We start from the raw sequence: 72,089 nt of genomic DNA on the forward strand, positions 1-72,089 counted from the left end.
TCTGATGCTGCTTTTCACAATCATCCTCTTATGGTCTGGAAATGTATCCCCTCAACGCGTTTCATTCCTTTAGGACTTCCCTGAGGTAGTCCTAAAGGGATGAAACGCGTTGAGGGGATACATTTCCAGACCATAAGAGGATGGTTGTGAAAAGCAGCATCAGATAATCCTCATATTTATTTATTTTTTTGTACGAGTTTTTATTGTGTCATTTGCGGTGACTATTAAAAGTGTTAATTGTATTACACTAGTCTGCTTCCCTATTTTCTCCCTCCGATTATATGTGCATTGGTAATATGGTGTGGATCACTGGGGAGAAGAATATTGAAGGGGAAAGTGAAATTGGAGAAGGTCAGAGAGTACCCTCTGGAAATAACTTGAGATTCGCTAATAAAAAGTGGTGGAAGGCCACTGAATACGGTACACCTTTTGACATTGGGGTGCCTTTGTTTCTTTACCTGTGGTGAAGGGAGATTAAAACTTATAATACTACACTAGGAGCGCCCTTCTCACCCTCTTTTTCAGATATATATATATATATATATATATATATATATATATATATATATATACATTACTGGTCATTATGATGAATAAAAAATGTTTGTTTGCCAATGTTCACACCAATATTGACAAATTCACTTGGCACTCAAAGGGTTAAACCAAACCATTTTGCATTCTGAATATGCCGACACTTTACATGGTGTCATTGTGAATGTGACATATTGAACCATGGACATGGTAACTGTTGACCGTGTGCCTGGATCCTGGTTATATCAATCTACTCTTCTACAACAGGTGAGCAGAAAATGAAATAAAAAATGGTAACCAAATAAAGACTGTACTGGGGTTTGTGTACTGAATAATACAAAGTGCTATACAAAGTATTACCAAGGTCAAAAACAACTGATCAACAGAGTTAATATAGAGGACACATCTGTGTACATTTCCACTTCGTAACGTAAGTGCAAAGTTGACAAAACCCTTAATAATGAAAGATGAATACTGTACTTTGGCTCTTCACATAGGAGAAACACCAGATTTCCCCAGTGTGTCATAGCTCCCTTCCCCCATCTCGCCTGCACTCGCTGCCAACTTCATACTGTAGAATTACTAGATATGACACGGTGGAGGGGGAACTAATTTGTTTCCTCAGTTTTACAAAACAACAGCTGGATACTGATGACACATTGGTGTAGACTGATTGGACGTTTCCTGTTATCACTGGGAAAGGGTGTTTCTATTGTACTTCTGTTATATTCACATTAATGTGTGGCTAGAATTTATTACATTATTGTGAAAACATAAAACGCCAACATGATCCTATCCACCAAGTACAAAATTAGAAACATCATTCTAATTTCACTAGTACAGCTATCTGTGCTGTATATATTTATTGGGGGGCATAGCTCATTGGGTTGACCCTAATTAGGTCGAGAGTCAGTAGGTTTACTCCATATGGTCGATTGGGTCAAACGTTTGACAGGGTCATTAGGTTGACATAAAAAAATTAGATGGGTGAAACGGTTGACACGTACAAAAGGTCGACATTAAAATGGTCGACATTAGTGGCAGATTTTACCTATGGGCTGTAGTCCTCCCCCTTTCCCGTTAAATCCGTGGCTCTGGTCAGCCTTAGTCCGTGAGACTCTACTGGCTTCACTGTGACTAGCAGTGACTTCCTATTAGAAGTCCTACCTGTCAGCTACAGACAGTCCCATTGGAAAGTGTTCCCTCCTCCCGTGACTAACAGTCCCAGCTGTGGTAAGCAGAGGGTGGCTTCCTGTAAGAAGACACTCTTTGCCTTATCAGGCAGCCTTAGCTGGCTTCTATGGGCTGCAGCCAATAGAAACCAAGCTTTTGAGTCTGTGCAGTACCGTTGCCGATACTGTGCAAGCGCTGGCCTGCCACATGTAAACTTACATTGTAGTTTGTTTTGAATGCCATTGACCATTTTATGCACAGATAACCACAATCAGTCTACCGATATGCTCGCTATGTTGTGTGCAAGGTGAATTTCTGCACGGGTTACTATTCCCAAATGCAGGCCACATGGATGGTAAAAGAAGAAAAAGTACAGGTAAAAAAAACTATTGCCCATTGTCATGCTGACATGTGAACCTTTTGACCTTAAGAATGGTCACATTTTACATGTCAATCTCATGCAAATCAACCTATTGACTGTCATCCTACTTCAGATCGACTTTTCATCCAGATACCATTTATTGGAGTGATGTTATCAGTTAATTAAATCAGGGTAGCTAACCGCAGTATAATGAAGTTGGAAATCCAAGAGCAGAACTATACAGTGAAAGAGGTTCTGATCGTGCTCTATAATATGTGATCATATGAGCGTTCTCTGGCCAAGCACGGAGCTGAGTGATACACAGAGCTGGTTTTCTTAAATTGCAAATTATAAGAATAAAAAAAAAAACCATGTGGGAAGGAGTACCAGAATTGTACCATTCTGTTCCAAATGTAATTAGACCTGCACATGCTAATGTATTTTATTTTATGGGAACACTTATTAAGGAGGTTATTCAGACCAAGAGAAGAGAAAATAAGCGCTAATAACAAATTACGGTACTTATGTAATATCTGGGCTCCCGTTTTTCTTATGAGACCGCGCTCGCCACATTTCGGGCACGGTGGCTCGCTGCGCTCGCCACACTGTATATCATCAACTCGATGCGTAGTTGGATAGTAGGGGTATGAAAAAATGGGGTGCATTTAACATGGGAGTCCAGATAATACATAAGTACCTAGATTACAATTTAAAGACACCTATTCATCCAGCTGCTATCCTAATAGGTTTAACAATCCCAAAAACAGCAACAGAAAGAAGAAAAGATAGCGCTCGGATTCTAGGTAAAGATTAGCCAGTCTTAGTAAAGAAATACTGTTATATAGTGAAAATGCTAAAAATATAACAATAAATCATATACAATAAAATAATCAATACAGTAGGTACCGGCCTATACCACACAAAAAAATAATGATAATAAAAATCTCTTTCTTCTTGTGTGGTAATTCAGACCGCATCTTCTGTGGTTATTCAGACCGTATCTTTTGTGGTTATTCAGACCGCATAGCAAAGCCATTTCTTAAATGGACAAAACTGCAGGTGGAGCTGATGTAACATGTGCAGAGAGAGTTAAGGGGTGGAAATACACTTCGGGTTTTTTTTAAAAGGTTTTTGATTCGATTTTCCTTATAGAAGCAAAATTGAATAGAAATCGAATGGTTTTTAAGAAGCTTTTGATCTGCATTCGATCTGATTTTCTCGATTTTCTATATCGAAATGAAAAATAGACTGTGCAGGCAAGGAAATATCGAATTCGATCCAGTAAATCAAATGTGTACACTGTACCTTGAATGTAAATTGAATTTGATATCAAAATTGATATCTAATGCAAAAGTACAGATCTAATGCCAAATTGAATGCAAAGATCTAATGCTAAATCTAATCGGACATCGAATCTAAAGCAAATTGAAGCGTGTGTACACACCTTTAGATTTGGGTGCTATGTTGTTTCTGTGCAGGGTAAAAACAGGCTGCTTTATTCTTGCACTGCAATTTAGATTTCAGTTTGAGCACACCCCACCCAAATCTAACTCTCTGCACATTACATCTGCCCCACCTGCAGTGCAGCATGGTTTTGTGAAAAAAAATCAGCTATGCAATCAAGTCTGAAATAGGTCCAAAAAGTACGTAGGGTCCAAATTCATTTTTGTACAGGTTGCTGATGCTCACACAACATGGCGATTATAAGCAGACTGCGCATGTGCTGCAAACTCACTGCTCACACACCAAGGGGCTGTTCAATGGCCCAGACATTTTTATTGCAGGATGATTGACAGGAAGAGATCGTTTGCGGGGAGGTAACGTGGAAGGAACAGTGGTTATCACACATGCTGTCCATGGGAGTTACTCGTAGTACTTAGCCAGGATATTTTCTTTACAATTGAAAATATTGATCACAATATTGACTGTTAATAATTGCTGCAGTGCCACAATTAATACATAGGTCCAAATGTACATTCCATTAGCATAACAGGTAACCTATTTAATTATGTTTTTCAATTTTATTATTAATGGAGGGTTTTGACCATATAGTCTGATGGAAGGAAGCATGATCTGCAAATCCTATTATCACTTTATTTAAAGCCCCCATGAGTAAAAATCAATAGATTTTAATGAATTTTGGTGATAGAGAGCCTATTGAAATAACAAGAAAGACAATGGAGATGCTTTGTGGGACCGTTTATCAAGTAAACCTTTCATGATTGTAAGGGATTGTCCTATTCGCTGTGGACCAGTCACTCAATCTGCTCAAACATTTAATCAATACCGTATCTTCCTCTGATCTGCTGGCTGCACTGCCCTCTGATGTCAGCTGGTGAAGGGACTTCAAGGTGAAGTCATCCATCATCTAATCCCAGAGATGAAGGTCATTGCTGCAGTAATGTAATCTCCATGAAGGAAATCCCTAACAATTTTGAAAATGTGCTTTTATTAATATTTTCACATTTGATTGCTATTGTTCACATCCTGGGTAAGTGGAGAATTTTCATACATCAGGGATGCTATTTCACTCCTAGGATAGCTGAATAATGAAACAGCTGATTAGAATACTTTCTATTATACTCCGAAATCAGACAGGATCACCCAGTTCCAAAATGTACATATTGGGCGTAATGTAATTGGGTGAGAGTTTCAGAAAGTGAGAGATTTTGGGAGAGTTTTCCCATGTTTTTTTAAAGCAGCAATCAATTACACTGCAAAACCAGGTTGATTTTTGCCATGTCATTGATTGCTGTTTTAAAAAACAGGAGAAAACTCGGTACTTGTGAGTTATCCGGGCTGCCGATTTTTTGATTGTATGCCTTAAGTTAAGGCATACAATCAGATGCGATGCGATATCGCATCGCATGCGACCATCGGATGCGATGACCCGATTTTTCCATAGGAATCAATGTTAAAATTGACTGAGTCCATTTTAACATGGAATTCAATGGGAAAAAGGGGTCCTTTTCATACCCCTACTATATAAGTGGGCATGGAGTTGGATATAAACCTGTGGCGAGCGTAGCGAGCCACCGAGCCCGAAGCGTGGCGAGCCCCGCGAGGGGACGGTATTCTGTGTCCGCTCGCCACAAGTTTATATCCAACTCCATGCCCACTTGGATAGTAGGGGTATGAAAAGGACCCCTTTTTCCCATTGAATTCCATGTTAAAATGGACTCAGTCCATTTAAACATTGATTCCTATGGAAAATTCGGGTCATCGCATCGCATCCGATGGTCGCATGCGATGCGATGCGATGTGCCCGATCCGACCCGATTTAGAAATCGGCAGCCCGGATAACTCACAAGTACCGAAAACTCTCCCAAAATGTCTCACTTTCTGAAACTCTCACCCTATTACATTTGGCCCATTGTTTCAGTCAGTGGGTCTCCAGAATCCCCGACATGTCATGTGTTATGTATGTGCTGGGTATTAGGAAGGAATGGGATAATTAGATAAATAGATTAGATAACTTGTGCATGATTAAAGAAAGCCATAAAACATGACCTGTTTTTGGTCAGGATCCTGACACCTTTAGGTATGCTAACCCTTCTCCACTACCCCTATCTCCCTGCAGCCTAACCCTAGCTCCCCCTCCCCCCTTCAGATTAACCTTTATCCTAATTCTAATGCCTAATCTCAGCCACCTCCAGCACTATTACGATCAGGATCCCGACAGTTGGGATTCTGGAGCCGGCGTTGAGAGCAGTGTGAGAATTTTGGGATCGGAATACCGACCGCTGGTATTCTAACCAGATCCCCCATGAAGACACCAGCTGTAACATGAAGGCATCTGGTCTCCAGCAACGCACTCTGTGGGTGCCATGTTATTTGGTCTTGCTGGCTGATATTACACAGTAGACAAAGGAAATGTTCAGCAGCATTTATTTGAGGCTCTGCACACAGGAACAGTTATGTGCGTGATATGGCAGTCACATATTGTCAGCGAGTGTAAACCCTTTCTTCCCCAATTAACTTTCTTTACTCCCCGTTAAACTCACTAATATTTCATAAAGTTGCATCTCCCAAATGGTAAGGGATGCAAACATGTTATTGGTTATTGTTGGCTATGGGAAATTTCAGAAAAGGATTATTTTGTGAGCACAAACACACAGCAGAGATATCCCAAAAGGAAGTTCTTCTATGACTGAAAAGCAAAATTAAAGACAGAGCACGCTATTAATTTTTTTTAGTTACATACCTTTAAGTTACTTTCAACATAATCATCATTAACATTTACACATTTTGTTGTAATGAGACAACATTTAATACTAGTAGCATCCTTGAATCAGAGCCACTATTTCACCTCAGTCTTATGCTGGGTACACACCAGGACGACTAGGGCCCGATCCCCACAATCTCGATCCAATTCCGATCAATTGGATGTAGATTGTGTGCTGATTGGGCCCTTTTCTGACCTGCTGTGGACCGATACCGATCCGCGGTCCCGCGGGTCGGTCGTTATTGAGATCCTACCTGCTGCAGGTAGGATCTCAATGACGACCATACAGCCGGGTGCGGGTCGCCATTGGATCGGATCCGCTCACGATGTGCATCGTGAGCGGGTCGTCCTGGTGTGTACCCCGCATTAAACTCATCATGTCTGTTCAAACTTTTTTTGGCCAAATGTTCTTTGAGCACTGCAAACAGATGAATATTGCTCTGTGCGTGGTCTGAAGTATGATAGGTGACCAAAAATGTCCAAAACAAAATTGGCAAGTTTCCATTTTGCAGTGGCATTTCCATAACTCAAGCAACAGTGGAACATGCTGCCAACATACCCTGACAAAATCCACCCGCCTCCTAACATTGCATAGTGATGAACAAGCATAACGGGCATAATAAGGCAAGTAGAACTCCTCCTGTTTTTCTTTTGGTGGGTGGGGTTAGCAATAATAATTCCTTTGATGTACACAGATATAAAAAAAAACTCTGCTTGTGAGACCCTGGAGGACAAATGTTTGTGTTCCTGGAAATTAAAAACTAATAAAATAATATGGTTTACAATTTCTCAGGAACTCTTTGGACAAATTATAGTGTTTAGTGGCCACATCCAGGAGTATAGCGGCCCTTGAGAACATACAGTAGTCTGAATTGCTGCATGTACAGATGACAGAGGGTGTATATAACGACCCGTGGGAGCAAACATTGTTAACCATATAGGATATGTACAAAAATATCATTAAAAGCAGTCACTTTACTTGCGGTCACAGTAGCGATTATAGTGGACCCTGCCTAGTTCTCCATAGAGGACAATTGGTTGTATTCAGTCTGAAGCCCCACAGCAACTTCCTGATGGCCATTTAGAATTTCACTTCTGTAGTAAGCTGGAACTATTACATTTTGTGAGGGTGATAAATCCTGGTCCATATGCAGATTCAGCTGCTGCTGTCTGGATGCAGTTATGAGGTTTGTGCATTATTGAAATCTTTTGTCTGCCCTTGCCCTGCAATGTGTTTTTCTCCTTTCATCCCAAAATGTAATACTTCGGTAAGGAGGCAGAAGTAGGGACACACAGTAAGAAAAGGTGTGCAGAATTTATCTCTGCCAATATCATATAGGATATCATTTTTATTTTTAAACACTTGGTTTATTTAATGTGCAAATTCCATTTACTCTTCTACTGCTCTATCCAGAAAGTAAGAAATAGAAGCAGACTGCACATATGACATCACAAGAATAATATTAAAGATGTGTATATCAGCAGAAATAAAGGACTTCTCTGTGAATAAGCCAGTGTTGTTAGCAACGTCAATTCTTCCTATATAGAACACTTCCTATTTGTGAATGACACGGTCTGGTCACCTGACTGCACAATATGTTTCTCTCAAGAATTATTTAGTCATCAGCAGGGATATTTATCATGGGTATAAATGTTTACTAATAACCCCTCATGGCTCTGTTAGAGGTCTGTTAGCAAAATGCAACGAGAAGCAGGGTGTGCAAGAGCCATGAAAGATTAATGGTGATCAGTAAGGACTGTGTACTGTAAACAGGAAATCTCCATGCCAATAGATTACATATCCCTGATGTAGTCAACTAACATCCAATCATGTACCTCAGATTATATTACAAGCAGAGGGGTTAGTCGGATTCTAATGGTGTGTACACACTTGTACAATGTGCATGAGATTTTGACTATATAGTCAAAATCTCATCTGGATCTCATGCAGATCGCACAGGTTTTAACCCTTGCGATCCCGATGTGCGCGCCCGTATCACAGCCAGAAAGTCTTGGCTACATAGACTATATAGTGCAGATCTGCACTATATAGTCTACATTGTACGCAGATAGTCTAAATTGTACAGATGTTGTGACTCATTTACAGACTACAGGTGTTGCTGTGTATGCCTTACCGCTTACCTGATAGCTGGCATACTGCTATGTTCATGTGACATCTCCAGTGAAGGAGGATACTGCGATAAATTGAATAAATGAACAAATAAATTCTGAAATAAAACAATAAATGTGTGGTTTGGCCGACATTTTCTTTCCAGTAACTATTTCCGCTTCATCAGTTTTCATACAAGCCGCCAAAAGCTTCAACTATCTAGGTGCAAAGAAATACAAATACCGCCCGCCCTGGCTGATAAAAAGTTGTCGAAGGGCTTGCACAGACCCAATGTTGTCTAATGGTGTGTACACACTGTCAGATGTGCCGATCGGATCGTGGATAGTATCTTAATACACATCCGATTTGCATACAAGTCTGACTATATAGTGCAGATCTGCACTATATAGTCATGGCAGACAAGACTTTCTGCCTTGCGATACGTGAACGAGCATCGGAATCGGATCAGGATCACAAGGGTTAAAACCCTAGCAATCTGCATCCGATTCCTTAGGACAAGCCAGACTAGTTTAATGGGGGCCTTTAACTCTTTTTATTAATTGTACAGGTTTTAAACAGGACACTTGTTGATCATGACAAAGGATGTTTTGTCAAAAATTCAGCTACTATAAACAAATAAATGCTACAAAACCACCAACAAGTTTACTCAAATAGATAAAAAACAGTTGTTTACAGACCAAAGTAACATTTTGAACAGGAGTTTAGATCACATTAACTATCCCATAGGGAGAACTTTTACATTCCTATTCCTGGCTTAGCAAGATATTTGGAAACCAAGATCTGAATCTTCAGTCAAAGTGTTTAAACATAGGGATCACACTGACATACAAGTTGCATTGCATAAAATAATAACATATATTTGTATATCTGAAAAATAACCAAAAATATGTGAGATAAAGTGGAGTTTGTGAAGACAGCTCTTACTGTTTCTTTAATAGTATGATTTGCTTAATTGAATCCATATGCTACAAATAGTTTGAGATTCGGTTTACACAGGGTATACACAAAATTGGGAGGGGGGCTGAGAGGTGATTTATGTATTTCATGTCACCTGGCTATGTGTTTTTCAGAACAACAGATCTGGCATACCCCAACATCAGACCATCTTCCTGTGGTATACTGCAACTGTGAGATGCTTATTACACATTAAGGAGGTTCACAGGATCTTTTAGTAGGACAGACAAAGGGAAATCACTGGCACTATGACAACTACACTCAGTAAGCAAGTATAATGTAGGACTACTTTCTACAGTAACTTGTATGTTAGTTTCTACAGTAACGTGTATGTTAGTTTCTACAGTCCTTATAAAAAGAGAAGTAAAATACAAAAGTACAAAGATAAACCTGTACCCCTGGGGAGGAGGAAGGTGCAGGTTTTGAAACTGTTGGTGCTACTTTATTGGATCAACTCCAAATGTTTCACACCAGCAAATTTCTATTTTACAGGGTAATGTGTGAAAGAATAAGGAGCACCTTTTGTAAATGGACGTACTGCTTTCTTTCAGGATAGTCTGTACAGTACAACATCTGATGGCTAATAGTTACTTTTTGTAATGTTTTAAATTAACATAAATAAAACTGACTTGCCGTAATTGGGTTTGAAAAGGTTTTGATGTGATACCCAGTTGTACTACATGAGTTTTCTCTGAAGATAGCCGATGCCTTGCCAGATTTAATGTGCCGGTATGACACTCACATTTCCTAGCTTAGTTATTACAAAGTGAGCATGTAAGGCTTGATCTCTACATTGACTACAGAAGACATTTTAGTAAATCTTGCTCATACTTTGAATCCCAGACACTGCTGTCTGGTGTAGTCTGAGAAAACATCAAAAGTTAAAATAAAAAATATATATATATTTTACATATGGCCATAAAGTTGAAGTATTTTATGAAAATAAGCCATGTATCCATTCTTTAGAGTAGGAGATGAAGTCCGCTGTATAGCAATATCTTTCAGCTGGCGTATCACCGGCGTCTGAAGGCCCGGGAAATTCTCCAAGCGTTGGGCTCCTCGTAGCGGTTATAAAGGGGCTCCAATCTCTGTTGTTTCTTCTGCTTGCTGAGTTTGGTTGGGTCAGATACTTTGAAGAAAGCTGGGGCAAATTCTACAAGCCAACGGGGGTCTATGGTGGTAACTTCCCGCATGTACTCCTTGGTGGTTAGGACTAGCTCATGGTACACAACCCTTTGAAGAAAAAAATTAAATAAACAAACTCTTATAACATTTACATGAGAACTTCATTATTTTCTGCCACCCTAAAAATGTTTTCTATCTTTCACAAATATGGACTCTGCCACAATAAATTTGTTCAGGTCAGGATTCTTATATGCAATTTCCCTTTAGCTATGAAAGCAAGAAATCTGCAAAGTTCTCTCTTTGGAAATGGGATCTCAATGAAGCAGCTAATTTATAAACATAAATCCACCTTCCAAATACTGAGTGAGCTGCAGTATGTATCGGCCAGGCCTGCCCAGTATCAAACAAGAATTCCGCAGACTGCCATGTCCTAACTGTAAAGCTCCGTGTGTACAGGGTGATTTCAGCCATAATTGCCGGGTATATGGTTGCTCCGTTTTTCATGGGCAACTGTCGCCGGGAGTGCACTCCCAAGACCAGCCCTGGGGTGATCGCTGGTCATCTGAGAATACTACTACAACCAGCTGCTTCCCCCCGGTAGAGAGTCTTGTTTTTATCAGCAACAATCTCTGGTCGCTGATGAAAAAGGGACACTTAGAAATATATTGCTCAGCAATCAGATTGCTCAGTGTGTACGGAGCTTATCAAACAGGGTCTCTCAATCGGTGGTGGTGGTCATGGAAACATTGCGGGTTTAATATGTGGGAAAGAGTAAGGATTACATTGGCACTGCTGCCTGAAGTTTCACCTTCTACTTTAAATGAAAGTGTTGCAGTTTTCTGGATGATGGGCTACATACATAAAGAAAAATACAATGTCCAAAGCTCTTACCACTCTGGTTGCCTGTTAAATAGAGCACTGGATGGGTGAATGTAGACCACCTGTTGGTCTATGAGGGTCCGATATCCCTCTTGAGGATCCTTCTTGGCTGCATTTCGGAAGAATCCACTGCATATGGCCTTCTGTACTCTCACAGTTGCTTTTCCACAGGACACAACATCCAGTTTATGTCTGTACAGATAGATTTTATATTACATCATAGATAAGAGACAAGTACAATTACATGAATTATCATTTTTAGCTTTTCTAGAAAGGAGATAGAGAGGCAATGCTTTTTGATGGGAGCATTTTTAGCTTAACAGAATTTCCTTGCAATAATATAACACAATGTAGAACCTACTCACACTTCTATCAATGATCTATTAAAATTAGTACAATAGTTATGTCGTCATACATGAAAAATATTTTAGTGCTGGGCATCTTTTTTGCCAAAAAATGTGTCTTAGTTGCAATGCAACTATAAAGGACACTGGTATATCTGTAGGCGACTGAGTATGCATACAAAGTGCCACAGCTTTATTTCCAATGCAAGTTCCCTTGTGCTCAGTATACAGACTCTGTAAAACATAAAATTTCATAACAAATCAGCAGTCTCCTTGATTTTGCATTGCAACGAAGATGTATTTTTGGCAGAGATGCGCAACATTGACAGCATTGAGAAGGGTATCTCGGCAGAACGAGCCCGACATCACTAGCTGTCGGGCTCGTTCTGGCGAAAACAGCCGGGAAGTGATGAGCTGCCGGCTGCAGCTCGCCTCTTCCCAGCCGCAACTCGCAGCCACGCCCCCCTGTCGCTCCCCGGCAGGTGGGACATTGAATCCCGCCTGCATGTTCTCGGTCGAGCTGACCGAGAACGGGACTGGGTCACGGCGGTCGAGCAAGCTCGACTGCCGTGACCCTAACATTGAATACCCCCTAAGAATAAAGGAATTCCAATTAGCAACTCATAAACATATGAGGTTTGGATCTATGACAAAGAATGTGTCAGCAGATAAGAACCACTTGTCCTGTCTGCCATAAACACATGTATACACACAGGTTTATTTTTGATAGGAGACAATTAACCAACCAATATATTTTTGAATTGTATCCAAAGACCAGGGTACTGGAGGAAGTCCACGCAAGCACAAGGAGAATATACAAACTCTCCACAGTTAGGGCCATAGTGGAAATTATACACATTACCTCAATACTGTGTGGCAGGAATACTAACCTTTACACCATCCATATTGCAAATTTTATAGTGCTATATTAAGTTAATACGTACTGCAAAACTGCAAACAGCGACTGCAAAAATGTATGTAAGGAGTAGATCATCATATTTATATCTCATTCCGTCTAACATACCTGTCCATAATGCCCAACATCTGTTTGCGGATATCCTGGGCACGCCGTAAAGAGCGAGCCTGAATAAAGTTTTCATAGCACCAAGGGTTAGAGAACTTGTTGTTCTTCCAAGAGTTGTACACAGCCAGAAGGGTCAGGTGGTCTCCCTCTGTCTGGTGGAACTTTGCCTTCTTCTGGTCAGCTAGTGCTTGCTTGTCCTGCAAGTAATTGTTTAAGCATGAGTTTACAGTGACGGGATACAACAGAAATACTGAATTATAAGTAACTTCCAGTAAGCATGAAGATTAAATGTACTCTGAAATGAGATGTCCAACCTTAGAGTAGCTAATACACAACTCAAAAATAAGGTGTGTGCGTGGGATAAGTTTAATATGAATTATTCATATCTGATTAAAATACAACAGAAAGACTTAACAAAAAAAAAAAAAAAAAAAACAGCTCACAGATCCTAAAGGAGCCCACACACGCACCGATTCCGGCGTGCGTTGTAGGCTTAACTAGCACACATAGCATCGCATCGTATGCCTTGTGCATATGATGTGCATGCGATGCGATGCTGTGCTGTGCTAGAAAAAGCTAGTACAAAAAGTATGTGCAGAACATACTTTTTGTACTGTACGATGAGGTGCCGCGGGAGCGCGCACCCCATTGTACAGCATCGCACCGCCCGCATCGGTGCGTGTGTGGGCTCCTTTAGGATGGTCATAACACAACGATTTCAGGGTTGAATGCATGATTCAGATGGCTCGTAAGATGCATTTTGTGTACTTGTGCACATAGGGCCTTATTCTAGTTCACTCTGACAAAATCCTTCTTAGATGGACAAAACCATGTGCACTGCAGGGGGGAGGGGGGGGCAGATGTAAAATGTGCAGAGAGAATTAGATTTGGGTGAATTATTTTGTTTCTGTGCAGGGTAAATACTGACTGCTTTATCTTTACACTGCAATATAGATCTCACTTTGAAGTAAAACCTCACCGGACCGTGCACATGGTTTTGTCCATCTAAGAAGGATTTTGTCAGAAAGAGTGAACTAGAATAAGGCCCTATGTGCACAAGTACACACAATGCATCTTACGAGCCATCAAAATCGTGCATTCAACCCTGAAATTGTCAGAAAGAGTGAACTAGAATAAGGCCCATAGTGAGGTGTTTTGGCACGATTACAATCCAATGGGCAGGCCCGCAGGTCGAGAGATGGATCTTATGTGCTGCACACATGATCTGAAGAGGCTACCAACCATGAGTATGCTGCCAGTTGCTGATCTTAAGATCCATATGTGAAATTACACACATAAGATCAATCGTATGTCTGGGAAGCTGCAGGAGAGTTTAAGGGAAATAGTGTCTGAAATCATCCTGATGTATGGCCACCCTTACACCGTGTACACACGGGGCGATTCTTTTAAGCGTCAAAAATTGCCAGTTTGCCATGTGTACACAGTGGTGCGGCAGCCCACTATCGCCAGGCCGAATAGACACTGCAGCCAAGAATATTTTGACTAGACACTGTAGTGTCTATTCGGCTGTACACGCGGGCTGCACCTGGGGATGGCCGCCGGCTTATCTCCGGCAGCGACATTGTGATTTTTGCTTAGACAAAATCGCCCAGAATCCAGCCCGTGTGAAAGTTCCCAAAAGTTTGCATAATAAAATAGACTTTAGAAAATGTACACATTTTGTACCTTAGGTCTGTAGAATACATTCTGAACAGACAGCATAGACACAATGGTCAGCATCTCCTCACTGCAGCCAAGATGTACAGACATGATTAGCATCTTACACAGCATGGGCTCCAAGGGAAATTCTGCCATCTGTAGAGAAAAAAAAAAAATCAGAGTATAACATGCAGCATTCTGGCTTATCTGGAGCAATTAAGACGTATATTTAAAACCAGATTAATATTGGACCTATCAAATAGGTTTCCAATTAACTATAGTGAATGAAAGTGTTCAATTATATTTTGTAGTGCATAGATAAGAAAAGGACAGAAAGACGTTGATATCTGTTACCACCAAGCTGTGCTTACCCTCCTCCCTAGACGTGTTAGCAAGCCTTCATCATCTAGCGCACCAAGGGTGTACAGCTGCTCCATGGCTGTGATGAGGGTCTCCATAGGTGGGGCATCCATGAAATCGAAAGACAGCAAATCATTGATGCCCATAGCCTTAATACAGAACAGGAAAAAACATTAATGTGATTTGTAATAAACATTTCTGTATTTATACATATTTCAAGCATTAATGTCAATATGCAATAGTGCCCTATTGTAACTTCAGGTCCCCCAACCAAACAACATGAATCAGAAAAAGTAAAAAAGGGAGACAGAGAGGCTTAAAGGAAGGGAAAAGATGGGAAAAAGAGAATGTAGGGAGAAAGTGAGGTGGGCAGTAGTTGGGAGATGGGGGGGGGGGGGGGGGGGTGTTAGAGAGAGACAGCGTGCACAAGAAGGGGAGAGCAAGCACACAGGAAGAGAGAGGAAAAAAAAAAAAGATATGCCTACTTCTGGCCCATGCTGACATGGCAGCATCACACAGTAGCTGCAGATTTAATAGCTGCACATTTATGGACATCCCGAGGGTGATCCTATGACCATGTTCATAGATCCTGATTGCAATGGTTCTGATTCTGATAGACCTATTCGCATCTACTCAGCAGGTTATTCCATACAAAACATGTACATGAAGTGAATATACACGTTTTATTCTGTTTCAGGAGAAAAACTTGTCCGGATCGGCCTTTCCCTGAAATAGGGCATTGCAGGATGAAAAGAGTGCGGTGATAATGTGACTTGGTTTGTGGGAGCGTATCAAAGGCTCCGTGCAATTCCAAGTCATCACCTACCATTGGGCTTGTGCAAGTGCATATGCTAATGCAGACTGTTACAGTGGCCAGTGACAAATCTTAGGGAGCATCAGATGAACAGAATATTAAATGAGCTTTGCTGCCTGCAACTACAGCCACTTTATGCGATATTCAGAACAGGCTCAATGTGTGTTCTGTGACATTATCATGCAGCAAATATTCAGAATGTAACTACAGGTGCCCACAGACGCATCAATCCCGGCGTTCGTTCTGTGCTTAACTAGCACACAACGCATTGCATCGTATTGCCTTGTGCATGCGATGCGATAGAAAGCTAGTACAAAAAGTATGTGCAGCAAATACTTTTTGTACTGTGCGATGAGGTGCCGCGGGAGCGCGCACCCCATCGCATAGCATCGCCGGGATTGGTGCGTGTGTGGGCACCTTAATGCTTAATTGGTCTTAAGGGGCCCGACGTATGCCAAGAAAATGTTCCCAACAACCAGCCAGAACCATGGACACAAAGCAGTATGGATCCATTTATTTGTTAACAAAAAAATGAATCACTCCATGTTCATACAGAATTAGTCCTCCCAATTCTGTGCTGTCTGAACAACTGAAACTCGAACAGAACATTAAAAAAAATATACATAACTATTCATTTGATAGGTCTAGCATACCTTAAGTGACAACACTGTGCTTGCCAAGTTGGTTCTCTGGATTTCAGGCACATTGGTGGTAAGCATTTCATCCCGATAGGCACGCTCAGTGTAAAGTCGGTAACACTTTCCGGGACCCGTCCTTCCTGCTCTGCCTGCTCTCTGCTTGGCCTGAGCCTGTGGATAGAGAAGAATATCCCATATATATGGTGTCTAATGCAGATTTGAACCATCACCCATTCACGGAGTGTATCTGGTGTGTATGCACTGTACATGCATAGTAACCAAGCATACACAAGTACAAGGTGATGCAAAGTCAGACTTGAAAGCCTTGCAGATAATTTTACAATGGTTCTCACTTTTCCCACGAGAATAAGAAGCAATCACATATATAAACACAGATAATTGCCAATAGGATGGTGCGACTACAAAAGTATTTTATGCCGCTCAAAAGAAACACTTGTTAAATCCACATATAGCTACGGTCCCAGATGTATAATTGGTAAAATGTTGACAGTGGTAAAGTTTTTCACATTGTTTAATGGATCCTAACAGAACATACAGCTGCTGACAACACAACCATTAAAAGCACACATAAACCCAGAAGAGAGGCTCATTCCTCACCTGTGATATGGGAGTGACTACCAGCTGATCAATCCCAGTTTTGGAGTTGTAAACTTTCTGCTTTACAAACCCAGGGTCCACCACATAGTAGATGCCATCGATGGTGAGGGAAGTTTCTGCAATGTTGGTGGCAATGACAACCTGCAAACAGAAAAAGAGGCATTATATTGAACCCTTGTGCATAAGTAATACATTGAACTAATTGTAAGAAAAATGTAACATTTGTGACTTATGTCTTGTTGTTACAATCCAAACCTTTTATAGTGCATCCCCTGTGGTAATTGCTAGAAACTAGTTTCTAGTCTTAAACCTAAGAACATGTTGTAAATAAAGCCCTCAGCCTTAAGGATAATGCTTCAGTAACTGGGGGGAAGGGGGGGCAGTTAAACGCTAGGGTGAAAAGAGTGATAAAAGCCCAGCCAATCAGCTCCTAACTGTAATTTCCACACAGCCTATAACATGTCAGTTAGGGACCAATTGGCTGGAAGTTTATCACCCTTGATTTTCTCTCTTTTTAAAGCTTAATTCATCTGCACCATGGTTATACTAATCCTTGCTGATGAAATGGCCCCTGACAACATTCTGGCCTTAGAGGCAAACATGACTCTGCTGTAATGAAGGTAAGGTTCAAATACAACCGCACTCTCAGCCAGTTTGGTGCTACCAGTCTCACCTCAACATACAACAATATTTAAGGCAGAAGTATTGATAAAAGAATAAGCAGGAAGATTAGATGAAAATTTCAAGGGAATGTTATAGGTTTCACCAACACTTTCAGATTCTTTATCCCTTAAGCATAAGACCTCCCCCCTTGTAGGTCAGCCAGGTCATCTAAACAATGTCAGTGACCGAGATATCGGGGGTACAAACCCACCTGAGGGATTTTGATATATTGTCCAGTGTGTGCACAGTTTAAGACGATCATACAAATATGGGCACAGTTCCAGCTGTAACTATCAGAGACTTTGCCATTTGCTATAACTTATGAATCTTGCCCCATTGCAAGGATAGCCTCTAATTCTCAGAGCAGCCTTGAAAAAATATTCACTAGGCAATTGTAAAAAAAAAATCACAAAAGAGCAAGTGTTTGTGGAATAGTATAGCGCAAACATTAACACCGTTGTTAATTGTAAAAAAAAATAAAAAAGGTTTAAACTCCCTTAAATAAAGATATGGGCGTTCCACAACTAAATTGATAGTTACCTTCCTGCTCCCAGGAGGAGCTGGGTCAAAGATCCTCGTCTGCATCTCACTGGGCAGAGCAGAATAGACAGGAAGGATGATCAGTTCAGGGACATCAGGGCCAAGAGACTTCATTCTCTCATACAGTATTTCACAGGCCGTGTCAATTTCTTCTTGACCAGTTAGGAAAACCAAGATATCACCTGATATACAAAATAATGATCACATTTTAAGCTCCTATAATACAAATACAGACAACTATGTAGACATAATTGATTGGCCAACCCCACGCAAGTATAAAATAGGTAAAAGGGACACGGATTCGATGATTTGCTAATGAAATGGCTTGCTGAAAGCAGCTGATATGGGGATAATTATATTCTGCTGCATCAGTGGTATGAGTGAGAGACATTGCAGATGTTAGGAAGGTTACTACACCTCGCTTTGCCTGGTCATTAATGCAATAACAGTCATTGCAGGAATGCATCTCACCCTATAAACACCCCCAAAACGGCAATAAGCCGCTAGTCATGAAGAACAATGCAACCCAGAGCATATAGAGATGATCTAAAGAGCAGAAAAACTGGACAGTAAAACAATGGCAGCAAGAGTTATGGAGTGATGAACAGATGGACGTGTTTGGCTATATGGACATATGATGCCAGTGTGTACAGTAGCTACAGTAATGCATGGATGTGGTGGTGTTTTGCTATGGTCCACTAGTTGTATAGAAATGTTCTATATAAATCTGTGCATCCTATTGCAGCAGTTCTAGAAATAAAACAAATGTTTTAATCAGGACATCAGTGCTACCTGTCATGTTGCCAGGGCAATGCTGGACTAGTATACAGAAAATTCAGTAACTTGGATGGACTGGACACCTCAGAGTCCAGACCTCCACCCCATTGAGAACCTCTGGCATGAAATGGAGTGACGAGTGCATTCTAGGCACACTTGACATTCTTCAGTGTCACAGCTGGTCACTGTACTTAAGGCGGAATTCAGAATTAGAATGCCTGCCATTTTCCAGGAACTTGTGGACAGTTTGCCAAGAAGGGTGTCTGTAGTAATTCCTGCAAGTGGTGGACCTACAAAATTACTGACGTCAATAAAATCCCAATGATCTATTTGCAGTCATGTCCGACCACTTTTGTCTACATAGTGTACTAACTGCAGAGGGAATGCTGTACTCTGCCAAAAGCACCTATACAACGTGCCAAAGGTTAGTGTTCCACAGACTAGTAACAGGTAAGATCTCCAATATGGATGCACACTTCGGATCGATTCTAATGTCAAACACATGCGATTTGGCCACTTTTCAACCCATTTCTCATCTTATTCCTGCAGGATCAAGTGAAAAGTGGCAAAATCACACTAGTGTATGGCCAGCTTTACTCAGACAAGCTGAGCCAAACTGCTGCCAAGTTTAGAATGAACACAGCTCACCTACTGTATGTGAAGAGAATCTGCATGGATGGCAACACTTTTCTTGGCTAATATATTTCAACTAATCTTACACGTAAAACTAAGTTAGCCATGTAATTTGTCATGCGGGGAAAAGCTCCGGGTTTCACCCCCAAAGTTACTCAATTAAACAGGCTTTTCCCAGCATGGTAAACTCTGGGTTAACGTGCACTAACCTATTAATTTCTCAGAATGAACAGAATGGGTTACCCCACATGTGACTCCCCAGAGGGAGCCTTTTGTTTGCATTTCCTTAAGCTGCAAGGAAAAGTGCATCTGTAGTTTAACGCCCAGTGTAATCTACACTATTTAAAATGCTTAAACATATAAAACAAACAACAACATAATACTCCAGTCAACTGTGCTACAAACCTGGAGGTTCTGTCAAATGTATCTGCATAACAGTGATAAGACTGGCGTCTAGGTAGTCTGTCTCAGGCTCCTTAGTGTATAGGATCTCTACTGGGTATGTTCGACCAGGGATTGTGAAGATTGGAGCCTCGTAGAAATACTGGGAGAATTTCACAGCATCCAAAGTTGCAGAGGTCACAATAAGTTTCATATCAGGACGTTTCTGAACAGTCTGCAAATGACAAAAAATAAATAAATAAATGAAATAAGCAAAAACTATATTTTCCATTTACAATGGGATTTTTATATTTTGATAAAGGTTTTTTTGTTAGCCCAATGGCACACACTGGTAATACTGGGGGGCATAAGCAATTCAGAGCAGGATGCCTGGAAAGACACTCATTACCCTGCAGAGAGCAAAAGAGGAGGCAAAGCATCTTCCCTAAAGGTGCCCATTCACGCTGTGATAGCAGCGTGCGTTGCGATGCATTATGGGCTGGATCGCAACGCATGCATTTTACGTGCGATGCGATCCACGGGCAGTACAAAAAGTATGTGCAGCACATACTTTTTGTACTGTGCGATGCCAACGTGCATGGGCACCTTAAGTCTCAGGAATATAAGAGTGCTGGTGAAATTATTTAAAAATGGAAAAAATAAGACCTCAAGTCTAGCAGGCAGTTTGGAAACATGTGGATGTAAAGGTGGTGGAGCTAAAACTTGTTACAGTACTGCACCTGTGTTCCTGTAAACCCAGAGTATTCAATGTCCCATGTGCTTGAAAGAAAAGCCCCGTACACATGGGACGTCTGCTGCCTCCATGCTGAGCAATCATGCTAAATAGGGGTTTGCCTATTTTTTATATGGAAAACACGGTGATCTAGCAGGAAAGACCGTGCAAGCACGGTCTGTCCCCAAAGGGCTAGAGCGATGCACAAGACCGCTCATTGACATCGTTGCAGGGCATGCACTTGAAATGATCAGTGCTGCATTTCTAAGTAATCTACTCAAATAGCTTAGAAATAGGGCTGAAATTGCACAGTGTGTATACACCTTTAGGGGAAATATTAATGTAAAAACACATGATAAACAGAAAACATACACTGAAATCTCAGCTTTCTAATCATTTCAGCAGATCAAGTAAAGAAGTGCTGTAAAACACAGGGGTGCACATGGAGACAGTTAACGATTAACAATAATCCAAAAATGTAAAGGTTTATGTGCTAGAGCAAGACAAGCATTCAGTTGACTCATTGTGGATCTCAGTAGTTTGATGCTGTTTTGCTTTCAATTTACCCAGGAAACCTGCCTATAACTTGCCCGCAAGTGAAAGAGCTTTTGGTTCAGACAAACAAGCAATTAAAAAAAAAAAAAAAAAATGTACCAATCTAATGGTTGTAAATCTCTTCATATCAATTTTAAAAAGCGTTTGTACATTCTGTAGTGTACTTGCTACGATCAGCAGTTAAACGGACAAATGAAGGCACCATGACTGCTTTTATTTTCAGCTACGAGCATTAATAGTAAAGTTGGCACTGTAGAAATAAACAAATACTAAAAAAGGCCTTCTCCTATGTATGCCTAAACATTTTCACCTCCTACCTATCTTCACTACGAACATACTCATTTGTGAGTAGCATTCAGTAGGATAATTACCATTTGCTAGTGTTACGTTGTCCTTCACCTATTATATTGTCCTAAGGGGACATAGTTTATTGCTGCTGTGGGCTGCTATGTGTGGATTACTTTCTGAGAGATGCGATTAGAGGAGAGAACGATGAATGAGAAGACAGGACCTCCGAAAGCAAAACTATATCTTCCCACATTGTACAGGTTGAGTATCCCGTATCCGTATATCTATTATCCGAATGATTCCAAAAACCGTGGTTTTTGGAATCATTCGAATTTTTTTTTTTTTTTTACCCTCCCTAACCCTCTTTTTATACTTACCAAGTCCCAGGGCGTCCACAGCAGGCCTCCGGCATCTTCTCCAGGGTCTCCAGCGGTCCCAGGAATGCATTGCGCGAGTGTGTGCGCGCGCCGGTGACGTCACCGGTGCGCGCGCACACTCGCGCAATGCATTCCTGGGACCGCTGGAGACCAGGAGAAGATGCCGGAGGCCTGCTGTGGACGCCCGGGGACTGCGCGGACGCCGAGGGACGCCCGGGGACCATCAGGGGACAGGTAAGTATGGCTTCAAAAAAAATATTCTAAAAACCTGAAAATTCCCCTATCCGAAATGCTCGCGGTCCCGAGCATTTCGGATAGGGGATACTCAACCTGTATATACAAACAAACTCCCACAGAAATGCCTTCAGCCAAAGATAGAACAAAAACAAAGTAGTTTCCCTTCTTGCCCACTAGGAGGAGATACCAGTATGTATACAGATTGAATGCCATTACCTTCTTAAGGAGGCCAAACAGAACATCTGTGTGGATAGTTCTCTCGTGTGCTTCGTCAAGCATGATGATGGCGTATTGAGTCAAATCGGGGTCAATAAGGCACTCTCTAAGCAACATTCCGTCTGTCATGTACTTGATGACAGTCTCAGGGCTTGTGCAGTCTTCAAATCGGATCGTATATCCCACCTATAGAACAAATAAAGTGCTTTTTCAGATCTAAAAAGCAAATTTTAATCTTTATTTAAAAAAACAAAATAGGAAATAAAATATGATATTGTAAATTTACAAGAAAAAACAAAATAAATTACTTTGAATGCCACAAAATAGGACTATTAAAAATCACTGAGCACAAACAGACATAATTTGTGTTAAGGTAATTACACAGTGTACATCTCCAGTCTTAGGTGCTATGTTATGGAATAGCAAACATGATCTCTATTCGCTTACCTCCTGCCCCAAGCAGCATCCATATTCCTCAGACACTCGTTTTGCAACAGACATGGCAGCCACTCTCCTGGGCTGGGTGCAGCCGATTTTGCCCCTTGTTGTGTAGCCAGCTTCTGCCAGATATTGAGTGATCTGGGTGGTTTTTCCCGAGCCAGTTTCCCCAATAACAATAAGTATCTGGTTGTCATGAACAGCCTGGTGGGAATAAAAAAAGGACATTTAGATTAAATAAAATAGTGCTCCCATAAAGTATTTTACATATCCTCATAGCTGGAACCAGTGCATCGTCTTACAGTCCATGCTATCCTGTGAAAATATACTTCACGGTCATTCAAGTTAAAAGTTTTTGGAACAATCTAGCTCTGATAAGGGGGACCCTTACATGAGGAAAATCAAAATAGCTGCAGTATCATAGGATCCCCAACTGGGTGCCTCAGTACAGTTATGAGGGTGCCAGGTGTTAATTTGTATCAAATAACATTGCTTATGGTTTATGCGATAGGCACCAGCACTATCGTATATATAAAATATGTGGACATACAGAACCGCACTCCAGTCTACCACCACACAACTGGACCTATGGCTGACCGGGAAAAACAAATTTACTTCATTTAAGATTTGTTTTTTAGACTCTCACTAAGAAACTTTTGGTTCAGGAGTGTCATAAAAAAAAAAATTGATACTCTAGGGCAGGGGTTCCCAATCTTTTTTGAATCACGGCACCCTAGAGTATCAGATTTTTTTTCACGGCACCCCTAGGCCCCCCAAAAATTTATTAGATTGCGTTTATATGTGATCCTTAGGGTCAGTTATGTGGTAACGGGCAGGATTTGCTTCTGCTTGTACATATTTTATGATTGGCAGCTGCCAGCACTGGTCTTGCTCATAAATAACCAACCATAAATAATTTGAGTTGGTCCTTAACCACCAACCCAGGGCACCCCTGCAAGTGTCCCGAGGCACCCCAGGGAGCCACGGCACACAGTTTGGGAACCACTGCTCTAGGGCGATCTGATTTCAGGTGGTTTGGGAAACATTGCCCTAAATCACAGCACCCTGATATTTAATCTACAGGGTGATTCAAAAGTCGCAGTACACCCTTTTGTTTCAAAAACTATGCAGGAAATGGGAAAACTTAAATACTCCAGTGAGGCATAGGTGAGGATGGCTATCTTTAAGGGTATGTACCAAACAATGGCACCATCTTGAATCTAAGTCAGTTTTCTTATTTCCAGCACATTTTGAAACAAAAGGGTGTACTGCGACTTTTGACTCACCCTCTATATTCTCCTGTAAACATACAACAGACATTGTAGAAGTCATTAACAAACCCACATGAATATACATCCATCGCCCAAGAGCAAAAATAACACACACCATAGCCATCGGGAACTTCTAAATTTGATAAAACACTTTATGAAGAAGAGTTACAAGGAGGTAAAAATATTGTGCAAACAAAAGGTTTCTTGTTCCCCAGATTATTAAGTCTTTCAACTGTTCCCCTTACTGGTGCAATTGGTGATGTTACTTTATATGGTGCCTGCTCCAGGTTGAGTGCCCCATATCAAATTTTTACGAAATGAAAACATTTAGCATGGCTGAAATAGTGGCACCTCTCCAAAACATTCTATAAATCTTCAAGGTATAGAGGCCATTCCGAAGCACACGGACGGGAGATGCTCGCCGGCGATTGAATACCCCCATTAATCCTTATGGATGTGCCAAACAACAGAAGCTCCCCTAATTTTGTGGAAACTCATAATAAAGAGTTCTGTGTAGTAATCATATAGAGAGGGAACAGTACAATCTTTGTATCCCTAATTTCTTAAATTCCCGCCTGAGCTTCATTATCCAGTTAAATTTTTTTAAAGGAAAGGGATAGGAGAATATTGAGAGGTTACAAGATTTATAAGTTACCTGCACCAGCTGCTCTTTCAGCTTGTAAATGGGGAGACTCTCCCTCTGTTCAAGGATTGACATCTGTGTTTTCTTCCCGTAGGAGGCCTTGTTCCCCCCAAAAGCATGCTTCTTCCACTCAGGAATATCATTGGGCATCATCCCAATACCCCTCATGTTAGCAGCAATTTGTCTGCCATCAACTATAAAAACACGCCAAAAAGAAGAAAAAAAAGAAAAAAGTTAACATTTTAAAATAAGCAAACATTTACTTTACATATACACACACAATTTAATAAAGTGTCCCTAATCAATTGTAATGTAGCTAAAAGTGGAGCAGATTTATTAAGCCTGATGAAGAGATATAGTGGCCGGTGATAACGCAGCAGCCAACCAGCAACTGTCATTTTTTAACCCAGCCTATAACTTGACAGGAGATAATTGGCTGGGACTATCACTGGCCACTTTCTCACTTCACAGGTTTAATAAATCTGCCTCAGTATTAACTGACCATTTTAAGGCTAAATCCTAGGATATAATGTGAAACTATAAACGTTTGCATAGGGAGGAGTGAGCGGGAGGGAGACCATTTGAAAGGCATTGAAGGAAGTATACTGGCAAATAAACAATGCTAGATGTACTCTTGTACAACAGTCAATCACATTGCTCTGTGCTGTATTCATACTGTTCAAATATCACAACGAGTGGTACTATTACTATTCATAATAACTACTGTACTTCAAAAGTTATTAATTTCTCATAGCAAAGTAATGTTTAATCTTTAAGGATCACCCAACAGTGAAAGATGCACACAGCATGTACTACTATAACACAACATTCTAGGAGTACAATTCCTTAGGGTATATGCACACAGATTCCAGCTATGCCAATAGATGTGTGCTATTCTGGGGTATATGCAGCCATGTCTGAATGCAGCTTAAACATACGTCAAAATAGGGAACATAGGGGCAGATTTATTAAGCTCGGTGAAGTGATAAAGTATCTGGTTTTTATCACCGGCCAATCATCTCCTAACTGTGAAGTTACAGACTTGGTTTGAAAAATGACAGGTAAGAGCTGATTGGCCGGTGACAAAAACCAGACACTTTATCACTTCACCGAGCTTAATAAAACTACCCCAAAGATCCTTAAGAAGAAAAGTCTGGCAGTATACACTTATTAAAATGTTATCATTTTAAAAAAGGACATCTCATTGAAGCTATAGCTGCTTGCAAATATAAAATGTAGTCCTGGTGTAAAGTTGAATGTACAGATCTAACCTACTCATGGTATCTATGTACCCTTCAACACGTCTTCGAATATACAGTATACCAGTAAATATCAATACAAAACGTGCAGTAAGGAGGACATAGACGAACCATCTGGCAAGGGATCCACCCAGTGTTTGTTCAAGCCCATAGGAATAGAATCCATTTCAGCCTCCCGCTGTGCTTGTTTCAGTTCTCGTCTCTCCTTGGCTAGAGCACTCTGCATCATTGCAGCTTGAGAAAGAGATCCATCAGGATTCTGTAAACAAAACATTTTGATCAATTATGGTTGGAATAAAGATGAAGAGCAAAAGTGCAATAGAGAAAATCTTTAATATTTGTTTATTAATTTAACAAAAAGAACCTCCTCACCTTTACTATTTTAATTGGGCTCATGTCCATGCTCTGTTTTGTGTGTCCTCTTAGAAACGGAGGCTCCTCTTCCACCAGCTCAATCTCCAGATCTTCATCTAAATAGAAACAGAAAATGCGTAATGGAATATACAAACTTCAAACTCTCAACTTCACTTTCTCCAACTGCTCCTCCCCCCTCCCATCCCATACCTATCCTGACCACTCGCCCCCGCACCCCCACCCTCCCAATGACCCCCCCTCGCTTCTGCAATCCCAAAAACCTTATCCACATAAATACACAACCCACCCATCCTCTTTCCTGTGCACTATGGAACGCCAGATCCATCTGCAACAAACTCCCTGCCATCCATGACCTATTCATCTCTAGAGCATTCCACCTCCTTGCTATCACCGAGACCTGGCTCTCCACCTCTGATTCTGTCTCTCCAGCTGCTCTCTCCCACGGTGGCCTCTCTTTCTCTCACACTCCCAGGCCTGACGGTCGCCAAGGTGGCGGTGTGGGTTTTCTCCTCTCAGCCTCATGCACCCACAGTGTCATTCACCCTGAACCCTCTCTCCTTTTCTTCTCCTTTGAGTCTCACTCTATCCGTCTATACTACCCCTACCACCTCAGTGTCGCTGCAATCTACCGCCCCCCTGGCCCTATCTCCCAATTTCTTGACAACTTCGCCGCCTGGCTTCCACACTTCCTCTCCTCTGACCTGCCATCTGTCATTCTTGGTGACTTTAACATCCCCTTGGATAACCCCGCTGATCCTGGCACCTCCAAACTCCTCTCTCTCTGCTCCTCTCTTGGCCTATCTCAGTGGACCACCTCTCCCACCCACATCCAAGGACACTCCCTCGATCTCGTCTTCTCTCGCTCTTGTTCCCTTACTGACTACACTATCTCGGCTTTTCCTCTTTCTGACCATCACCTCATCTCCTTCTCCCTCACCGCTTCCCCCTCTCCCACCCCCCCTCCCAAGCGCATTGTCTCACGGCATAACATCAACACACTTGATCTTGCTGCCTTCTCAAACACGCTGTGTCCTCTTCTCGCCCCAATCGCCCTCATGTCCTGCCCGAACCTCGCTGCCTCCCTCTATAATGACACCCTATCTTCGGCATTGGACTCTGCCTGCCCTCCCTCCTCTATCCCCCTTCGATGCTCCAACCCCCAACCGTGGCACTCGCCTATCACCCGATTCCTTAAAAAGTGCTCTCGCACTGCTGAGCGCTTCTGGAAGAAATCACGCTCCCTTGCGGATTATCTCCATTTCAAATTCATTCTTTCCTCCTTCAGCTCTGCCCTTGCTCTGGCCAAGGAATCCTACTTTAAGTCCCTCATCCTTTCCCAATCATCCAATCCCCGCAGGCTCTTCGCCACCTTCAACTCCTTGCTCTCCCCCCCTCCTCCAGCTCTTCCGTCCTCCATCGTAGCCACTGATTTTGCTACCTACTTTTCAACCAAAATCTCCTCTCTCAGGACTGCCATCACTGCTGCCATGACCTCACCCTCTCCCTCCTCCCCTCCTACATCTCCACCCCCCTCCCCTCCTTTCAACCCCTGTCCTCATTTTACCCCACCACTGCTGCCGAAGTCCACTCTATCCTTCAATCCGCTTCTCCCTCCACCTTCCCGCTCGATCCTATTCATTCCAATATTATCCGTCGTCTCAGTCCGTCAGTCTGCTCTCACATGGCTCACCTCTTTAATCTTTCCCTATCCTCTGGGATCTTCCCTTCCTCCTTCAAACACGCTCTTGTCTCCCCAATTCTCAAAAAAACAAATCTGGACCCCAACTCTCCATCCAACTACAGGCCCATCTCCCTCCTCCCTTTTGCCTCCAAACTCCTAGAACGTCTGACCTATAATCGTCTCCTAAGCCACCTTACTGCTAACTCCATTCTAGACCCCCTACAATCCGGGTTCCGCCCTTTACATTCTACTGAAACTGCCCTGACCAAAGTCACTAACGATCTACTATCGGCTAAATCCAAAGGCCTCTTCTCTATCCTCATCCAACTTGATCTGTCGGCTGCCTTTGACACTGTTGACCACCCTCTCCTGCTCAACACCCTCCGCTCCTTTGGCATCACTGGCACGGTCTTCTCCTGGTTCACCTCATACCTCTCCGATCGCTCCTTCTCCGTCTCCACTCCGAGCTCCTCCTCTCCTACTACCCCACAGCCAGTCGGTGTTCCCCAAGGGTCAGTCCTTGGCCCTCTTCTCCCTCTTCACCACCTCTCTGGGCACCCTCATCAGCTCCTATGGTTTTCATTACCACCTTTATGCTGATGATACCCTAATCTATCTCTCCTCCCCCGACTTATCCCCATCACTCCTGTCCAAGGTCTCCGAATGCCTCACGGCCATCTCAGCCTGGATGACCCAACACTTCCTGAAACTAAACATGGCTAAAACTGAACTTCTAATCTTCCATCCCCCGAACATCCCCTCTTCTCCCACTATCTCCATCAGCATTGGTGAAACCGAGATCACGTCCACCAACCAAACGCGCTGCCTCGGTGTCATCATTGACTCCTCCCTCTCTTTCACCCCCCACATTCGTGCTCTCTCACAGTCTTGCCGCTTTCACCTACGCAACATCTCACGCATCAGACCATTCCTCTCCACTGACGCGACCAAAATTCTCATTCACTCTTTTGTCATCTCCCGCCTTGACTACTGCAACATCCTTCTCTCTGGGCTACCTCTCACCCGCCTCGCACCTCTCCAATCCATTCTTAACGCTGCTGCTAGGCTCATCTTCCTCTCCCGCCGCTCTACCTCCGCCTCCCCCCTCTGTCTATCTCTTCACTGGCTCCCCATTCCTTTCCGAGTTCTCTTTAAACTCCTCACCACCACCTACAAGGCTCTCTCCTCCTCCACAGCTCCCTACCTCTCTTCACTGATCTCTATCCACACTCCCTCCCGTCCTCTTCGCTCCATCGTTGACCGCCGACTGACCTCTCACCTAATCACCTCCTCCCACTCCCGTGTCCAAGATTTCTCTCGCGCTGCCCCCTGCACTGGAACAACCTCCCGCCACCCATCAGGCTATCCGATTCCCTTACCTCCTTCAAGCGCTCCCTCAAAACCCACTTTTTTCGACTAGCCTATCCCTCCTCCTAACCTCTTTTGATCCTCCTATCCTGCCTCCGTTCCCCTCCGTTCCTACTTATGCTGATTTTAGTTCTACCAGCTATACCCCTATTCATACTGTATTTTTCAACGCACCCTGTACGTTACCTTGTAATTTGTTTTTTTGTTTGCTATGTACGGCGCTGCGGACACTTTGCGGCGCCTTATAAATAAACGTACTACTACTACAAAGTGTACAACAGCCAGAGAGGGACAAAATTCTACATGTGAAGGTATGCGACAAGTCACTGTATGCAGTGCTATGCCAGCACCACGACACAAACCAAGTTAATATCTAAAGTTATACTACTGACAGCAGCATTTTAAGTACTGAACATATACGGTTATTCAATATAATGTTTTATGTAATGCATTTTAGTGTGTGAAGAATAGAAGCGAATGTGAGGAAATATCAGATCATTTACAGATTTCAATAAGTAAATCTATGGATTAAGGGGCACAGAAGCCGTTCCAAAGCTAGTGGCCTGTTTCACAACTCTAATCCACTGATGTATAATACAAATCTTATTAGTTGATATAAATCTATGTACAGACATTTGCTCCTGAGCATCACAGAATGTTTAACCTAAACAAATGTATTACATACCTTCTTCGTCATCCACCTTAGGCAGGATACCAGTCTCTTCATCGAAATCTGGAAATTCTTCTTTGGATAGGACGTTGGCTGCAATCATCTAAAACCACAGAAATATAAACAAACTGTAATAATCCAATATACAAACTGGGATTTTAGATGTACAAATTTGCACAGTGTGCTGCACTGGAAATACGACAAGCAATTATGCAGTAACTTATGTGCAGTTAGTGTAAGCAAATGTCTCACTGCTTGATAGGTTTAAAACCATGCTGTAACTAATATCATTTAAAAAAGTAGCAAGTCTCGGAGAAGACTAACAAATGAGCTTTTATACTTAAGTGAAACCCTTTTCTCGCAGAACATTGTGGTCCCTGGAATAATGTGATCTAGAGATGCAGGTAAGGCATAGTTAATTGAAGCAACATTTTCTTTTTTGATATCAATACATTTGAAAGATTACTTCTCATAGGATTCCCCAGTAACAATATCCTGCTTTAAATGAAGACAACCTATGATAGAGGGGTATTTATTTAGGGGAAAAAAGCACACAACATTTCTTACAAAGAATGGATCAACAAGAGATCCTAATTCAGAAAAACTTCTTGTACTAGCAAGCTGAAGATCCCCAGTGACTCCTCAATAGTTCCTGAGAGAATGACAAACAATTGGTCGCTGCTGCTTAGTTGTGTTCACTATGCTTTAAGGCTACTAAGGACACAGGCGGCAGCCACATTGGTTGTGGTCAACGCCTGCATTAGTAAAGCTGTTCTTGCTAGGCGATACAGTTGAAATCCCGATGCAAGGGATGCCGACAGTCAAAACACCGGCATCCAGACTAACGGCCAGAAGACTGGCGCTGGAATAAATACTCGGACAAAGCTGTTGATGCTGGAACCCTGAATGTAAGCATGCAGGGCGGGTAAGCGTTAGGGATGGGGTGTTAAGGTTAAGCAACATCATATAAAGCTAATAGTTTTTCCTCTATCTGGTCACTTATTGGTACATGCACTGTGAAATCAATAATTCTGGTCTTCCATATTTGCATGATTAGTAAATTTACCAAAGATCCTTGTGTTCTGCGCAGGCTGACATGTTGCTGCGCTGCCAAACTCTACAACATTATTATTATAATTTTATTTATAAGGCGCCACAAGTGTTTCGCAGCGCCGTACAAAGGAACAATACAGGGAAACAAAGCTTGGCATAACATTGAATAAATAACAAAAACACAGTACAAATAAAGAGCGCCACAGATCAATACACATTACAGCTTAAATATAAGTAGTGAGGACTCAATCAACATACAACTAGAGGCTAGATGCCAATGATGGAGATGAGTATGCGGACAAAGATGGTCACTGAGTGTTGGAGTATAGGAGAGCTGTGAGTGACATGTGAAGAGAAGTGGGCTTTGACAACAGGAGGGAAGAGGGCCCTGCTCAGAGGAGCTTACAATCTAGTAGGAAGGGGAGAACAACATGTTCTTTATTTTGCATCAATTGAAACTCTATGTGTAAAGATGTACCTGCTTAATTTCCCACTTTTCTGGGTCTGAGATCTTGGTGAGCCGTTTTCTTTCCAAGGTGTCATCTTCAACCTCAGGGGCATTTACCAAAGAAAGGTGGCTAGGCCTATCAGGGTTCCGCATTGAGGCTTCTTCATTGTTCTCACCAACCAGGTTCCTCCGTCTATTAGGATTTAGATCTTCCCCAGTATCTTGATCCACATCCTGTAGTCAGAAAGTTGAACATTACTTTACACATAAACAAGCAAGTCAAGCCTATACAAACTGAAGCACACACTATGTTAGGTTTCCTCTGGTTCAACCCATACTTCATTTTTACAGGTCTATTAGTGCATCCAAACACATACAGTATCAAACAGTTCATTACTGGGTTCTGTCAAAGCTATTGTGTCATACATTAGCATTTCTTTACAGAGCATTGCAATTATATACTTAACTTCATACTTAGACTGGTTTTGCATCCGGTGAAGGAAAGAACCTTAATCTTTACTCTTTGTCCTTTGCTTACAACATCAGCCACATTTGCCACTCGCCCTTCTCTACGTAGCTCTGATATATGTACTAATCCTTCCCAGCGTTTCCTATTGACACAAACAAACGGTTAACTCACAACAAAACATAAGTTGGGTACACACTTTTCTAAACCTTGGCAGGTTCCTCTTCCAACCAACTAGTCTGCCCGCCATTGGACAAGTGTGTACCCTCTGCCAGGATGGTTCAGCAGAGGGCAGTATGGTCTATGGCAACATTTCCCTTCAAAATATCACAATGCCATTTTTAAAATTCAAGATGGTCACAGCAAGCCAATAGTGTCTTGCCACATCATTGCTCCCCTCTGCAGGCCTATATTAACCAGAAGGAAGCAGCAGATGGCAGTCTGACAGTGGAGGCGCTCCTGAACAGAGAATATGCCAGAGGAAGTGGACAGTAGCCATGCAAATGAGCTTACACATGATGATGCCAGAAGACGCCAACCACCTTAAGAGAATATTGTCACAAGCCCTGATGAGACTGCCATCCACCAGGTAAAAAGAAAAGATGCCATAAATCCTGGAAAAACGGTGGCAACATAAAAGATTAAAGGCCGCTGACCCCAGGTGAAGGCACTAGCTAATAAATTATTAAAACACGGTTTTGTTTTTTTGGTGGGGCTGGGGGCTATAAAATCCCCTGTACCCATAGTTATTTAATTCCTCTTTGCCATCACATTATATTCAATAAATCCCCTTTGCCCGATAGCCATATTCATTTTTTGAGCAGATGCAGATTGGAGGTCTGCTGAAAAATTGGACAACGGTGTAGCGAGGATTTGTTGTAGAATCTGTAAGCAGTAAAACTGTATAAACCAGGGCTGGGCAACACCGGCCTCCAGATGTTGATGAACTACACATCCCAGCATGCCTTGCATCAGTTTCAGCATGGCCACATAGCAAAACTAATGCAAAGCATCCTGGGATGTGTAGTTCATTAACATCTGGAGTGCCGGTGTTGCCCAGCCCTGGTATAAACAATCCGATCTGAGGCCTGATTTGGCTGGGATTGGAGTGTGTATCCAGTTTTTATCTAAGAAATAACAGAAAAAGATTACATTGTTTGACCTTTGAACTGCATAACAAAAAACATACACATTTACCTTAGACCCTCCAACTGAACAAAACAACCAAACTGCATGATACTGGTGACTTTGCCGTTGTAAATATCCCCAATAGCAGGCTCCTCAGGTGGTGGCCTGTCCACATGCTTCTCTCTCCAGCGTTCACTGTTCTTTTCATTGTGCTGCTCTCGGGTCCGGTGGTCCTTGGAGGGACTCCGGCGTTCTTTTTTGGGGCTACGACTCCTATCCTCTTTAATGGGGCTGCGGCTCCTTGATCTGTGCCGATCAGACTTCATTTTTTTGCGGTCTCTGGATCTAGAGCGTGATCTGTACTTGTGCTTATGATCCCTGTCTCTGCTACGACTGCGGCTTTTCCTTTTCTTCTTATCCCTAAGGACAGAAGAAACAATTCTCTCTGACAAGCTATATAAGAAAGGCTGCGTGCACATTTATGATAATGCTGCTAGTACACGATTAATTCAACAAATAAAAATATTTATAGAACAACAATGTTACAATATCTGTTGGTGGAGGGCTAGATTGCTGTCTACAAGGTACGGTTAAAGACTAATATGCAGAAATAGAATATATTAACAGAAACCCCCAATGCATCTAACCCAACTCAAAAACAAGTTTGAATAAAACTGTATCCAACTGTATCCACACTGTTCTGCAGGAACTCAGGTGATAAAACCTGAGGTGGTTTAACACCTGAACAGCTTCTTATAGTGGGGCAGATGTATTAAGCCTGGAGAAGAGATAAAATGAAGATAAGGTAAAAGGAGATAAAGCACCAGCCAATCAACTCCCCACTGTCATTTTCAAACATAGATCATTGGCTGGTGCTTTATCTCCTTTCACTTTATCTTCAGTGTATCTCTTCTCCAGGCTTAATACATCTGCCCCAGTGTCTGATGTTTTGCCTGATTCACTGGGGAAAAAAAAACACAACATAATCTGGCTGTAGCTCAAAGGCCCCGGCAGCAGGCTTGGTCCCGGCATGATGACCCCCAGAGGCGGCGGTGGCGACCCCCATCGGCACCCAGCTGTGACAGAGGAAGATCAGGCCCGCAGGCCACAGCCTCTGTACCCCAGCATCAGCAGGAGCCCTCTATGCCGTGGCGGCGCCCCCCACCTCAGGGAGGAGGTATGATTGACTATAGAGGACAGCAGCATGGAACTCAGCCCAGGGGATGCCCAACTCCAGCCCCAGGCCTCTCCCCAGGCCTCAGTGTATTCCCTGTGTGATAACTGTACTGTGCTTATATGGTTACCTACCTGGCTGCTGCAGTGATCAGTGGCGCCGTTGATGGCTGTCTAGGCTGCTAGGTGGGCATGTCGTCCCCGCATGTAAAGTCTCAATGTAATGTATGTAATGCCTCCCCCCTCATCCCTGCTTGATGCTGCACTGTAAATCCACAAAAAAAATCCTAGTGTGCGCAAGCACACATGGCCAATAAAGTGGATTCTGATTACTCCCAAAAATGATACCTACTTGTGCTTAGTCCTTTTGTCTTTTTCTTGCCCTTCCATACTGGGCATTAATGCTTCAAGTGCTTTCAAGGCATTTGCAGCAACCTTCAGATCCTCTGGATCCAGCATGCTCTGTTGACATGCAAAATACAAGCCACATTACTCTCTAAGCAAGCAGCACCTATACACTGGAACATTAGAGTATAGAAAGGTTTATAAAAAAAAAAAAAAGTCAAATATATCTTGCATACATCTACCAGGAGATACCAAGGGGGCCAAGTGAAGGAATGTGGGGCCCAGTCAGTCGTGATACCACAGCATGTACACTATAGTATCTGCTCTGTATGGGCCAATGCCAGAGTAGGAAAGAGCCTCGCATATGCAGAGAGCCTGTACAGTTTAATATCTAATCTATAGGTCCAATAATACCATGGAAGAACATACTTTTTCCTCCTATTAATCCTTTGAGTGCCTCAGAAGGATCTGGCGATCTGCAATGTGTAAAGTGGGGCTCTGGTGAACGTGTATCCTTGTATCCTATATCTTGTGCCATCTGACTTTTCTGGAGGGTCAGCTGGACTTCCATCTAACCGGGGATGGTAACTACACCTATTCCAGTCTTGCATTGGGACTCATGTTTCACGCTAACTATCTCCTGTTTATTATAAGTGTAATTGCATATTAAAGAGTTTTGAATTTTATTGATCTACACTATTGTGGCCTTTTTTTGGCTTATCTTACATATGCCTTAATTGGGAAAGTGAGGAGTCTTCCAGGATTGGCATTATTGGAGCAGCTGTTGTACACTTGCTGTTTTTGCCTGGGGACTTTAATCCATGCTTGTATTAACTTGCATATTGTAAGTGTACATCTATCATTAAACTTTCACTATTGTTAAATGATCTGCACCATTATTTGCACGCCTAATGGCTGTACGAGTCAGGATACTTTTTCAGATAATCTAAAAGGACAGGAGAAAAACAGCCATTGGAGAATTTATTCTACAATTTAAAAGTGACAGTATTATTTTATTGTTTCCCACACATGTTGTAACTTGGAGCTCTGGTTTAGCCTTTGTGTTTTTACTGTTACCTATTATACCAGTACAAACTAAAAAAAACAGCAAACGCAGTATCAGTACCCTATAAACATCTAAGTTGAAATTGCCTAACACACACAAAGTATATACTTTATTTGCTGGCATATAGGACTACTTTTTTTACCCTGAAAAACATGCCTCCAAGTGGGAGGGTCATCTTATATGCCGGGTGCACTTCAGTTGGGATAGACATAGCTGCCCATAGTGGCCTCCCGATGCCCGCCCACCTCATTCTACGACCGTACAATTGTGACAATGACAGGTACTGTAATGGCACTAATACTAATGGCACTCATGTAATACCAGTATAATATAAATTAACATGTTGAAATCATATCTGATGTTCTTTTACGTTTTATTTGGTGTGTGGAAGGTGTGCGGAAGAGGGGTTAGTCTTATACGGCGAGTATATAACTAGTGTTCCCGTTAGGCTAGGCTCTCGCAGCGCCCCGCTAAAACAGCCTCAGGGGAAGCCCAGCGTCGCCGTAGACGGCGATGCACGGCGCTTCCCCGGCAGCATAGTGGCTTTGGAGGAGCCGGTCCCACCCCCTTTGATGATGCCGGCGGCCCGGGCACGCCCCTTTGATGACGCCGGCGGCCCGGGCACGCCCCCCAGCTATGGCCCGGTCTGAATCCTAGAGTGAACACTATATAACAAACTATATATTGAGTGGAAATGCTGGGTGGTCGTCTTATACGCCGGCAAATATGGTAAGTGAACTCCAACAATCTCCCTCAGTATACACACAAAAAGTGAAGTGTCAATGTATGCAATTATCCTCTTTTTATAAAATTAGAATTTTTTTAAATCAGAATAAAAAAATAAAATAAAAACTTTAACACTGTTTAATTTAATTTTACAGAAATATTAAATACATTTTCATATCTCAAAAATTAGGGCTAGTGTTCCTGCTAGGCTGTTTTAGCGGGGTGCTGCGCCCTACCCGATTTTTAAAGGGCAGAATGCGCCCTGCCCCTCTAGAAGCGCCCCGCTAAAACAGCCTGCTGCCTGCCGGAGTGCACCGGTGAAGCCCAGCGCTGCCATAGATTGCGGTGCACAGCGCTTTCCCGGCAGCTCGGGGACTTAGTTACGGCTGGGCACACCCCCTTCAGTGTCGCGGCGGGCCGGGCACGCACCCAATTGTGACGTGGCGGCCCGGGCACGCCCCCAATTGTGACGCGGCGCCCCGGCACGCCCCCAATTGTGACGTTGGCATGCCCGGTCCGCCCCTCCAGCGCCCTGTCCCGTTTGGTTCCTAGAAGGAACACTAAGGGCCAATTGAAAAATAACCATGGCATAAACATGAAAAGTACTTACTCGAACATTGGGATTATCTGGTCGGCAAAGCGCAGGAAATAATTCTTTCATCTTTTCTTTTTCATTTTTGGGCTTAAGCAATGCTTCTAAAATGTTAAAATATAGACAAGGTATAATGCTATGTGTAAAATAAGGATATATATTGTTCAAAGACTATCAAGTTATATTGTGCAAGCTAAACTGGACATTACAGCAGTATGGAATATAAAAAACACATGCTTTAGTACGAGACACAAACATATACCTTGTTTCGTCAGTCACTGCTGCCCTACTCCTGTATGTAATAATTACCATGCAGCTACTCCTGAGGGACAGATTTAATTGCAGAGAACGGATCCCGGAAGCTTCTGCATGTTAACTGCAGGAGGCAGAATCTGCATGCAGCCTATGGAGCTGCTAACACAATCTGATCACTATAGTGCACATGTTCTCAAAGTCGGTCTTCAGGACCCCACACAGTGCATGTTTTGCCGGTCTCCTCACAGAATCAAGTGAAATAGTTAGCTCCACCTGTGGATCTTTTAAAATGTGTCAGTGAGTAATGATTGCACCTGCCATGTGACCAGGAAAACAAACTGTGTGGGGTCCCGAGGTCCGAGCGCTATAGTGCTAAAAAAAAAAAAATGATATAGTGCTCCAAAAAAAATGTGCAACACAAGCTGCCAATTACAGGTCCTGGCTAACTAAATACGACACATACCCCTTTCACAAGCCGTTTTGACCCGGTAATTAGTTCATGTGAAAGGGGTTACCGTGTCCCAAAAACGGGTAGCAACACGGCAAAACAAACTGGTAAAAAAGAAGACCCGTTTCCTGATCACACTATGGAGGAGGCAGCGCCAGCTCTAAGTTCTGCCTCCTCAGTCAACCCCGATGACGCACCGACTCCCCGCCGCGCCCCCTGATGCTGTCAGCAAACCAGCATAATTGCTGGTTCGCTGTGGGGATGTGAAAATCCCAAAATGAAGGTTCACGCCGAGACTGACCCATTTTAAAGTCCCGGTGCGAACCTTCATTTTGCGATGTGAAAGCAACATCAATGTTTTGACGAAAGAATGTTGCACTAAAAACAACTTCCTTCCTACGGTCACTACAATATTTCACAATACACTTATGTAGAGAGGCACAGTGATTGCATCACATGCTGACCACGCCATGTGGTATATTTAATGCTGATTAGGCGACATATGACACCAAGCAATGCCAATTGCTCGCCCTCCTAACCGCCCTTAGTATTCAACTGACCCCCTGCACTCGCCGTTTCCACCTCGCCATTTCTAAGAGGCCACCAAAACAGCGAGGCCCGCGGCTATATAAAGCGGGCTCAATCCATTACCCGCGAACCTTGCTGTTCGGGGAAATACTTGCCATCCTCTAACGGTGAGAATTCCCGCGGCACATAGAATAGGGCAAACGGCTGGCGAGGGGGTTTGTTTTCGCCAAAAACAAGCCATCTTCACCATAAAAACCCCCTCGCATTGAATACACCCCATTGTGTGCCCCTTACTGCTGTCAGTGCACTGGGGTGTGCATCTGTGACAGGAAAAAGAACAAAAGAGCATGCCTGAAGGCGGCGGGGTCGCCTATGTGCTTGCAAATAAAAAGTTAATTCCCACTGTTTTCGAAGCCAGCGTCTCTGCATCTCGGTAATCTGCCATCCTCGCAGCTTACCGAGAAACTAGAATGAGGGACAAAGTGCCATCAATAAAGAGCAGGTTTGGGCTGTTGTTTTTTACCAAATAGAAAGTAATTCTCTACAAAGAAAAGGTTTGGTAACAGAGGGTTAGGGCTAGGAATAGTCAGACACAATAGAACATCAATGTTACAGCCAAGACACGCCCATAAAGAGTAATAAAGCTATACAGGAAAACAACATACAGAAAATGTAAGGAGGTCCCGCAGGGTGCTTCGGTAATTAGACTCTCTCTCCACAAAGTTATAGTCGGGATATTAATACTCAAAAAAGAAAAATCATACAATAGTGTAATAACGTATGATTATGTTGTTCAGAAATATACACAATTAAGCATAGGACTCATACCAAATAAAAATGTGTACACATATAGTAGACAATAGCGCTTATTGGTTCTATTGAAGAAAGGAAAAAAAGTGATGCCTACAGTATGTGACTGGAATCGTCTCTCAATAAGCGCTATTGTCTACTATATGTGTAGACATTTTTATTTCGTACGAGTCCTATCCTTAATTGTGTATATTTTTGAACAACATAATTATACATTACACTACAGTATGCTTTTTTTCCTTCTTTTTTGGGGGTATTAATATCCCAAATATAACTTTGTGGAGAGAAAGTCTAACTATCGAAGCACCCAGTGGGACCTCCTAACATTTTCCTTATTGTATTATTGAAGTGGTTCTTCATAGGTTTGTGGAGGTGAACCTCAGGCTGCTAGAAGCGCACAAATTATTAGTTTTTATTTTTCACAATAAACAGGAAAATAAGCCCAGAGAAACCACAGTATGTAATATGATATATAGACTCAAAGATCACACAAACCTTTGCTTGTTGATGGTTTTGTTGGTGGCCTCATGGTCTGAATCAAACGCAATAAATTGCTAATAAGAGAATCCTGTAAACACATAAATAACTCATAAACCTACTGGAAACATTCTTTTGAGTTTAAAAAGTACAACAGTGTATAAGATTATCCAGAAAATGGTTGCCTGCTTCAGGTTATAAAAGGTAGAAAACATCAACCTAGTTGTAAAGCGTTGGGTACGAGGATAAAGTATCCACAATAGGTAAAGTGTGAGGTCAAACCCATAATGGTATTAATGACATTGTAACCATTTTATGTGTTGGTTTTAGACCATCATACATGGCGGTGTGCAGCATGTTTGAAGTTGTAAAGCCAAATACTGATGCTTTACATAACATTATCACTATTCCCTATAGAAAACATCAATATTTGTTTTTATTTTAATTGTAGCTCTACTATTATGATTTTTGATATTATCCCCTTATGATTCCGTGCTCTTAAAGAAATTATTCAGATGCATTTTTATTCGGACGTCTGCCATTTTTGTACCAGCAAAAAAAAAATTTAAACTAAACTTTAAAAGGTAACGAGAATGTTAATGGGAGAACCAACCAAAATCTGCTGTGTCTTGACTGTGGCCTGCAATTGGTCCACTTATTCACCTCACACTCTACATTGATTCTTGTTTATCCTTGTGAGAGTTGCAGCGTATACAAGTAGCACCCAGATAGAGGGAAGGGGCACTTCAGTATTTATCAAAGTAGTAGGCCAGTTTAATGCTGCAAGATACAGCGACTGTAGATCGGTTAAGCGTAAATCCTACTTTTCTTAAATTGTATAGGCAAAACATATCTTGGCTTTTGAAGCACTTTTTAAATGCACAACAGTGAAGACCTGCCCAAAGCACTTACTGTGAATTCTGCTCCATTTTTCTCCAAAGCAGATTTAAAAGAGTCAAAAGTAGTCGACTTCTCTGCGATATCGATGACAAATTCAGCTGCAACAGAGAGCAGTTGTATAATTAGAGATCATAATACTTTTAATGTTATAATTTAACAAGCTAGGCATGCACTGCTCAACATGGTGGAGGGGAAGGATCAAAGATCAATAATCAGAGCATTTACGTACACTGCACAATGTATAGAGACAAATCGCCAATCACACCTTCAAGATGGCTGTACAACCATCACGGTGAATTGGACAGATTTGGAAGCCTAATGATGGGTATGATTGGTCAGACATTTTTGGGCTGTGAACGATAATCGTTCATAATGATCCACTGAACGATAATCGATCACACTAGTCGTTAAGATTGGCTGATTTTTTTAAATAAATGTTCAGTGTAGGACCAGCAGGCACCACAGGTACTAATGTTTACAAAAACATGTAAAAAAAAAAAAAATAAACAATGCTAAGCTTCATGTATTTTAAGGTCACATTTATTCATATATTTTTTTTTAACGGTTTCATAGAAATGTTGCAAATTGCATTTATCTGAATTGTTCTTAGTTGGCAAAAAAAGCTTATGTTACTTCAAGATTTACTCTTTATTTCCCAGCCTTGGTTCCAGCCAAATTCGGAGCAAGAGCAATGCGGATTTAAGTATCCACAACTTAATGGAATGCAGTTTTTAAACTGTGAAATATGTAATGTTCATGGAAGTTTTTATTTACTCTTAACAATGCAACAAACAGAGCCTAATGGCCCCCATACACTGGTTCGACCTGTCTGAGGCACAAGTCAGACCTGATTAGCACTGAACTTCCCGGGAGTCCTTCATCTAATTTATCGCATGTAAAAGGACTCACAGGGAGCTGGCAGGGAAGTCTAAGGGGCCCCATACATTTACGGCAACTTCTCCCCTCATAAAATATATTGCATGTGGTCCTTTTATATGCAATATATTGCATGCAATCCCAGCCAAGCTTGCCTGGCTCAGAAGCAATGCAAGAGATTGCTTTTGCAGCAGGGGAGACTGGTCTGGTGCAATGCACAAAGGATCACGCATTGCATCGGACCCATAGATAGGAATTATCTTATGTGCAGCAAGTTCAACCTCCAACTCGATAAGCAAGGGACCACGCATCCAGGCCAATGTGAAACACATGCAATTTTCCCCGTTTTCATGGCCCCATCCATCTGAATCAGGTGAAAACAGGCCAAATCGCACCAGCGTATGGACACCTTACATATGCGTCATCTATGCAGTTTTGTGCAATGGATAGTAGTGTCTTTTCTGCAAATGGGAGAGTTGCAGTCTATGCGGCAAATAACCACAGAGTATGCTAAGAGGCGCAGCTGTGCTCAGTCATGCAAATACCAATACCAATTGAACTATATAAAAAAAATTATTAAAACATAATAATAAACAAAATATACATATTTTCAAAAGTGCACTTTGTATTAACACACAAACAGACAAGACTCACAACATATAAGAATTAAAAGTCACTAGTTTCAATGGCTGAGGCTATGAGGCTAGAAATGGCTCTTTATTCCTTTGGGCATAAATGTGCAAATTTATTGAGGTGTAGAACACCTTATAGTTACCAGTCCCGCTCTTGGTGGATGTTCCTTGGCATTATTTTGTAATCCTATATGGAATAATATTCGTCAGGTTTGCAGTTTCCCTGCCTTTACCAGAGTTGTGCTCCGGACAATGGAGATACTGAGATACAGGAACTGAGGAAGCCGCTGATGTGTTCTACATAGGCGGAGAAACGAGTTTTGAACTGTGTTTGTGCCCAGAATACCGCTGCTACAAAACCGCTGTTAAAGTACCCAAGTGTGGCTTGCTGGATTCCTATTGGTGCAGGAGTACCTCCCATATCTCCATTGTCCGGAGCGCAACTCTGGTAAAGGCAGGGAAACTGCAAACCTGGCGAATATTATTCCATATAGGATTACACAATAATGCCAAGGAACATCCACCAAGAGCGGGACTGGTAACTATAAGGTGTTCTACACCTCAATAAATTTGCACATTTATGCCCAAAGGAATAAAGAGCCATTTCTAGCCTCATAGCCTCAGCCATTAAAACCAGTGACTTTTAATTGTTATATATTGTGAGTCTTGTCTGTTTGTGTGTTAATACAAAATGCACTTTTGAAAATATGTATATTTTGTTTATTATTATATTTTAATAATTTTTATTATATATTCATATAGTTCAATTGGTATTGGTATTTGCATGACTGAGCACAGCTGCGCCTCTTAGCATACTCTGTGGTTATTTGCCGCATAGACTGCAACACTCTCCCATTTGTCTCCTAGAGGTACACACCCTCGAATTAGGGGCTGCAGCAGTGCCCGATCATTAATGACTGTCATTATACATTGAGATACATCCTTTTAATACATTGTAGTGCATTTGTTACTGGCGCTTTTGTGTGACTATTGTCACAAATCATTAGTTTTCCTTACTGCAAAGTTCTCTATCCTGCAGTGGCATACAAACCTACCCAGAAACTAGCAGGTGTGTCATTAAAAGACAGCAGCTTTTAATCCAATCAGGTGCCACAACAGTTATACACAAAACACAGAATGATAAGAGTGGCTATGATTCACTGCATTTAAATGCATGGAGCTCTACCCCATACAAAATGTCACTGTTCACATGTAACAGAATAGGAACTACTGAATTGGAAAGCTTTATCCAAAGTGGACAGCCACTTCAGTATCGATTTAGAAGGTTAAAAGAATTAAACACAATCGCTTTGGCCTTGGTCTCTGTATGGTAAAAACTATTTTAAAAAAATTCTAAACAGTTTGCAATACATGGGGAAAATCTAGTCAATTAACAACCACAATCTGTAGGTGTTTGCCTTAAGCCAGGCATGTCCAAACTAATGCCCTCCAGTCATTGTGAAACTACAAATCCCATCATGCCTTGCCACAGTTTTTCTATAAGGGAATGCTAAAAGTATGTGAAGGCATACTGGCATGTGTACTTTCACAACAGCTGGAGGGCCACAGTTTGGACATGCCGGTCTTAAGCCATACTGACTAGGCACAAAGAACATGACTGCAAAAATCCCCACCGCTGAGTGTCCAGGGGCCAGGCAGCACTGCTGTGCACTAGATCACTGGCTGTGTGCGGCGTTTGAAAGGTCACACCACACACAGTCAGGCAGCGGCTTAAGCTGAGCTCATCCTACCAAGAAGGGAGAGACAGTGGCAATCCGGGAAATTTTCCGGGAAATTGTCAGTGTTGGTACTGAAGTATAGCCTGGAAAACTTCTGGGATTACCACTGTAGGGGTGTTAACAGTCCGCATACATTATCTTTTTAGGACTCACCTAAGTCTTTGTCGTTAATCCCCAAATGGTTATCCAGCTCAGTGCAAACTTTGGAGACTAAAGAAAGATACTCAAGTTTACGCAGCTCTTCAAGCACAGAGTCTGCCATGTTTACTACTCAGGATGAGAACAGGCTGGTGTCAGCAATTATGATCTAGAACCAAATGAGAGAAATAGTGATCAAGGTTTAGTAAGACACACATTAGCATTTTAAATCTTTTTTTTTTTGTGTAATGTTCAATACATTAACAGAGCAGTATTATTGATAACAATGATCATTCTATGGAGATTCTACACCAGCCCTCCAAATGTTAATGAACTACACATCCCAGGATGCTTTGCATTAGTTTTGCTATGTGGCCATGCTGAAACTGATGCAAGGCATGCTGGGATGTGTAGTTCATCAACATCTGGAGGGCCGGTGTTTCCCAGCCCCACACTGTCAAAAAAAATAAAAAAAAAGTAGCTAGTAGAGAAATTGGTCGATTGTCTCACCACTTATTTACAAGTTTACAACTATAAATATGTTCACTTCTTATACTCGACTAGAAGCATTTCCCTTGTTATTCTCGCTCAAGGTGCGTACACACGGCAGCGATACATCGCTCAGTATCCCGTTTGCATCAGCGACCAGAGATGGTCGCTGATAAAAAAGAAACTGCCGGGGAGCCTGGCAGTGGAAATTAGCTGGTAGGAGGAGCATGTTCCTGCGACCAGCGATCACTACGGGGGGGAAAAACGGGAGCGCGCATCCGGCTATATATCGCCGGTTCACACTCCCATCATGGGCAATATGGTCGCTCAGCGACCATATTGCCCGCGAAATTAGCAAAAATTGCCCCTGTGTGTAGGCACATTTAGTAGAATATGTAGACTGGTTTCAGAATCTTAACTGTCCTTACAACACATTATGCCTGATTCTGAGCTGCACAGTGCCACATCTGCTACACCCTTTGGCAGTGGCATTGTACTACTGCTAAAAGGAATAGCCACTCCATGCGCCTTGATACTCACTGCCAAGAAACACCTACTTCAAACAAAACAGCAAGCACCTTGACGGTGGCCACATTGTGCAGTGAACCTGCACAGCATGTTTTGTCATTTAGACACAAGCACAGTGAAATTGAGAAGAACTCCATAGCACTCAGAATAAGGGTCCAAACCCAGACTTTAAATGCCCAAATCAAGCTCTTTAAAGCTGCTTTGGTGTCTGACGGGCATCTTCTCTATTCCTTAAAAGACGTGGCACATTTCCCACAGTTACAGATCACTCCACATTGGTTCTCAACCTCAGTCTTCAAGTACCCGCAACAGTTCACATTTTCCAGAATTGCAACTGAACTAATTAGCTTCACCTGTGGATCTTTTGAAATGTGTCACTAAGTAATGAGTGCACCTGTGTACCTGCTGAGTGACCTGGAAAACATGAACTGTTGGGGGTACTTCAGGAATGAGGTTGAGAGAACCACTGACTTACAGTACATGCATGCAACGTGTCACTTTGTGTTCTGCAAAAGGACATCACAATACATCAATATTAATTATTTTTCTTTGCAACCACACAGGTTACATTGATGTTCAGAAGCACCCCACCTGTCACTGACCTGCCCCACACGTGTCCTGAATACTACTGTCCACACATAGCACCCCTGATGTGATATCCAAAACAACCATACATGTTCGTGTCACACACTCCCAGATTCACCTGCCCTCATACCACACACTCCCTATATATATCACACAACTCATCTATAACTAAACTACAGGACGACGTCGGCTCATATAATAGAGGGCCCCTAGCTTCCTCGCTGTTTTGATCGCTACTTTGTCCCCCCAACTAGGATACCCATCCATCTGGTTACATTCCGTTTATCTTCCATACATACCGCCCTCCTATGTCAGTTAAGGTCAGCGTCCCGTATGATGTGTAAGCGTATCCCCAATTCAGATGATGATCACCATAACGATGTAATTAGGAGCCCTTAAAACCCACCGTCACACTCACATAAAACAACTTCCCAGGTAACCACGCCAGGCCCCGGTCACAACAGGAAGTGAGCGCTCCGTAAATCGCCGTCGCATCCGCTGAAGTGACACTTCCGCCTTTACCAATATGGCCGCTTGCTTTACGCCTGCTCAATCTCAGCTTCTAGCGCCTCTACCAACATTGAGGAGACCCGTGGCGGCCATTTCCGGAGTCAAAAGCTCGACAGTTTTCGAATTGGAGTCCGACTACGGACAGTTTATCGTATTACACAATTGCACAGGGCACTACAGTACATCGTACGGGTTATGACAGCTCCCAACTGTCATTTTCAAGCAAATATTTTGGAGCTGGACACATGACAGGAGCTGATTGGCTCGGGCACCATTTATCATATGAAATGTGTTTTATCATTCACAACAAGTTTTATCACTCATTGATAAATGAGGCCCTTATTCTAATCACAAAGCTCCCCTGTGTGTTCACACAGGGGAGCGATGGGAAGCGACTGTGCATGCACATATACTGTTATGCGCATGTGCAGTCGAATGTGGGAGCATGCGTGGCAAACTGCTTTTTCGCCATCCCGTTTGTGGCTAGTAGTGGGGCGGCAACGACTGGCTTGGCTCATGGGAATGCGTTTCATGGACGTTCCCATGGTAAATTCCTGATGACGCGGGGGCGGGCAGCTGACATCAGGGGATGTCAGCTGTCCGCCCACGCAGGGCACTCACAGATGTAAGACACCAGAGAGGTGTCTTACATCTGCAAACGCTGTAGAAATCATTTGATTGTCGGCGACCATGAATGATTTCCTCCTCGTACGTAAGCTGCGAATGGATGTTTATGCCAAACATCCATTTGCAAGGGGGAACACGGTGGGCAGCATTAAAATTTTGCAGCTTTGCGTGTCAACCAAAATAACCTCCATAGTCCCATTACTGACAGCAGCCATAAGTTCCAGTATTTATGATTTTATAGTCAGGACAACATGTGACACATGACATCAGGGGCATGTCATGTCCTGTGGCATGCTGTGCTACTATGCCCCTTCCAGTCTCTGCTGAATAAAAAAAAATGTTTGTTACTACAGTGTCTGAATCAGAACAAAAGTCATTTTAAGTGGGACAGGTGCCTAAATTAAGGACTTCTCCCCATTATTTTTTACGGTGAAATATTATGGTGAGTGCAAGGCATCTGTGCTTTAAATGTAAACAATTTGGTCCAGATGGACTTGGAAATGTTGAGTTCAGTGTATCTTTAACCCCTTCCCGACATTTGACGTATATATACGTCATGGCCGGTATGTACTTCCCGACACATGACGTATATATACGTCATGGCTTCAAACTGTCACTGCGTCTAGAGACGCAGTGACAGAGGGACGATGTCTGCTGTCCCTGACAGCAGACATGTCCCTGCATGCCCAGGGGGGGCTGCGATGCCGCCCCCCCGTCGGCGATCGCTGTGATTGGCTGTTCAGTGTGAACAGCCAATTACAGCGTTTTCTGTGTCACCGGCGAATAACGTTCGCCGGTGACACAGGGATCGGAGGTGATTGGTGCTGTAAAGTACAGCACCAATCACCGCGGGGTGTAAGGGTGACACTGGTGTCACCTCACCCCGCCCCCAAAGGCCGTGATTGGTTCGTCGGACCGACGAACCAATCACAGCCATGGAGGGGGGTTTAAACTAACGGTGACTGCACTGCAGACGCCATTCCGGTCTGGAATTGCGTGCAGTGCGGTCACCGTGCCTAGCTGCCGCAGTATACTGACCTGAACCTTACAAAATACTTACCTGATCACTGCCTGGATCTTGCTACTTCTTGCTGTGACTTCCTGTGCTGTGTTGTGCTGCTGCAGTGTCATCGAGTATAGATAGAGAGATAGAGAGAGAAAGATAGAGAGGGCTAGTGACAGAGAGTGCTATATTTTGTGCTGCTGCAGTGTGATAAAGTTATAGATAGAGAGAGATAGAGAGAGAGAGATAGAGAGATAGTGACAGATTGTGCTATATATTTTTTATATAACTGACTGCTGCCCCCCCTTTTGTGCTGATCAGTATAAATTAACTGATCAGCAACTTTTTGGGGGCGCAGGGTTTTATTTTTATATAAATACCTGTCAGTGCTGCTGCTGCAGTGTCATAGAGTGATAGATAGTGAGAGATAGAGAGAGATAGAGAGAGATAGTGACAGAGAGTGCTATATTTTGTGTCTGCTGTCCCCCTTTTGTGCACCCCCAGCAACTTTTTGGGGGTGCAGGGGTTATTTTTTATATATATTACTGTCAGTGCTGCTGCTGCAGTGTCATAGAGTGATAGATAGTGAGAGATAGAGAGAGATAGTGACAGACAGTGATAGAGAGTGCTATATTTTGTGTCTGCTGCCCCCGCCTTTTGTGCTGATCACTATATCTGAGGTGATCAGCAACTTTTTGGGGGTGCAGAGGTTTTTTTTTTTATATATACCTGTCAGTTGCTGCCAGTTGCACTGTCAGTTGCACCAAAGGTTGTGCACCTGCTGCCCCTCACTGGTAATCAGTGTCGCATCAGTGATCACCTTTTTTTTTTTTTGAGGGTGCTGTGGGGTCTTTTTTTAATTTTTTTTTTACACACACTGTGATTTTGTGGGTGTCCTGTGGCCACTGTGCGCTGATTAGTGACGTACATCACTGATCAGCTTTTTCGGCATAGGGTTGATCTATTTTTTTTTTTTTTTTTTTGATCAAATTCCTGTTGCCTTTGAGCGCTGTTCAGTGACGGACGTTACTGACCAACATCTGTGCTCAATTTTTGGCGCAGGACCTTTTTTTTTTTTTAACCCCTTCAATTTTTTTTTTTTTTTAACCCCTTCAATTTTTTTTTTTTTTATTGGGATCAAATTCCTGTATAAAGTATTTTTTTTTTCTGCACTACATACACACTACACACTACATACCCCCCTGGGTTGAAATAAAGTTTGTACCCCCCCCTACACTATACACGTGTTGAAACATTTCACTACCAGAAACACAAAAATAAAAATGGCATCCCAAATGTCATCCCAAATGTCATCCCAAATGTCATCCCAGTCATCCAGAAGAATGTATTCAGCGGAGGAGGCATATGCCATGCTTGCCTCTGACTCTGACACAGCCAGTGAGGCAAGCGGGGAATTTGAAGGATTCGTCTTAAGCTCCTCTTCCTCCTCTGGTGATGAGGGACCCCCTCAAAGACGCCCCCGTAGAGCAGCTGAGACCCCCCCCCAATAATTGATCTCGTATGGACCCCACCACCAGACAATTTTGAGCCCCAGGTTCCTGAGTTTTTGGCCATGCCAGGAATCCAATTTGATTCCACAGGTCTCAGAGAAATTGACTTTTTCAAATTATTTTTCTCTGATGATTTTATAAATTTAATGGTGGACCAAACTAATTTATATGCCCAGCAGTTTATTGCTCAAAACCCCACGTCATCATTTGCTAGGTGGACCCCTGTAGATGCAGTAGAGATGATGACGTTTTGGGGTCTGGTGTTTCATATGGGCATAGTAAAAAAGCCAGAAATTAGGCAATATTGGAGTACAGATGTTCTGTACAGCACCCCATTTTACCGTATGGCCATGACTCGGGCTCGTTTTGAGATGATCCTTAAATTTTTGCATTACAATGATAATGTACAGTGCCCACCCAGAGATGATCCCACCTTTGACCGGCTATTCAAAGTCAGGCCGGTCATTGATCATTTCAGTGCCAAATTTGAAGAGATGTACATCCCTGAAAAATGTATTTGTATCGACGAGTCCCTTATAAATTTTAAAGGAAGGGTTAAATTCCGCCAGTACCTTCCCAGTAAGAGGGCAAGGTATGGCATAAAAATGTATAAGCTGTGTGAAAGCACCTCAGGGTACACCCACAGGTTTAGGGTATATGAAGGGAAGGATTCAAGAATTGAACCGCCAGAATGCCCCCCCTCCCTCGTAGGTGTTAGTGGAAAAATTGTCTGGGATTTAGTGCACCCCTTCCTGGATAAAGGTTATCACCTCTATGTGGATAACTTTTACACTAGCATCCCCCTGTTTAAGGCCCTTGGTTCAAGAGGTACAGCAGCTTGCGGTACTGTGCGTAAGAACCAAAGAGGCCTCCCAAAAACGCACATTGCCCAAGTAATGAGAAGGGGTGAAAGCAGGGGAATATGCACCGAAAATATGTTGTTGGTCAAATATAAGGACAAGAGGGATGTCCTTATACTGACAACAATTCATGGAGACAGTACCACCTCCGTCCCTGTACGAGGTACCAGTACCCACACCTCAAAACCTAATTGTATCCTGGATTACAATAGGTACATGGGCGGAGTGGATCTTTCAGATCAGGTACTGAAGCCGTACAGTGCCCTGCGGAAAACAAAAATCTGGTACAAGAAGCTGGCCGTGTATATCATCCAGATGGCACTGTATAACGCTTACTAGGGAAGCCAATCCCGGGGCATTTTTTCAATCCCGGAATTCGGGATTGAAAAATGCCCAATCCCGGGATTGGCTTCCCTACTATTAAAAACCCACCTCGGCCGCCCCGCATATTTACTTACAGATGCGTGGGTCGGCCGGGTGGGTGGGCGAGCCGGGGTGATGGAGACCGGGCTGGTCCACTGGTGGCATGGTGGTGTGCCGGCAGGTCCGCTGCTGGGTGGACGGGCTGGTCCGGTGACAGGACGGCTGGGCGGGCTGGTCCGGGGACAGGGCAGCTGGGCAGGCTGGAACAGTATGGAGGCAGACAGCCTGTGCGGCCTGCGCAGCGTGACCTCTGACGTCGTCTTGCTGCGCAGAGCCGCGCTGCCCGGGACGGGAGAAGCCGGGCAGCTGCTGAGCACCCGCTCAGACGCTGCCCGGCATTAGACTGCGCATGCGCAGTCTAATCCCGAAATCCCGGGATTGGAAACTCCAATCCCGGGATAGAAATCCCGGTGTTTTGGGGGCCAAATCCCGGGATCCCGCGGATCCCGATCCCGGGATTGGCCACCCTAACGCTTACGTGCTATTCCGTTCTACCAGCCAGAGGGGGACATTTATGCACTTTCAAGAGGAAGTCATAAAGGGCCTAATATTTGGGAACCAGCAGGCAGAGGGCCCCAGTACTTCTAGTACTGGCCCCCGTATTGTACCAGGGCAGCATTTTCCTAACGAAATCCCCTCCACTGCAAGAAAGGGCAGGACACAAAAAAGGTGCAAAGTTTGCTATAAAAAGGGAATAAGAAAGGAAACTATTTTCCACTGTGAAACTTGCCCCGACAAACCCGGCCTATGTATAAAGGAGTGTTTTAAAATATACCACACATCTATGGATTATTAGGTTCATCATTTCACCGTGCTTCGGGGGTCTTGCTAATGCCACATAGCACCCACCATTCATTCCACCAGAATCTGAGCTGCAAAATCCAAAAATCACTCCTTCCCTTCTGAGTCCTGCCATGCACCCAACTGGTATTTTTTGGTCACATATGAGGCATTGCCATACTCGGGAGAAATTGGGGCACAGATTTTGGGGTGCTTTTTCTCCTTCATACCTTCTGAAAATGAAAAATTTTGAGCCAGAACTGCATTTTTGTGTAAAAAAATGTAATTTTTCATTTTCACTGCCAAGTTGTATCAAAATTGGTGAAACCCCTGGGGGTTTGAAATGTACACTATACCCCTAGATGAATTCCCTGAGGGGTGTAGTTTGCAAAATGGGGTCACTTGTGGGGGGGTTCCACTGTATTGGTGTTTTGGGGGTCTTGCTAATGCGACATAGCACCCACCAACATTCCACCAGAATCTGTGCTGCAAAATCCAAATATCACTCCTTCCCTTCTGAGTCCTGGCACTTTTTGGTCACACGAGGCATTGCCGTACTCGGGAGAAATTGGGGCACAGATTTTGGGGTGCTTTTTCTCCTTCATACCTTCTGAAAATGAAAAATTTTGAGCCAGAACTGCATTTTTGTGTAAAAAAATGTAATTTTTCATTTTCACTGCCCAGTTGTATCAAAATTGGTGAAACCCCTGGGGGTTTGAAATGTACACTATACCCCTAGATGAATTCCCTGAGGGGTGTAGTTTGCAAAATGGGGTCACTTGTGGGGGGCTTCCACTGTATTGGTGCTTTGGGGGTCTTGCTAATGCGACATAGCACCCACCAACATTCCACCAGAATCTGTGCTGCAAAATCCAAATATCACTCCTTCCCTTCTGAGTCCTGGCACTTTTTGGTCACACATGAGGCATTGCCGTACTCGGGAGAAATTGGGGCACAGATTTTGGGGTGCTTTTTCTCCTTCATACCTTCTGAAAATGAAAAATTTTGAGCCAGAACTGCATTTTTGTGTAAAAAAATTTAATTTTTCATTTTCACTGCCCAGTTGTATCAAAATTGGTGAAACCCCTGGGGGTTTGAAATGTACACTATACCCCTAGATGAATTCCCTGAGGGGTGTAGTTTGCAAAATGGGGTCACTTGTGGGGGGCTTCCACTGTATTGGTGCTTTGGGGGTCTTGCTAATGCGACATAGCACCCACCAACATTCCACCAGAATCTGAGCTGCAAAATCCAAAAATCACTCCTTCCCTTCTGAGTCCTGCCATGCACCCAAATGGTATTTTTTGGTCACATGTGAGACATTGCCGTACTCGGGAGAAATTGGGGCACAGATTTTGGGGTGCTTTTTCTCCTTCATTCCTTGTGAAAATGAAAATTTTTGAGCCAGAACTGCATTTTTGTGTAAAAAATGTAATTTTTCATTTGCACAGCCCAGTTGTATCAAAATTGGTGAAACCCCTGGGGGTTTGAAATGTACACTATACCCCTAGATGAATTCCCTGAGGGGTGTAGTTTGCAAAATGGGGTCACTTGTGGGGGGCTTTACTGTATTGGTGCTTTGGGGGTCTTGCTAATGCGACATAGCACCCACCAACATTCCACCAGAATCTGAGCTGCAAAATCCAAAAATCACTCCTTCCCTTCTGAGTCCTGCCATGCACCCAAATGGTATTTTTTGGTCACATGTGAGACATTGCCGTACTCGGGAGAAATTGGGGCACAGATTTTGGGGTGCTTTTTCTCCTTCATTCCTTGTGAAAATGAAAACTTTTGAGCCAGAACTGCATTTTTGTGTAAAAAATGTAATTTTTCATTTGCACAGCCCAGTTGTACCACAATTGGTGAAACCCCTGGGGGTTTGAAATGTACACTATACCCCTAGATGAATTCCCTGAGGGGTGTAGTTTGCAAAATGGGGTCACTTGTGGGGGGGTTCCACTGTATTGGTGCTTGGGGGGTCTTGCTAATGCGACATAGCACCCACCAACATTCCACCAGAATCTGAGCTGCAAAATCCAAAAATCACTCCTTCCCTTCTGAGTCCTGCCATGCACCCAAATGGTATTTTTTGGTCACATGTGAGACATTGCCGTACTCGGGAGAAATTGGGGCACAGATTTTGGGGTGCTTTTTCTCCTTCATTCCTTGTGAAAATGAAAATTTTTGAGCCAGAACTGCATTTTTGTGTAAAAAATGTAATTTTTCATTTGCACAGCCCAGTTGTATCAAAATTGGTGAAACCCCTGGGGGTTTGAAATGTACACTATACCCCTAGATGAATTCCCTGAGGGGTGTAGTTTGCAAAATGGGGTCACTTGTGGGGGGCTTTACTGTATTGGTGCTTTGGGGGTCTTGCTAATGCGACATAGCACCCACCAACATTCCACCAGAATCTGAGCTGCAAAATCCAAAAATCACTCCTTCCCTTCTGAGTCCTGCCATGCACCCAAATGGTATTTTTTGGTCACATGTGAGACATTGCCGTACTCGGGAGAAATTGGGGCACAGATTTTGGGGTGCTTTTTCTCCTTCATTCCTTGTGAAAATGAAAAATTTTGAGCCAGAACTGCATTTTTGTGTAAAAAATGTAATTTTTCATTTGCACAGCCCAGTTGTACCACAATTGGTGAAACCCCTGGGGGTTTGAAATGTACACTATACCCCTAGATGAATTCCCTGAGGGGTGTAGTTTGCAAAATGGGGTCACTTGTGGGGGGGTTCCACTGTATTGGTGCTTGGGGGGTCTTGCTAATGCGACATAGCACCCACCAACATTCCACCAGAATCTGAGCTGCAAAATCCAAAAATCACTCCTTCCCTTCTGAGTCCTGCCATGCACCCAAGTGGTATTTTTTGGTCACATGTGAGACATTGCCGTACTCGGGAGAAATTGGGGCACAGATTTTGGGGTGCTTTTTCTCCTTCATTCCTTGTGAAAATGAAAAATTTTGAGCCAGAACTGCATTTTTGTGTAAAAAAATGAAATTTTTCATTTGCACAGCCCAGTTGTATCAAAATTGGTGAAACCCCTGGGGGTTTGAAATGTACACTATACCCCTAGATGAATTCCCTGAGGGGTGTAGTTTGCAAAATGGGGTCACTTGTGGGGGGGTTCCACTGTATTGGTGCTTGGGGGGTCTTGCTAATGCTACATAGCACCCACCAACATTCCACCAGAATCTGAGCTGCAAAATCCAAAAATCACTCCTTCCCTTCTGAGTCCTGCCATGCACCCAAATGGTATTTTTTGGTCACATGTGAGACATTGCCGTACTCGGGAGAAATTGGGGCACAGATTTTGGGGTGCTTTTTCTCCTTCATTCCTTGTGAAAATGAAAAATTTTGAGCCAGAACTGCATTTTTGTGTAAAAAATGTAATTTTTCATTTGCACAGCCCAGTTGTATCAAAATTGGTGAAACCCCTGGGGGTTTGAAATGTACACTATACCCCTAGATGAATTCCCTGAGGGGTGTAGTTTGCAAAATGGGGTCACTTGTGGGGGGGTTCCACTGTATTGGTGCTTGGGGGGTCTTGCTAATGCGACATAGCACCCACCAACATTCCACCAGAATCTGAGCTGCAAAATCCAAAAATCACTCCTTCCCTTCTGAGTCCTGCCATGCACCCAAATGGTATTTTTTGGTCACATGTGAGGCATTGCCGTACTCGGGAGAAATTGGGGCACAGATTTTGGGGTGCTTTGTCTCCTTCATTCCTTGTGAAAATGAAAAATTTTGAGCCAGAACTGCATTTTTGTGTAAAAAATTTAATTTTTCATTTTCACTGCCCAGTTGTACCACAATTGGTGAAACCCCTGGGGGTTTGAAATGTACACTATACCCCTAGATGAATTCCCTGAGGGGTGTAGTTTGCAAAATGGGGTCACTTGTGGGGGAGTTCCTAAATTTTAGCATCTTATAGTGCCTAGAAACCTACATGGTGCCTAAAAAATAATCTCATAAAAAGGAGGCTCCAAAATCAAGTAGGTGCTCCTTCTATTATGAAGCCTGTGGTTTGGTCAACGTGCACACTAGGGCCACATATAGGATATTTATGAAAACAAAAGAATTGGGGGAATCAATTTTTAGTCACATTTCTCTAGTAAAATCTACTGTGTTCCTTAGAAAAATGTATTAAAATTGCAAATCTGCAAAAAAAATGAAATTTTGAAATTTCACCTACACTTTGTTTTAATTCCTGTGAAACACCTAAAGGGTTAACAAACTTCCAAAATGCTGTTTTGAATACTGTGAGGGGTGCAGTTTTTGAAATGGCATCATTTATGGGGGTGTCTCACATACAAGTCCCTCAAAGTCACATCAGAACTGAACTGGTCCCTAAAAAAATCAGTGTTTGAAATTTTCTTGAAAATTTGAGAATTTGCTATTCATATTGTAAGCCTCCTAGTGTCCAAAAAAATTAAAAGGAAGTTGAAATAATGATGGAAACATAAAGTAGACATATGGTCTATGTTAGTTATTAACTATTTTGAGTGGTATGATTATTTGTCTCACAAGCAGAAAATTTAACATTTTGCAAATTGCTAAATTTTCCATTTTTTTACGACATTTTGGTATTTTTCACAAAAAAACACAGACTGTATCGACCAAAATTTACCACTAATTTGAAGTACAATGTGTCACGAAAAAACAATCTCAAAATCACTGGGATAAGTAAAAGCAAAAAAAAGTTATCCCCACTTAAGTGATACATGTCAGATTTGAAAAAAAGGGCTCTGTCAGGAAGGCAAAAACTGGCTCTGTCAGGAAGGGGTTAAACAAACACCAAGAAAGCCCTTAATTGTGTTGGGGTTTTTGTCAACTACAATTTACATTTATGACATTTGTATCAAATTCAGAGGAGAAATTTTCAGCAGGGACTGGTGGAGTGTCCATGTGAGACATTAGGATCTTCACAGAAATTATAAATGTTCTGTAGACAATGTCCTTTTAGGTAATGTCATCTTCATAATGGCTCCAATGAGATGCCCGAATTTGTGATTAGATTTTAGATTTCTATAAATAAACCCTAATTTGAATAAAAACAAATAAGAAAATAGAGTCATGTCATACAAGTGGGTTTTGTGATTCGCATGAGACGCTGAGGCTTTAGAGTGCTGACAGACTTAGGAAGTGGGACTAGTGAGGGAGAACTTAACCCAAAGCAGGGACACATAGTCATTCACGCATGTGGTCTTCACCAGGCAAGGAGGTGTGGACTTTAGTGACCCATGTCTGGGCCCACTCACTTATAGACCCTAGACCACAGAAATGGTAGCGGAGTATCTTACCGAGTGAATGCTGAGTAAAGACGAAAGGGGACAGAACTGAGAAACACTTGACTGGGGCCAAAGAAAGAGAGATATAGATCCGTACAATTGACCATCTAAAATGGACTGAAACTGAAGACTGAGGAAGAAGAGTTGATCCGGTTAATTCCAGGCTGAGTGGATGAATCTGAAGACTGAATAATAGATCTTGATCCAGGTAATTTACCAGGCTACCTGGACTGGAGCGGAAGACTAAAGAATAGAACTTGATCCAGAAGATTTAACAGGCTGACTAGACTGGTCTCCAGCTCCAGTCTAGTTATCCTGGTAAATCTTATAGATCAAGCTTTATTTTTTGGTAAGATTTACCAAGCTGACTAGACCAGAGCTGGAGGCTGAAGAAATAAGCTGAAACCTCTAATGAACCTACGTGGAAGGAATAAGGGAGCGGTTGGTAAAGTGCTTGGGACAGCTCTGTTTAAGCAGATGGTGAGGCATTGGACTGGCGTCTGCTGCTTGTGAGGCCAAGGTCAATGTCTGCCACAGCGGATTAGAACACAAGAACATGACCGGCGGCAGAAGGGTATAGGACGCCAGTGGCATTGGAGACTTGCCCAGTAGCAGAGAGGAGGCTAAGAATGATGGACCACCAGGAAAGCCCGCCAGTCTGTGACAGGCCAATAGCCACCATTGGTAAAATAAAATACTATTTATAAAAACATTGCATTACCGTAAATCACTGATGCTTACATGGTGTAATTTTTGGAAGTTGTTAGGTTAATCACACTTATCCCACATGTAGGTGTGAGTGCACGAGAGTGTGCTCTCAGTGATGAACCATACAGCACTTTACCCTACCTGTTTTGCCTCCTGCTGAGACGACTTTATCGGGGCTATATCTTAAACATATGTATATTTAAGTTTCATACAAATGCAACGGTTGAAGGTATTTATGATGTATCGAGATGATAACCAACCAATTACATAAACGTCAAGTGAGGTATCAGAACAATATCCATCAGAGTTTGTTTGCTGCTACAAAATAAAGATCAAGACTTTAACTTATCCAGTGTATTTGATTCCTTGTCACTATATATATATATATGTATATATATATATAGTCTAGCTGGAACGGCACTCCTCAATAACAGCACAGTAGGTGCCCTCCACAGAAGCCCCAAGGTTAGGGGTCCAATATAACAGATGATGGTTGGCGGCACTCAAATAAATCAAATTCAGAGGGTCCAATATATATATATATATATATATACATACAGTATATATATATATATATATATATATATATAGCAAATGAAGAACCGGCACTAACCGAATGTGTCACCGAACCTGCGTGCCTTTGCATATATACAATAGTCGACAACTGTAGAGATGAAATGGTCACCACCACACACGGCACTCCAGGAATTAAAAAGCATGTGAAATTTAATGGTACAACGTTTCGGGGTGATAGACACCCCGTCGTCAGGTGAACAGCTGTTCATCTGACGACGGGGTGTCTATCACAATGGCTGCCTAGGATGGCTGATCCGGATGGGATGGTGCAAATGCACATTGAAGTGTCCTGGGTGCATGGATTTATTGTAGATTGCTGTGGTGTGCTTGAAAGAAATGTCCAATTTAAAAGGGGCTCAACGCGTTTCTCTGGGAAAACCTCCCAGCTTCTTCAGGAGCAAAGTGTACACGCACCCCAGAGATTTAGTAGTGTCTTGTACAGGGATGTGCACCGGCCATGTTTTCGCGTTTTGGGTTCTGATTAACTTCAGGTTTTGGGTTCTAATGGGTTTTGCCAAAACACCCTCTAAACGTTTTGGGTTCTGATTTTTTTTTTATAAGCATAAAAATTGCTAAAATCGCATAATTTGGGAGTTTTTTTTGCTCCTACGCTATTATTAACCTCAATAACATTCATTTCCACTCATTTCCAGTCTATTCTGAACACCTCACAAGGGGCCTTATTTTGGTTCATTCTTTCTGACAAAATCCTTCTTAGATGGACAAAACCATGTGCACTGCAGGGGGGGGCAGATGTAACATGTGCAGAGAGAATTAGATTTGGGTGAGTAATTTTGTTTCTGTGTAGGGAAAATACTGACTGCTTTATTTTTACACTGCAATATAGATCTCACTTTGAAGTAAAACCCCACCCAAATCTAATTCTCTCTGCACATGTTACATCTGCCCCACCTGCAGTGCACATGGTTTTGCCCATCTAAGAAGGATTTTGTCAGAAAGAATGAACCAAAATAAGGCCCAATATTATTTTTAGGACAAAAGGTTGCACCGAGGTACACGAGAAAGAGATAGTGCCGGTCGCACTGGAAGGTGTACTAAACTCTGTATATCGTAATGAGACCCCTATTCCTAGGTGTTTCCTATAGTGATAATATATATTTTGGTCACTTAGTATTTTTCAAGAGGGGGTGCTACCATCGGACACAAAATAGAGAAAATGTTTGAAAAAGGAGAGAGTGTCACTATGTCGTGCACAAGAAAAGAATTGACATAAAATTTAACTTTTATTTGGTTATTGTTAAAAGGTTTTTGCGAAATATTGGCATAAAAATACATGAAATGACATAAGACGGGGAAATTAAAAAGGATATTATATCCTCACACAGTGCCTTATTCTAGTTCACTCTTTCTGACAAAATCCTTCTTAGAGGGACAAAACCATGTGCACTGCAGGTGGGGCAGATGTTACTTGTGCATACAGAATTAGATTTGGGTTGGGTTTTACTTCAAAGTGAGATCTATATTGCAGTGTAAAAATTAGGCAGCCATTATTCACCCTGCTCAGAAACAAAATAACTCACCCAAATCTAATTCTCTCTGCACATCTTACATCTGCCCCCCTGCAGTGCACATGGTTTTATCCATCTAAGAAGGATTTTGTCAATAAGATTGAAGATAAGGCCCACAGTGAGTTCCCCCTGTGCTAACTTCCCCAATGATTAGTTTCAATTTCTATCTGGAGAGCGTTACTTGTGACACAATGTGTATCTACTGTAACCTTCTGCTAAATGATTACCGCTGCACATTGATTTGCCTTTAGGTATAATGAAAGATCTTCCCTGTTCCCCGTTATTCCATGCCTGTGTGGTGCAGCTCCTTGTCCTTCTCTCCGCATCGGTGCTGCAGCAACAGGAGGAAAGCTATAGCTAACACCAGCAGTAGCTGCTCAACAGATGAACAGAGCTGTGGCTGGTGTAGGTGGGGGCTGTACAGGGGCATCTGGCACAGCAGCAATGGGATCCCGGCAGATAGTAGAGGTAAGAGGGGTGTGTACTCCAGGTGCTCTGGGGAAAATGAGGGAAACTATGGGATGCCTGACTACAGTACCTGAAGTCATTGCTAGAAGGGATTCTGAGCTGCAGGACTATTCTCCTCCTCTGGTAGCCACCGGAGCGCCCCAGGCGGGGAGGTCGCCCCGGCGCCCACTGTCGCGATGTTACCGGGGGGGAGGTGAGGGGGGTGGATGATGCGGCCGCTGCGGGAGGGGGGTGGATGATGCGGCCGCTGCGGGAGGGGGGGTGGAGGATGCGGTCGCTCCAGGGGGGAAGGAGCGGGAACGGTGCGGCGGTAGCCGCCGAGTTTGCTGGGGGTGGGGGGAAGCATCTCACCTGCCGGTTGCCGTGTCTCTCCACAGCGGCGTTGGGCAGGTGGGTTGTCAGAAGTGACGGGGAGGGTGTGATGAGGCGAGGTTGCTGGGTTGCCGACGAGGTTGCTGGGAACCTGGGGTTCCCAGCTCCGGACTACAGCCCTCCAGTGGCCGGCGCCCTAGGCAAATGCCTAAAGCTGCCTAGTGGTGGCGCCGGCCCTGGCGGTGCCACTGTATGTCCCTCCCTCTCTCTCTCTACGTCCTTCCCTTGTCCATTTCTCCCTCTCTTTCCTCTCCCCCTCTCCTTCCCAAACTCTCTAGCTCCATTTATCTCTCTCTCCCTCTCTCCTCCTGAATCTCCCTCCCCTGCATCTCCGTACATGTCTCTCTCCCACCTACTTTCCCTTTCTCTCTTTCCTAGCAAGACCACATCCCTATTTTTTTTTTATTCACGCACATTTTTTTGTTAAAAGTATGGAGGGGGCTGCAATGAGGTAGGAGGAGTCAGGAATAGTAAGGGGAGGAGTCGAGTAGTAAGGGGAGGGGTCTATGTCAAGTTTCAGATTTTGATGTCAAAGTGGGCCTGTGTGCTTTAAATGCCAGGGCCAATTTATAGTCCCAGTCCGGCCCTGTACACAGTTACACACACAGCAAAGTTTACAGTGTCAGTTAGTTACACAGCTGACTGTCCTCCTTGCTAGGGTGATCTCACCCTAAGCAGAGAGGACAGAGTACACAGCAGCACTAAGGGAGCCCCAGCAGACAACCCCAGCGACAACTTTAGTTCAAGCCCCAGCAGCAGCACCAACACACCCTCTCCCAACCCTCTCCTAGACTGGAGTGAAGATGGCGGGCGCGGGAGCCGCTATTTAAAGCATTGTGATAATCCAGCGCCGGGCAATGACGTTTGTGCGGGCTCAGATCTCGGAAATCCAAGCCCGCATATCCCTAGTCTTGTGTGAGATAGGGTCATATTTTGGATATGTTTTTTAGATGCATGTAACATGATTTAGAGACAGATTGAATGTGGGGAACAAAGGACAGTTCAGAGTCAAGGATGACCCCTAGGCAACGAGCTTGACTTAAGGTCGACATGCAGGAAGGTCGACATGACTTAAGGTCGACATGGGTTAGGTTGACAGGGTCATTAGGTCGACAGGGTCATTAGGTCAACATGGGAAAGGTGACAGAGTCATTAGGATGACATGGGTTTTTTTTACTGTTTTTTTTTGCCAAAATGTGTCGACAGGTGATATTTCATGCCCTACCATCCACTAGGGCATGGTGGGAGAATAAAATAGTGTGCAGAGCGTAGCGAGTCACTGTGCCCGAAGCATGGCGAGAATACCGAGCCATGCGAGGGGACGCGGTGGTACGTTTCGGTGTCCATGTTGACACAACATGTGCTGACAGCCGGTATTTCATGCCCTACCATCCACTAGGACATGATGGGTGAACAAAATAGTGTGCCCGAACCATGGCGAGCATAGTGAGCCATGCAAGGGGACGCGGTGCTATGCTTCGGTGTCCATGTCGACATGACATGTGCCTACAGGCGGTACTTCATGCCCTACCATCCACTAGGGCATGGTGGAAGAATAAATTAGTGTGCCAAGCGTAGCGAGCCATGCGAGGGGACGCGGTGCTATGTTTTAGTGTTTATGTTGACCGTGTTGACATTCCAGTTTAAAAAAAATTGACTTTTTCAATGTCAACCTTACCCATGTCAACCTAATGTCCCTGTCGACCTTAACCATGTCGAGCTAATGACCCAGTCATGTAGACCTTCCTGCATGTTGACCTTAACTCATGTTGACCCAAATGCATGTCACCCTAATGGTGTCGACCTAATGCTTGTCGACCATGATGCTGGTGACCTAATGATCCATACCCGCTATTATCCATACCCTTGTTGAATACTCCCGCTGTATAGTGACTAAATGCTTTTCTTACCTGTGTACACTAGATGGCGACATTGCTTGTGACAGGAATTTATTTTATTTTTAGTAAAGATATGTGAAACTTCTATTTATTTATGATGCTGAATATGCTTTGGAGGCTCAAACTCTGAGATGTTAAACGTTTTAATATTTACTAGGCATTTTTATGAGTATAAATAATTAGAATGTTCTTTATTAGTTTACAATGAAATTTTCTGTTTAGTGTGCAGAGGGATTAAACATGACAGATTTCACAGTTGACGTCCAACGGAAAACACCTCCGTCTATCAAATAGTGTTTCTTCTAAATGGCAGACATTTCACAGCTGTTAGTAAAAAGGACAAGAGTTGTGCAGCATTCGTACAAACGGAAGCGATGACTCTGTTACTTAACACTCGTATTGTCTTTGGAAGCAGTTCAACTCGGGGTACAATTTTAGCAAAATCCTCCATAGTTCACTCATTGAAATCTCCTGGCAGAAAAGAGCAAAATATCCTTCTGTAATTAACCACATCCATTCCACAGAGGAGCTTGAGCCAAAAAACCTAAACGCTTACAGATGTGCTCTCATACCCAGAATGTAATGTGTTTTTTTCCATCTCATAAAATGTCAGGTGACATCAAGCATTTTCATTTTTAAAATACACTTGATATTCTCTTTGGGTATAAGGCCTCCCTTCCTGTGTCAAAAGCCTGTTATTATAGTCTCAGAATGATTTGTGTATGTCACTTACTATGCGTGGAACTACAGTTGTCTGTGACTTTTTAACGCCTGCAGTACCCCAGACCATCACACATGTTTTCCACTGAAAATTCCCATTTACCTCACAATCTACTATTGCTGTCGCTGGGTGGACTGAGCATAATGGTTTTAATAGTTTTCTTAGAGAAAGGATACTATTGGCTTCCTGGAAAGTTGAGCAACGAGTGAGCACTATAAGCTCTCTCCAACCCAGCACCACTACTAAATGAATAGTAGTGACATTTAGGGGGAAATTTACTAAAGCAAATTTGTAAAAAAAATAGGTGTATTTGTATCCAGAAATACACTTATTTTTGACATTTACTATCCCGAAAATACGGCAATTCGTATTCGTATTGATAGCACATCAATACGAATACGAATTGCCGTATTTTCGGGATAGTAAATGTCACAGGTGACTTAATTAATAACTTAGTAATTCTGATTATAGCATCTGATTATAGCATCCAGGGGTGATGCTAGGTGTGCCATATCAGTCTAGGGGTGATACTTAGTGTGTCGAGTCAGTCTAGGGGTGATGCTATGTGTGTTGTGTCACTCCAAGGGTGATGCTAGGTGTGCCATATCAGTCTAGGGGTGATGCTTAGTGTGTCGTGTGAGTCCAGGGGTGATGCTAAGTGTGTTGTATCAGTCCAGGGGTGATGCTAAGTGTGTTGTGTCAGTCCAAGGGTGATGCTAGGTGTGCCATATCAGTCTAGGGGTGATGCTAAGTGTGTCATGTCAGTCCAGGGGTGATACTAAATGTGCCGTATCAGTCCAGAGGTGATGCTACCTGTGCCGTATCAGTCCAGGGGTGATGCTAAATGTGCCATAACAGTCCAGGGGTGATGCTATCTGTGCCCTATCAGTCCAGGGGTGATGCTAGGTGTGCAGTATCAGACTTGGGGTGATGCTAAATGTGTCATGTCAGTCCAGGGGTGATGCTAAATGTGTTGTATCCGTCCATGGGTGATGCTACCTGTGCCATATCAGTCCAGGGGTGATGCTAGGTACTGTATGCTGTATCAGACTAGTGGTGATGCTAAGTCTGTCGTGTCAGTCCAGGGGTGTCAGTCTAAGTATGCCATATCAGTCCAGGTGTGCTATTAAGTTTGCCATATCAGTCCAGTTTTTGTGCCGCCCACTTGTGTCGCTTTGCATAGTGCAAAGTTTTGGCCTAAAAACAATATTGTGAGGCGTGAGGTGTTCAGGATAGAGAAATGATTGGAAATGAATGTTATTGAGGTTAATAATAGCGTAGGAACAAAAAGAAAAAAAAATGTGATTTTAACAGTTTTTCTGCTTTTTACAGAACACAAAACACGAAAATGGTGGTGTTTTGGAACAGATCCAGAGCCAAAATACTGCCCGAGTTACAGACCCAAAACGTGTTTCACGAAACACGAAAAGTGCCAGGTGCACATGCCTAATTAGGACATATTGCAAGCCTTTTGCCTGTGGGTACATATAGATTACAGGGAGATGTGTAGTTGGCACCCAAGTGCAACAAGGGTTTGCTGGAATAAACAGACAGCCATCTGCAATAAAGTGTATTCAAACTCAACCATATGTTTTCTATTTTAATAGAATATTAATGATATCGTAAAAATATACTGTTTTCTGCAGGTTAGCTGTAATATGGAAATCACTAAGATGTTTGGTTTCAGAGAAATTAGCCTTCTAACCAATTACACATCACAACACGTCGTATTTCCACTTATAGCTTACTTAATGGAGATTATCGTAAACATAATTTTGCATGTAGCTATTACACAGGGGAAATGATGTAAAATTATTTATACCTGGGTGGAACTGATGTGTTTCCTGAGTTAATTAACAAGCAAGCCAGGCAGCCATCAAAGACTTGGTTATTTTTAAGGATGTGCACCGGGCACTTTTCGGGTTTTGGGTTTTAGGTTCTGATTACCTTCAGGTTTTGGGTTCTACTGGGTTTTGCCAAAACACCTCCTCAATGTTTTGGTTTTTGGGTTTTGGGTTCTGATTTTTTTTTTTAAGCATAAAAAACACTAAAATCACATCATTTAGTTTTTTTTTTTCTCCTATGCTATTATTAACCTCAATAGCATTCATCTCCACTCATTTCCAGTCTACACCTCACAATATTGTTTTTAGGCCAAAAGGTTGCACCAAAGTAGTTGGATAACTATGATAAGCAACACAAGTGGGCGGCACAAACACTAGACTGATACGGCACACTTAATAGCACCCCTGGACTGATATGGCACACTTAGCATCACCCCTGGACTGATACAGCACACTTGGCAGCACCCCATGAATTATACGGCAGACTTTGCTTACCCCAGGAATTATATGGCACAGATGGTGGCACCCCTGGCCTGATACAGCACACATGACAGCACAGATGGCGGAACCCCTGGACTGACACAGCACACATGGAATTATACGGCACACAATGGGCCTTATTCTAGTTCACTCTTTCGGACAAAATCCTTCTTAGTTGGACAAAACCATGTGCACTGCAGGGGGGGGGGGGGGGGGGCAGATGTAAAATGTGCAGAGAATTATATCAGGACTAGGCAATCTGCGTGATTGTAATCCTGACACTAGTGTAGACCAGAAGAATTTTGGATAGTGGATTATTCCGTATGTTGGAATTTTTTTATTTCAATTAGGTATTTTAAGGTATATTGCATCTGTGTTGTATATTCACATCAAAATTAAATACACACAAATATATTTTTATTTGTGTATGAAACAAGGTTTAAAAAAATGAAACAAAGTACCTCTGGCACTGCATTTAGATGCCAAGCCATCATTTCCTTGCACATATTTAGTGCCAGTTACATGTTATTTCCCCCAATAGTGCCAGTTACAGATGTCCCCAGTAGTTCTTTTACAAACAAAAAAAAATAGCATTCTGGACACTATGGATAAGGGATATTTGAATAAAGGATACTCAACCTGTACAAGTCAGGGTGATACAGTTCCTGGCTCATAGTGAAAAATGAGGGATACCTATTGGGGTCCCTGACACACCCCACAAGTCATGTTTTATAATTATTCACCAGATGAGTACTTTACTAATAATGCCTACATAACAATGTTGTCCCTACAAAAGCCCAACAATAACAATAATACCTGTTCATACTAGCCCATACATACCATTAAAACCATTCCAACACAATATTAGTACCCTCATGCCATTGCAAATCTCACCTAAGCCAGCACAACATGAGGTTGTGAAATGATTAATCAAAACAAAATCACTTGATCTGTATAATAATAACTAAACTCACACAACTTATATCTAACACTGACTAGTAGCTACTAGAGATGGGTCGTTCGCGAACGAACCAGATCCTTTGAACGGCCGATCCCAAAAAGGTTATCCGTTTCAGTTTTGTTTTCCATTACAATGCATTTTCTTGGTTTGGTCTCAGTGCTGCCACCTGTGGCAGCTGAGATGTACTACCTCTGGAGACTGAGTACAGTGCTTTGACTACAAGTGATAGAAAGATTAGCTGCTGCTGCCAGGGATGGCCATCAGCCATCGATCAGTGTTTTGACTCAGTCATGTATACTCCCCTTTTTTTAAAAAGCGAGTCGGGGCCCGCCTAAAAGATCCATATCTTCCCAGCGAGAGAACCGACGGATCCCGGTTCAGCTTAATGATCCGTTTTGCCCATCTCTAGTAGCTACCTCATTTTTTAGCCAGTAACTTTATCCCAAAAACACACTCAGAAAACCTAATTCAACAAGAATTACAGCACCAAAGTTATCTACCTTAAATGCAGAGTTATAAAGAAAAACAAGGCTGAAATCTTAATCTGCAAAATGGCCAGGCATCTCATGCTATTAATATTTCATGGGTGAATAATGCTCCAATGGGAGATTTGGTTCATGTGGCCTAATTCAGACCTGACCGCAGGACACATTTTATTTTCAAATAGACAAAACCATGCTGCACTACAGATTGGGGAAATGTAACACGTGCAGAGAGAATAAACTGTGCTAAGAAAATAGGTGTAAATGCAACAATTACATACATGACATTTATACACAAGGAGAATGGTTAATAAGGAAATTTCCAATATTAAAAATCCTATGGTGTGCACAAGAATTAAACAAATGGATTTTATAGTCACCAACTTAATCTTCCAGTACTGGGGGGGTCCATCATTTTTATCTCTATAGAAGTTGTATGTCCAATAAACTGGTATTGTATTCATCCCTCACCTCTTAGCTCTCTGTACTGGGATTTAAGGAGGTGGCGTTCCTCCAGAAGATATTCTTGCCTCAGAGGAGTGAAGGGGGTCCTGGTTGTAAAAAGGACTCGTGTGGAATATGGTTCTAGTTGTGTACAGTGCTCCTGTGGCTCTCAGGAGCACAATTGGGTGGTAATTCCAGAGTAGATGCCATGTTATACGCTGTTATTGGAAAGTGACAGGAGCTGATTAGCTAGTAGTTTATCTCTCTCCAATGTATCTCTTTCCAAGGTTTAGTACAAATAAAATAGGTTTGATAATCCTAATACAATATAATCTGCTAAATGTAAATATATGATTGGATGCTAAGGATTACTGTACTGTGCATGTTTACACCTAGGTTATGGCATAGTCCATAGGCAGACCCTACTGTCTAATCCCTAATGTTCATATAATCTAATGCTAATGTTGCAGTTTGACTTTTACATAAAACCTGTTATATAAAATCATCTTTGTGGCATCACAGATAATCAAGTATTTTATTCCATTTTTGCTTCACTTCTTGTTATTAAACTTCTTGAAAAGCCACCTGGACGAGGCTCTGGAAAATGTCATCACTTATCATGTTCTTTCCCACAGCAGAAATGTATTAAGCCACTAAAGGAAAACACACGTGTACCAAAAATACACTGATTTATTCCTTCCTTACTGCCCAGGACAAAAAACAGTGGTCTTTCACAATATGATACTGAATGTGTGCAGAACAAGCCAGTTATTGCAGTTTCTCATGGGGTCTTATTTGCTCAAAGCCAATTACTTCAATTGACTGAAGCTGCAACTATGTTCAAGTGAATATAAAGAGTTACTTCAAAGCATTAGCATAGTCCTGCGGTGAAGCATTAGCATATTTCCGTGGCAGTCTGAGGGTCGGTTATTCTGGCAATAATGGATAATCCTCGCTCAGTTGAACCTCTAAGAAGAGCCAAGTGGACGTCTCTTTTGAGCATTCTCTTTTCCAGTGCCTGAACATACAAACCCAACTGTTAATATATCCAACCTATCATGCCTAAAACAACAGAGGGGCTGTACTCTGTACTGAACATGCGAAGGGGTGGTACATGGTCAGTTACATTCCAAGTCAGGGTATTAGGATAGTAGTGGGAGGTTACTGGTACTTTGTGTTGTCGGGATGCCGGCATGCACTATATCGATGCTGGCATACAAACTACTGCTGGGATGCCATATGGTGGGTTACCGGTGCGGGTTAGCATTACATTGGAGATGGGGGGTTTGGGTTAGGCATTAAGGGGCATTTACGGTTAGGCTGCAGTGGCAGGGGGAAGGCTAGGGATAGGCGATGTGTTTACACATGTGCAGGTGCTTTTGGTGACATGCATAGTAGCCGGGGCACTCGAACAGGGGGGAGGGATTGAGGCGGACAGGGGGTGTTTGCATGGGGACGTCCAACGTTTCCTGGACGTACAGAAGAAAACGCTGGGTGTGTGCAGGAAAATGCTGGGCATCCCCATGCGAACACAGAAGGCTGGTGGATGCCTTCAGTAGCCCGTCCCGTTCTTGGACTGGACGTCACAAAGCCAGACTGACTTAGATTTGTGAGCAGGGGAAAAAATCATTCGATGGTTGGTGACCAATGAATGATTTTGCTTCGTACGCTACCCTGCGAATGCATGTTTATGCAAAACATCCATTTGCAAAGTGGCAGCGATCTTGGTGGGTGGTGGGTATTCGCACACCCAGCGGGCAGTGTTAGAAGGCTCGCTAAGCAGTGAATTTTCGCTGCTTAGCAAGCCAAGCAGAATCCCCCCCCTTGATCTGATGTATGGCGAACATAAGGTGTATGGGGCAGTGTTTTACTTGGACAGAAAATTTGGACAGTTGGTAATTTGGGGAAAGTTGGTCTGATGTATAGTCAGCATAGTATCAACTGTATTGCACTCAGGGCCGGACTGGGACCAGAAATCAGCCCTGGCATTTTTCAGCACACAGGCCCACCTGAAGTAGGCGGGACCCTTGCGTGGCAAAAAAAGGGCGTGGTCTCATGGAAAGGAGGCGTGGCATCACAAAAAAGAGGCATTACACCTTATGGAACACACCATAATGCCCATTATTACACATTGTGGCACACACCGTAATGCCCATTATTACACATTGTGGCACACACTGCAATGCTCATTATTACACATTGTGGCACACCGCAATGCCCATTATTACACAGCGTAGCACACACTGCAATGCCCATTATTACACATTGTGTCACACACCACAATACCCATTATTACACATTGTGGCACACACCGCAATACCCATTATTTTACATTGTGGCACACAACGCAATACCCATTATTACACATTGTGGAACACACCGTAATGCCCATTATTACACATTGTGGCACACACCGTAATGCCCATTATTAAACATTGTGGCACACACCGTAATGCCCATTATTACACATTGTGGCGCACACCACAATGGCCATTATTACACATCGTGGCACACACCGTAATGCCCATTATTACACATTGTGGCACACACACCAACACCGTAATGCCCAGCACCAAGGGCGTAACTACCATAGGTGCAGGGGGTTCAGCTGCTATGGGGCCCAGAGCTGAGAGGGGCCCACTTTGCCTGTTAAAGTATCATATGCTGTATACATTTTTCAGCATTAGGGGATAAACTTTTGCTATGGGGCCCACATGTACCTAGTTACGCCACTGCCCAGCACAGAAGTCATAGACAAAAAAAAAACACTTACTATCTTGGCTGCATTGCACTGTGTGACACTGGACCATTGCACAGCATGGACGGAATCCAACTCCTACAGTCACCACGTGACTGTCTCTGTACAGCTCTCTGCTTAAGTAGCACTCCAGTCCCACCCCTACCCCTCCCGGCTCCCCCTCCTCCGGGTCAGGTGCAGCGTCCTGACGCCATGACGCTCAGGCGTCATGACGTAGAAAATGCTAAAGCAGGGCAGGGCAGCCCAGAGTGCGGGCAAGACAGGAGGCAGTGGGGCAGGCTCAGTAGCGCCCTCCGCATCATGACACTGCGGCGTCATGATGTGTTGCCATCATGAGGGACTGGGCTGGGGCTGAGTGGCTTCAATGGCTTGCGATTGGTCGCGGTGCCCCCTGATGATGCCGGGGTGGCGGTGCACACTGTAAAGCGGCCGGGCCGCCTTGCAATATACAAAGGAGGTCTCAAAGACGGGCGCCGTATCATGATGTCATGCTGCGTCGGCGTCATGGTGTCAGTATGCAAATGACGCGGCGCTGCGGCGGACAATATGATGGACTGGGAGGGCAGGTAGAAGGATGCTTCTGCTGTCTGCAGCACAATATCGGCCCACAGATCCATCGGCCCCTCTGGCATTTGCCAGTCCAGCCCTGATTGCACTTGTAACAGTCCTATTCTAGGTGTGAGAGATCTGTCTGAAAGAGGCTTCCCTTCCCCTAACTACGACTCAGAATAGCACAGATCTCTAGCTATTGTACATGCCCATGACACTCCTACACTCCTAGGTAACTCCCACAAGATTGAATATTTCTGCGTGATTGCTTTGTTACTGCCCAGTTCACGCCCTAAATGCCCATTTCAGGCACAGATAGAACCACTTCGTCCAACACAAAATTGGAGATCTGTAGAAAAAGGGTAAATGCACTGTATGCTAAAACTCACTGTTTGCATCCATAAAAAGAGATGCATGCCTCTTAAAATCACCCCCATATGTGAATGACTTTCATAGACTGAACAGGAACAGGGAAAGTTAATGGACTACATCTGCCATATGGATTACCAGGCAAAGAGAAGCTAGTCATTTATAATTTGTTTAGCAGGTGGAGACATACTGCCAAACTGTAACGTTTTGTAGAGGTAACCTACGCTTTACACCAATTAGGAAAATAATCACAAAAGGCTTTTGTAGCTGGTCAACTAGGACCCCGAGCTGTACGGTATGGATGATGGATTATCTATGTCTGTGAGAGGCACTGTTCACATTGCTTGTTAGAACAGAGCAAACAACTAGTTAAAATTTGACTGGAAGAAAGTCATGTGCCAGCTATTTTCCATGGTTTAGCAGGGCTAGCTTCTTTATTACCAATCACTGCTGCGTTTGTTATGTTTGTATACATTTTACAAGCATTAAAATACATACAGAGTATATAAATGCACTTCTATTCAGGTTGGCCGGAATGCAAAAGAAGATTGGCAGATAGATTATTTTGGCAAACAAGCTCCTGGCACATAGCCCAGATGACAAAAATTCAGCACTGCTTGGGACGAGCTCTGGGGAATCCTAAATAAGGAAATAAGTCAGGGATACAGTGTGGTCTAAAGTTTCATGGCAGCTTAGGAAAATTCAGACTCCCTGATCTACTCTGCAGCCAGTTAATGGGACAATAGTGAGTTGGTTTTCCAAGATAACTGGACCATTAGGAAATGTTGAATTTATGGAGTTAGCCTATTTCCTAAGTCTTTAAATAAGTTTTAATGAAGTCAGCAATATGAACAGAGCAAACAGAAGTTGTCCCACCATATCAACAGTGCGGAGAGCACTGATGACTTAAGAGAGTATTAAGGACTTCACAGCTCATTAAGGCTGTTTTAGATGGTTGGGCCACCCATCGGTCCCGGGAATAATGCAAGTGTGTAGGGGAAGAGCTGTCTGCACATGGAGGTGTTCCAAGCTCTTTTACTTAACCACTTGTCAGAAACCCTAATACACAGCTAGTTATGATATAGTCCACTGTACTGAATGTTTAGTTAGTAGCATATTCCTCTGCAATTAGGCCGGTGTTGGGCTAATATAAGCTGCTGTTCAGAGACATGCACCCTGGCACTGCATTTGCATCAGTGTTAATGCAAATACTTCCTTTAGTCTCTCCTGCTTCTAACCATTATAATGATATATTTTTACATCAAGTTCATTTTGATGCACAAGAGTTGTTAGGCGCAGAGCAACCACCCTACTCAACAGTAGTGTATCGACACGGCTCAGACGTGCTAGGATACCTGGGCCACAATGAGACTGGCATAGGTCCTAGCTGGTAATCATTACCGGTCGATTGGCGCAACACCGAGACCAATGGATATGAGCGGGCAGTGCCCTGTAAGGACAACTGGAGTGGACAGGGAACTGACCAGGAGGAGGAAAGGTCAGTGGGGTAAGGGAGAGTCTGTCTCAGCCGCTGACTCTGTTGCCACCCTATAGGTCCACCGGAAGGTGCAGA

At 43.0% G+C, this 72,089-nt stretch overlaps 1 protein-coding gene across 3 annotated transcripts; it reads right to left on the reverse strand.

Moving 5' to 3' along the window:
* Positions 1-8,929: 8,929 nt before the first annotated feature.
* On the reverse strand, positions 8,930-45,917 carry DHX8 (DEAH-box helicase 8). 3 transcript variants are annotated; one of them, XM_083147572.1, is made up of 24 exons: positions 45,762-45,917; positions 43,757-43,910; positions 40,369-40,454; positions 39,475-39,547; positions 36,957-37,042; positions 34,562-34,671; positions 33,106-33,456; positions 31,909-32,053; positions 31,473-31,676; positions 29,957-30,044; positions 26,220-26,317; positions 25,959-26,106; positions 24,601-24,782; positions 22,684-22,878; positions 22,237-22,422; positions 19,855-20,065; positions 18,040-18,221; positions 16,837-16,977; positions 16,234-16,389; positions 14,778-14,915; positions 14,434-14,562; positions 12,748-12,944; positions 11,392-11,571; positions 8,930-10,608 (listed from the first exon to the last, which is right to left on the reverse strand). In XM_083147572.1, exons 2-24 carry the CDS (start codon positions 43,863-43,865, stop codon positions 10,389-10,391), a joined length of 3,615 nt encoding a protein of 1,204 aa, XP_083003698.1. In that variant the 5' UTR covers positions 43,866-43,910; positions 45,762-45,917; the 3' UTR covers positions 8,930-10,388. The 3 variants fall into 3 exon arrangements, with proteins under 3 accessions (XP_083003698.1, XP_083003699.1, XP_083003697.1); XM_083147573.1 differs by having other exon boundaries at positions 45,750-45,785; XM_083147571.1 differs by having other exon boundaries at positions 45,643-45,781.
* Positions 45,918-72,089: the final 26,172 nt, after the last annotated feature.

Source organism: Crinia signifera, chromosome 6, assembly GCF_055691185.1.
Source record: "Crinia signifera chromosome 6, ASM5569118v1, whole genome shotgun sequence".
Classification (NCBI taxonomy): Eukaryota; Metazoa; Chordata; class Amphibia; order Anura; family Myobatrachidae; genus Crinia; species Crinia signifera.

What these genes read in the sequence shown, in the direction of transcription:
- DHX8 (XM_083147572.1), bottom strand. Translation starts at nt 43,865, where the DNA reads ATGGCAGACTCTGTGCTTGAAGAGCTGCGTAAACTTGAGTATCTTTCT. An exon ending in TAAGGTGGATGACGAAGAAG is followed by an intron (nt 26,318 to 29,956) that starts GTATGTAATACA and finishes GTTTCTATTTAG; the next exon opens with ATGAAGATCTGGAGATTGAG. An exon ending in ACATTTGACAGAACCTCCAG is followed by an intron (nt 18,222 to 19,854) that starts GTTTGTAGCACA and finishes TTTGTATATCAG; the next exon opens with GTGATATCTTGGTTTTCCTA.